A 52,483-nucleotide genomic window follows, 5' to 3' on the forward strand; every position below is an offset into this window, starting at 1 on the left:
GAACCCAGGACAAGCTGGTATTTGTGTTTTCAGAAGGAAACTGTAAGAGATTAAATGTGGGTACTTGCATATATACCAGATGATGAGTATGAATTGAATAATGAGTGACCAAATCCGATTTTTAGCCAAGCTTGCCTGTTGTACTGCAGTAACTGCCAGTTATCTTGGGCCTTAAAGCCACGTAGATCTTTCCCCACCTTCCAACCTGTTTGATTTTAGAAGTGAGCTCTGTATAAGAAGGAAGTAATGCTTAGGTGACATACTGATCTTAACTCAGTCTAGTAACCAGAAACACTTCCTCAGTGCAGGCACTGCCATGGTCCACAAGATGTCTCTTAAAAATACCTTAAAGTGGTAACAGCGTTAGCTTGAGTCAACAGCAGTTTGTCCCAGTCTTGGAGATTACTGGCAATGTCAGTGGTCACAGGCTTCCCTTGGAGGCAACTATAGCCCTGTTCATAAGCACAAACCAAAATTATCTTCAGGCATATTTCATAGGTGCTGCTAGAGGAGGAAGAGTATGTAGTTACTTAAAATCCCTTCTTGTGTGTGAAAATTTTATTTGTTTATAGAGAGGACAAGAACACGGTGTCATTCCAGATCTGAAAGTTGGTTACTAGGTACAGAATGCTATCTCCAGATCTGAAAGTTGGTTACTAGGTACAGAATGCTATCTCCAGATCTGAAAGTTGGTTACTAGGTACAGAATGCTATCTCCAGACCAATAGACTACTTCCATGCCTTACAAACTCAACTATTTTGTGATTCTCTGAAGGATAAACTCTCTGTTCTGTAAAAGGTTGATCAAAGAGCAGTTACCTTGTGCTGAGTTTTGAATGTGTTGTACTTAGCCACATGCACCTCTAAGCTGTATCCATTGATCAGTAGTTGGTATGTCTATTATGGTTGTGCTGTGACATTCCATTTGCTCAAAGGTGTTCCAGCTTCGATGTTTTGACTGAGAAGTGCAGAATTCTACCTATGGCAGAAGTAGTGTTAGAAACCATGTCTAGCAGAAGTGGACAAAATATGACTTCAAAGTGTTTTTTAGTATGAAGTGGTTTTTAGTATAATGTGGCTCTGCTCACCCTTGCAAGGAAACCATGTTAAAAGGTTTGCATACTAATTACTGTGCACTTATCTGGTCCCTTGGAGTGTCCCTTTGACACACTTTGCCTGCAATAACAGTCCTGATAAGACAGCACAAGTGCAAACCTGATGCCATGTCCCTAGGCACAGGACCAAGATTGAAGTTATGGTTATGTGCAATCCCAATGGCTGCTTCAGGACTCACTGGTGGCAGAAGGAAAATGCACCTTTATCTCCTGCAGGAGGGTAGGGAGAGAGGTTGCAGGGGGATGAAATTAAGGGGAAGGCTACCAGTTCTGGGGAGTAATGGAGAAGGAACGAATCAAACATTTCCTTTTCCCACGTTATCACTGTGGTCTTCAAGGCAGTAGGGGATAAAAGCAGAGAAGAGTGTGTTAGAGGTGATGGAACTGACACAGAAGATGTGCACAGACTGGGGAGTGAATGTCTGATGGGGAAATTGTGATTGTGCTCTATTTGCAGTGGCATTTAAATTCCTGCAAAGTTAATAGTAATGTAACAAATGTTGCTTTAACAGCTTCGTTCTGTCACTCGTGTCACCTTTTTTGCGAACATGCTCAAACACAACCAGAATACATTTTCTTTTGTCCCTGCCTGTCTCTTATTGCTCTCTGGTATTCGATAACTTCAATTTATCTGGTGTTGATGTAATTCCAAAGCAATTTGGAATCTTATTCTTCTGAAAGAAGCTAAATCAAAATGGGCCTCTTCACTGCAGCCTTTTGTGCACATAATTAAAATAATTCAAACAGTTAAGTGTTCTTAGAATTGGGCTCTGGATTTGTACTTTATTGGTAATCTCCTGTTGAAAACCAAGGTTAATTCGTATCTGTAGTTATAGTTTGAAAGCATTAAATGCTTACTTAACAGATTAAAACTGTTGACATTGGAAGATTTAAGTGTCTGGATATAAAGTTTTTTGTGCTGTATGGCCTGGAAAAAATTTTTGGTTTAGAAAGTGTAATGATTTGTGTTCATGTTACCCACAAAAACATTTCAAGTTTGTGTAATAAGCTTCTTTTTAAAAAGTCTTCATTTTGGTTTCTGTTTTGTTTTTTTTTCTTTTTGAAACTTCAGAGGCTTACGTACAAAAAGTGAAATAGCTCTTCTGTATTCATCACTTGAGAGGGGGTGATTGAGTTTGATTTCAGTTATGTATGGGCTAGCTTGCCACCTACATAATGCAGGCTTATAAAATATTTTTTTACTTTCTGATCAGGCAATTCTCTTGAATAAACCCCAGATATTCTTACATATTAAGAAATATTCCTCTCATGTAAAGAAAAGTCCAATGTTTTATTTTTAATGAAAATCCTAATTTCCATGCTGAGACCAAGTTGTAAGAGGGTGTACGTTTCGGCTGGCCAGGAATCCAGGAAGAGCATCTACTACTCTGACTTTCATTGAAAAGGTATCCTGAGCCTTTAGAAAGCCAAAAGATTGGCACAATTCTATTGGTGCTACAGGCAGCCTTGCGTGAAAACTTGGCTAATTTATGGGCAGCGCAGAGACTTGCAGATAAGGAGTTGCAGAAAATCCTATGTGACTGTCGGAGTCTGAGATAGGGGGGTATGCTGTGGATGAGCTTCCTTGTTAGGTACTTGCACAGTTAGGCAGTTTGGTTGTGGTCAGGGAGTTTGGGTGGATAAGACCTGGGAGGTGGTCAGCTCAGTTTCTGCAGGCTTCTTAATTCAGACACAGAACAGAACAAAACCTTGGGGGATTGCAGAGAGAAAGTTCACTGGTCTCTCTGCAGAGGAGCATTTTTGGACTTCTCAATTACACTCTACCAGATGTAAGCTAACTTGTATAAGGCTGTCTCTGCATTTTTAACTGTTTTACCTAGAAACAGCAGCATGATGCTTGGGGAACTGAACTGTTTCTCATAGGGTTTTGACAGTTTATGAGCCTAGAAAGAGATTTTATGGATAGCAGAGTGTTAGCTGTATGCATTACATCATAACTTATTGTGATCAGATACACAGCTTCTGTAATGGGTCACACATGCACCCTTGGTCTGACTCCAACTTCTTCATTAACTCTATTTTTGCATTACCTGGGGCTTGTGGAACCTGAGGCAGTCTGGTTATCTTTCCATGCCTTTGGATGTTGGAGTGCTGAGTAACTAAGCCCTATGGCCTTTCGTTGGTGTCAGGGGTGCACAAATGGTGATCAACACTGGAAAAACAGCTGGTAAGAGGGGCAGCTACCTGTAAGGAAGCTATGTCTCCGCAAAATTTGTATCTTCCCCCCCCCCCCCCCAGTTGTTTTTGTTTTGCTTTCCTGGGTAATCTTTTTATCAAACAAAGCTTGTATTACCTAAGCAGTTTGAATGCTAAAGGTATCCAGACTGTGAAGTCAGAATTGCATTGCTGGTGGCAGCACCTTTCAACTTCCTTGAGATGTGCTGTGGCTTTGGACAGAGCAGTGCTAACCCATCTTAAAAAGAAGGTGAAACACAATGTCGAAGTGCACCAGTTCTAGTGGTGCTGACTAGACTTTGTTATTCCTTGAAATCACAGGCAGCTGGGTAAATATTCATGGGGCTTTTTTCTGGTTTAATTTTTAAGTCCAAGCACGACAGTGAGAGCATACCAAACAAGACTGCAAGAGCACCTGCATTGGTCTCCTGTGTGCTTGAGGTAATGGAATTTGTCCTAGCTGTTCTACCACAAGAGGAAATATGTTGTGGTATTCTGTCAGTAACTGTAGAGCCCTAATTGACAAGGTTGTTTTCAAAAAAGCAAGGCTGCACTACATATGACATTTCACCAATAGTCACCAGTGGATGTTGTCTCCTAAATACAGGAAGACAACAGCAGGTAAAGCCTGTAATGACATCCAAAGCAGCAGTAAAAAAGTCCACTTCTAACAACTATTGGGAAACTCCTTGCACAGAGACAAGAGGAGCTTGCAGCCTGTGGGAGAAGGGAAAGTGAGTAAAATATGCCAAAACCTGTGAACCTTTGCTTCCATCTGTCTGTGTGTCTTCTGTGACATTTGGATCTTCAGGGTGCGATTGCTACTGTCAGGAGCATGTTGAGCAGCACTGTTTGACTCAGTACTTTTTTTTTAGGTGCTGTTTACCAGGCTGTTACAAGGAATGGCCAGATCTGCAATGAGGCAAGGGAAAGCAGGGCAGGGTGAAGTTCAGGTACACTTGCCTGCTTTATGAATGATACGTTAAAGCTTAGCCACCAAAAATAGTAGCTTCACTGTGCCTCTGTGTAAATACCTGTGGGACTGAAGAAACTATTCTGGACTAAAATGCACTCTCCTCGAGGGACTTTTTTCAGCACTGAACCCAATTATTTTTTAAATATGGGGTTAGCCCCCAGGAAGCCATAAATACGTCCATAGCTAAATGTAGTGGGTTAGGTATTCCCAATTGTCCTATTACAGGATTTCAGTAAAGAAAACAAGAGATTGTTTTCCCTAGCAGAAGTACAAATAGATGTTTTCTTGCAATTTAAGTAATACTGTACATTTTATTCTTGAATATCCAAGTAGTGTTTGGCCGCATCTAAGTTCATGAAAATTTAATGTCTCAATGGTTGAAACTGGCCACTTTTGTTTTTTGGACCCTGGCTGCTGCAGACATTGTAAGTGTCTCTTGATAACTGGTTCTAAATCTTTATCTTCAGGGGTGGGGGTAGGGAGCAGACACAGAATAATTTATGTTGGAAAAGATCTCAAGAAGTCATCTGGTCAATCCCCTGCTCAAAGCAGAGCTAACTCCAAGTTAAATATGGGAGATGAGGATCAGGGGTACAGAGTCCAGTCCTGCTGCACTCCCACTCCAGGCTTAACTGGTCTTGGGGAAAATTATTTTTTACTTATGTCCAAGTGAAAAAAATTCTTTTCTGGAGAGCTGCTGTCTAGCCAGATAATCCCCAGCTAGAGACCCTGCTCTCCCAGGGACACTGTACCTTCTGTTCATTGCTTTTTCAGTTCAAGGTCACTTGGAAGTTATCCATACAGGTAAACTTGCCTCCTGCCTTACCTCTTTGTTTTCTTGCACACTGTCCATATGCTTTAGAGACATTGCCTTTCAAGTTCAGTCACTTCTCCTGAGCCACTTGGCATTTAAAGTAATTCAACTGCGGCTTACTAGTTTCCTTACCACATACCAGTTTCCTGAGCAAGCAAAGATGGCTGCTCTGAAATCCAGGATCTTCAATCTGCTATTTGTCTTCCTCACTTTCCTCAGTATTATAAATTCTTGTATCACTTCATATCCTTCATGTCCATTCTTCCATTTCTTCAAGCCATTTCTTCCTTAGTTTGCAACATGTCCAGCAGCATGCTTGTCTGCTTGAAGGAGTACCTGCAGAAACAACAACCTTGTTGCTAAAAAACAACAAGGTGGTTGGTGACAGCCAGCATGGCTTCACTAAGGGGAAATCCTGCCTGACCAATTTGGTGGCCTTCTATGATGGGGCTACAGAACTGATGGACAGGGGTAGAACAGTTGATGTCATCTACCTGGGCTTCTGCAAAGCATTTGGCACTTGTCCCACAAGACATCATTGTCTGTAAATTGGAGAGAGATCAATTCGATAGGGGGACTAGTCTGTGGATAAAGACCTGGTTGGATGGCTGCATGCAAAGAGTTGTAGTCAATGGCTCAATGTCCAGCTGGAGACCAGTAATGAGTGGTGTCCCTCAGGGATCAGTGTTGGGACCGGTCTTGTTTAACATCTTTGTTGCTGACATGGACAGTGGGATTGAGTGCGCCCTCAGCAAGTTTGCCGATGACACCAAGCTGTGTGGTTCGGTTGATACACTGGAGGGAAGGAATGCCATCCAGAGGGACCTTGACATGCTTGTGAGGTGGGCTCATGCCAACCTCATGAAGTTTAACCATGATGAGTGGAAGGTCCTACACCTGGGTCGCAGCAATCCCAGGCACAGCTACAAGTTGGGCAGAGAAGAGATTGAGAACAGCCCTGCGGAAAAGGATTTGGGGGTGTTGGTCGATGAGAACATGAACATGAGCTGGCAGTGTGTGCTCACAGCCCAGAAAGCCAACCGTATCCTGGGCTGCATCAAAAGGAGCGTGACCAGCAGGTTGAAGGAGGTGATCCTGCTCCTCTACTCTGCTCTTGTGAGACCTCACTTGGAGTATTGTGTGCAGTTCTGGTGTCCTCAACATAAAACTGACATGGAACTGTTGGAACAAGTCCAGAGAAGGGCCCCGAGGATGATCAGGGGACTGGAGCACCTCTCGTATGAAGATAGGCTGAGAATGTTGAGGCTGTTCAGCCTGAAGAAGAGAAGGCTGCATGGAGACCTCATAGCAGCCTTCCAGTATCTGAAGGGGGCCTATAGGGATGCTGGGGAGGGACTCTTCATTAGGGACTGTAGTGACAGGACAAGGGGTAATGGGTTAAAACTTACACAGGGGAAGTTTAGATTGGATATAAGGAGGAAGTTCTTTACTGTAAGGGTGGTGTGGCACTGGAATAGGCTGCCCAGGGAAGTTGTTAATGCTCCATCCCTGGTGGTGTTCAAGGCCAGGTTGAACAGAGCCTTGGGTGAGATGGTTTACTGTGAGGTGTCCCTTCCCATGGCAGGGGGATTGGAACTAGATGATCTTAAGGTCCTTTCCAAACCTAACATTTCCATGATTCTATGATTCTAAACAAAGTCATTGCTTTCCAGATTGCCAGCAAATTTCTCTCTTCCCCACGAAAACAAGCCCTGTAATTATAAGTCTTCTTCCAGTTGTTAAAGAAGGTTTTGCCTCCTTTGTCTCTTCTTGACTGGACAGTCTGTACTATATGCACACCTCGTTTACCTTTGTTTGCCACCCTCATGATCTTGATCCACAAGCATTCCTGTTTGACTCTTTGGATCAACAGCATGTTGTGTTGCTGAAATAGTGGGAAAACTATGCCGTATTTCCAGAAAGTGCAGGACACCTAATGCACTGGTGAGAAAATATGTTTGCTCGTAAGAGGAATATCAGCTTACTCCTCCTCCTCCATCCTGGCAAAGGATGAGTAAGTTCCCCTCCCTCTACTTCTCCATGTCTTGGTCTGTGAAGTCTCTCTGGTAGATTGTCATATATATCAGGTCAGCATGTCATACTGCAATAGATAGTCAGTGTGTAAGCTCTGTTACTTTCTAAAGATTGCAGGAGTCACTGCATTAGTATTTCTAGAATCATAAGATGGTTTAGTTTGGAAAGGACCTTAAACATCATCTAGTTCCAAGCATCCTGCCATGAGTACCTTCCAGTAGACCAGGGTGCTCAAAGCCCTACCCAGCCTGGCCTTGGGCACTGCTGGGGATAGAACAGCCACAGATTCTCTGGGCAACCTGTGCCAGTGCCTCACCACCCTCACAGTAAAATTCTCCTCCTAATATCTAATCTAAATTTACCTTCTTCCAGTTTAAAGTCATTCTTCTTTGCCCTATCGCCACATGCCCTTGTAAGAAGTCCCTCTCCAGATTTATTGTAGGCCCCTGGAAGGTACCAGAAGGCTTCTATAACGTCTCCCCAGTGCCTTCTCCAGGCTGAACAACATGACTGTATCCTGCATCTTGTCTTCATGATTGCTGAGATTTTGTGATATACAGAATCTGTAAGTCCACTTCCCAGAGGCAATATAGAATGTGAATATCCCCATGCACCAGAAGGTTAGAAGGAAACCTGTTTGCTAAAACAAGCGTATGTTTGTACAGAATTCTGTCATTACCAGGAACATAGTGATTTTGAGCATGTTAGTGGAAAATATCATACTCTAATTTGCTCTGCCAAAGGTACAGATTTTGAATGTTCCCAAGTAACATGTGTAAGCTGGTTAGGACAACAGGGCAGGATGAAAACAAATGGAAACATAGATGAGAGCATGCTGGAAATAAATATTGAGGCAACTATACAGATTATTTGTACATGTGGCAAGATAAAACATTTTCTGTATTTTTCATTCTCTTGAAAGCTGACTCCTGCTTCATTCAATGACAACTGAGTTAAGTCTTATTTTATTTTTGTAGTATTTAACAGGATTCTTTGTTTGGATTACAATACATGGTGATACTCAGAGCACTGTGTGCTTTTCTCTGTACCTTCTATGAAAGGATCACCATTTTTTGGCTCGAATATGTGCATGAAGACCTTAATTAAAAGAAAGATGTTTTTCTAAACTATCCTGCTTGTAATGTTCAGTGTCTGACTGTGGTGTTTCTCACTTCTCTACCCTCTCTTCTGTTTTGCATTGCCAGTACCTAAAGCTACCTGCTGACAACTTGTTCCCCTTAGATTTCTGCTTTGAGAACTGTGCTGCCTCTCTTAAGTAATTTTAAGCAGTGTTTGACACTGTTGTATTTTGGCCATGGTGGTCAACATTAGCTGCTTCTGCAACTTCAGGTTGTCAGTGGCTGTAGATCAGGCAATAAAGGGTAAATGGCTTAATTAATCAACACCATTTTGAACCTGCCTTGCATCAGTTGATCATGGTTATACCTGTACTTTTTCTGACCTGAAATCCTACTGAAATAAAGGGGGCTTCAATGGACAAAGTGAGGGTTTGCAAGATCCATCCTTAGCTAATGTCAGTAGCTATGCATTGGTTTAAACAAGACTCGGTTTACTTTGATTTCTAGATTAGTGAAGGTAACATTGAACAGAACATTTAATTTATCTCATTGATTTTCCCTGTAATACTGTTGAAACACAAGTCATTGCTCTAATCATTTGTTTTACCATTAAAATTCTCTATGCAGATCTGGTCCCTTGAGATATCAATGTGTAACCAGATACTCCATGATCTAATCAGCTTCTGCAAGAAATATGCTATCTCTGCAACACTTAGCAGCAGAAAGCTTAATCAAAATGGAACATTTATCTAATGTTTAAAGCAAAAGCCAGTTCAAAGCGACAACCATGAAAAGCAGGGCTGTACAAAATCTTAAGACAGTTCTCAGATTAAACAAAGCCAAATCCAAGCCAGAGTCTAACATGATTTTTTGTGACTCCATTTATTGTTAAGGAAGAAAATGTTACAGCTGTGACTTCAGTTTCTAGGGTTCCAGTTCAGTTAAAATAGCATTGAAACAAGAATGACTGACTAGCAGGATTTCATTAATGTGGTACTTGCCACAGCATGCATGCTTTGGAAAGTAGTTTTTAAAGGCACCTACAAAACTGTCAGTAGCAGGCAAGACCTGTGCTCTGAACTCATTTTGGTGCTAGGATTTGTGTCTCTGAGGCCCTAATGGTACAGTTCATTTCTGAAATAGAGTTCTACTGACACTGAAGAAGTTTTACAAGCAGTGCTACATAGGCTGTGGAGCAGACCTGCTTGCTATGGTGAATCTGACCAGAAACATCTCTTCTAGCTGGAACAGTGGGACTGTGGCTCTGCCTGCAGCCAAACAGTATTTCCATATAAACTGCCAGATTTCACCATCAGTGTTCAGAAGGGTAGTGGTGTTCAAGGGTGATAAGCATCTTCTAGTGCCAGCTCACCTCTCCATAAAGACAATGTCCCTTATGGGGGGGAATGATCATGTGTTTGGTGGTGTCTTTAGCTTTATCAGCTGCTTTCATGTAAATGTCTGAATGCTGAGCAAGATAAGTTATTTTGTGGTTGAGGGTTTTCTTAATGGATGTACCTCAGAAACAGTATTTTTCATAGCAAGGTATCTCATACCTTTTATTCATCTTTGTTAAGTTGTGGAAGGAGGTAACTTCTGTACATAGGCATGTTAAGTACTGCATCTTGTTCAAGACCATGCACTGGAGTTTCTGTATTGTATCAGTGACAGGCAGTGCTACTCTTGGCTCTATCTGTTGTACTTTTGTAGCAAAGGAAAACAGAATTTGAGGTAAATTTGAGAAGGAAAACAGCATTCAGTAACCTTGTTGATGAGACCTGAAATAAAGAAAAGATTGGAAAGTTTAAGTGTCCTGTACATTTTCAACTCATATTTTAGCTGCAATATAAAGCCAGCTGTGATATTGCTGGTTTGTTTTGTGGGGTATTTTTAGTTATTTTAATTTTTTTTCTTTGTTTCTTTAATCTACACAATGCATGATTCGGTGTATAGGGCCAGACTCTCCTCTTTTCATTGTCCCTAGGGATTTATTATGGGACTATCTTTGCTGGGCTTACACCAGGATTATTGCTTTGATGTTCAAAGCCCAATGACTTCAGTGACCTTAAAGGCATAAGAATGAGAAGAAAGTGAGGAAGTGCCCATACAAGCAATTAAAGCAGTGCCTGTTTATTTCAAGTTCATACAAGCTGCTGTTGTGGTAAATGCTGAGAGACAAATGTAGTATATTAAGATAAAGGGCAGGGGAGGAGTCTACTGGTGAATGCTGGTACAGGTCAGAAAATTATCAAGAATCACTAATAACAGATTAATACATATTGATTGTTTTCTTCTATTGTGTTTTTAGGTTCTCATGACTCATTTAGCTTTTACATCGATGAAGCTTCTCCAGTTGGTCCTGAACAGCCAGAGACGGTCCAGAATTTTGTATCTGTTTTTGGGACTGTTGCTAAAAAGCTGATGAGAAAGTGGCTGGCTACACAGACCATGAACTTCACCAGCCAGCTGGGGGCAGGTATACGGTATTTTGATCTTAGAATTTCCACCAAGCCCAGAGATCCAGACAATGAGCTCTACTTTGCTCATGGTTTATTCAGTGCCAAAGTCAAGGAGGGTCTGGAAGAGATCAATGCGTTTCTTGCTGACCACCCAAAAGAAGTGGTCTTTCTGGATTTCAATCACTTCTACGGGATGCAGAAATACCATCATGAAAAGCTTGTCCAAATGCTCAAAGACACATATGGAAACAAAATGTGTCCTGCTATATTTGCCCATGAAGTAAGTCTCCAGTACCTGTGGGAAAAGGAACACCAAGTCCTGGTGTTCTACCACAGTCCAGTGGCTCTTGAGGTAGCATTTCTTTGGCCAGGCCAGATGATGCCAGCTCCCTGGGCAAACACAACAGATCCTGAAAAGCTGATTCAATTCCTCCAGGCATCAGTCACTGAAAGAAGAAAGAAAGGTTCCTTCTTTATATCTCAAGTAGTGTTGACACCAAAGGCTAGTACAGTGGTGAAAGGGGTTACTAGTGGTCTCAGAGAAACGATCACAGAAAGGTAAGTTTCTGGCAGGTAACGTGTTGCTGTGCTGAATGTGTGTGTTTGGTAATGCTGCTTTTCTAATGCTTTTTAAAGAAACTCCATCCTACTTTAGGTTAGTCAGAACTTGTGCATAATCTTAAAATATTTAAGGGGACATACATTGAAAGACAAGTTTTTGTATTTTGAAATAAAAATTTGCGCTAAAGCCTAATGCAATTATGGGATTGGGATTGTTTTGGCCTTATTTCTTTTTTTGGGGGGTTGGGTTTTTTGTTTGGGTTTTTTTGTTTGTTTGTTTTTGTTTTCAAATGTGGTTTCTTACCATGAGCACTGAACACCTTGTCTTGGATTTCCTTACTGATGTGGACAAATCTGTGTGAATTATCTAGATCATGTACGTTTCTATTTATGCATCAGGCTTCAGGTATTGGGTAGATATTTTTTTTTTGTTCATGAGCAAAGCCTGAAACTGAAGAATTTGCATCCTTAACTATCTTTATGTACCTTAAAGATGTACAGATTTTCTTTCTGCATAACATCACACATTATATCAAAGATATCAGGACACTGTTAGAGTGAGTTTGCCTCCAAAGAAGCCTTCATTTGTCATGCAGGAATGAGACTGCAGACCACTGTACAGGTTCTGTATATGGAATACTGTGTTGACAGGCCATTAGTTGTTAGATTACAAAAAAAGCAGTCTGTGCAAGATGTGAGTTATTATGCCATTCTGACTTGAATAAATCACAGCAAGCTTTCAGTTTAAAGGCGTATATGTATGACTGTTCTTGCCAACTTTGTAGGAAATGTGAAATTTAATGCCAAGGCAAAAGAGCTATTTTTTCCCCTTTAAAAAAAAAAAAAAAGAAGAAGGGTTGCAGAGTGTAAAAAAAATTTATAATGGGAGTCAATGACCTTCTGATGTTCTGCTGTCTGCATTCATGTGCCTGTGTCAGGAAGGTCTATTTGGAACACTGTCTCCTTCTGTATGAGATGAATGACACAGTGCCTGTGACACTACAACCTGCAAAAGAAAACATGCCTCATTTTTGAGAAAGATTGAGCCATTTTTATGGCAGCTTTCCCAAGTGACTGTTAACTTGAAAAAACAAGGAAAATCTTTAGCTGAAATGGTAGAACACTGACACAAGGTTTTGTAAACGCTGGGATATGATTCAGAAATGCTTGTATGACTGCACTTGCAGCTGTTTACATCCTTCACATGTTTTTATAAGTCCATTGGACTAGGGATCTCCCTTTCTGCATAATCTGAAGAGCACTTCTCTCTATTGAAATGCTACTTTCTTGATGGATTTCATGGTTAAATATTCACTTTGTTGTTCAGGGATTTGTTTTCTCTGGTAAACATCTTTCTGAGTGTTCTTCAGACCATGAAGTAGCAAGATCAAGAAACTACCAGATTCTTTTTAAAATCTGCTGCATCAGTAAAATATCCATTAAAAAACTTTTTTTCTTCTCTGACTCACATTGTGGTTCCTCAAAGCTGTTCGGAAAACTAAAAAAAAGTGGATTGTGAATAAGTTTGTCTGAGTTCTGAATGACTTGAGCCTTTGAACTCTTAGTAAGCCTTTATCTACAGCAAACTTTGAGATTATAACTTGAAATTTTGGTAAATAATGGGGCTGGAATACCTGGAAATGTTGTTTCCAAATTGCAGTTGAGGTTTTTCATATGAGCTCCAAGTGTGTAATCAGAGGCTGCTGCATGAATGCGCTTTTTTTTCCTTCTTTGCCTAACTTTTAACCATCACAAAAGAAAGGGATCTTTAAAATTATCTCCAAAGCTAGTATTCAATCTTCCAAGTGTGGCATCTCATTTTAAATTTTTATTTGTATTTTTGTTACTAAAAGACACTGCAGAAAAACACAGGCTTTGAATGTTGTTAATCAATGTAGGAACTGAGCTTCTATATTGTTAACTGCTCTGGAAGTAGACTCAGAACTGATCCTCATTTGACAATGATCCTGTTAAAAAATACATAGACAAGCAATTAAAGGATGTGCACAGTTAATAGAATTTACAGAATTCACTTCAATCTCGCTGCATTAATGTTGCAGTAACTTAGGAGCCAGGGCGTAACTTCCAGCTGCACTGTTTGTTACTTTCATCTGTCTCGCAATTATTTATATAAAGATTATTCTGTCCTTTTCAGAATAAATACACAGACCACATACATTATTGTGTTCAGGTAGATAACATCTGTGCTTTTGTTGCCAGTTGCTGCATAGTTTTATATATTTTATACTATTTTCTGCTTATCAATTAATGCTGGGAAGAGCTTTTCATTAAGAATGCAGTATCTTGCTTTTAGCAGCAGTTTTGTAGTCATTTGGGTTGGGTTTTTCTCTCACACTAAATTTTGACAGATCTGAATGCAAATGTGGAATAAGATTGAATTTTTCAAGTAATTCTGGTGTGTTCCCCCCCCCCCAATATTACATTGCAGAAATGTTTCCTTTGGCATTTGCAGACATATCCTGTAGTCTCTATTTCTGTCATCTGTAGAGTAGCCATTTTCATTTACATATTGACTTATTTCTGAAAATAAAACAAAGCTTAGGTCCTTTTGGATCAGAACAACCATATTAGGTTTTGGTCTTTGAAGCTGTTTGTTAGTCATGAGATTATGTACAATTTGAAAAGCAGTGGCCACCTTAGAGGAGGAACCTGGTTTCTCAGTTGCAACAGACTGCAAAAACTGCAAGCAGACACTGAGCAGCAATCCATGCCCCTTTCTATTGTTTTGTATCTCATGTTGTGAAAGAAATATTCCTCCATAGCCAAGCTGATTGGTTTAATAGCTTTTCACTGCTGCATGTGGTGGTGGAGGTCCACATGTTCAAACTGCAGTCGAAAATTCTCCTAAGGCGATACATTTCAGGAGACGTGACGTTTTTTCTCAGCCTTTTCCCCATAGCACAGATATGCAAGAGGGAAGGCCCATGGCAACTTCGATTAAAAAAAAGCTTTCGAGTTCAGTAGATGATATACCAGGACTGGGTTTTACTGAGAATGCTTGCCCACAGGCTTTGCTGTCATCACAGGTAATGTGCTGTAGGACAATAATTTGAAAGAAGGAGAAATGATAAAATAGTCAAGATTTCTATTCCTGCACAAATACAAGAGGCAAAAGCCATTTGTTGTGTGCTCTTCTTAGGACCACAGCTCATCATTGCAAAACTATGTAACACAGCTTTCATCTTCATTATTTGAATGAGGAAGATGGCTCGCCTGAGTGCATGTTACGTTTCTTGGATTTGATGAAAAACTTTGAGGACTAACAATATGTTTTCAGGCTTAACATTCTGTCAGACACAGCTTAGATGCCAAGGCATACTCTTTGATTAGCAAATAGTATGTACCAAATGAATTGCATTCCCACTGCTTATTGAATTAACTTCACAGTGAGGCAGCTGCCTTTAGTACATTTCAAAGGTGGCTGTGAAACAACCTTTTCATGAGTGTAGGGTTGTTCTTCATAATGATCTACTTTGTTTTCCGATTTGCAGTGAAATTGCTAATTTTATCTCTGACACTGGAGACAAGTATGATACTCTCTTTTTTGTCTCTGAGGTTGAGTAATACAGAACAGGAAAAAATAGAACTCCTTCAGAGGACGCAAAAGTCCTGTGGTACTTTTAAAGCTTTCAAGAAATAGACATAAAGACACACCCTGTCAATTGTCACTTGATTTCCAAAATAATCTCTAGGGATAATGTTCCCTGTATTGCACATGTGACTAAATCCTTGCCTACCATGCTAAAGCTTCCCCCTTAGCAACCAAAGCAAATTTAAAAAAAAAAAACAAACAACCCAAAAACCAAACCTAAAACCAGGAAAAAACCCCACCTGCACATGAGAATGAATCTTTGGAGAAGAAGAAAAGCAGGCAAACTGTTAACAAAAAGGGTGGTAAACAGGCCACAGAAGCTGTCTGCAAAAAAGCCATTTCTGGGTGCACTCATAAACCTAAGCAGAGTCAGATTTAGCGAGCACATAGATGGATATTAAATGAAAAATAATCAAATAATCCTTGAAGTTTCAGGAAGTTTTTTTTTTTTTTTTTAAACAGTTGCTGAGGGTGTACTCATCCAAGCCATATCTCAGCCAGATGAATTTGTGAGAGTTTCTGTGTTGCTGGAAGAGAGGGATTTGATCATATTTTGATCCACACTTGATATTGACTGATATTGACTTGTTATTCCCTATTTTTTAAAAAAGAAAACAGAAATGTCACCTGTGGCAGTTGTATTTTCCTGATTGTCTAGGCATCCTTCCTGCTTGTAACCTTGATATCTGTCTTCATTATGGGCTGCAGGAGAGCATCAGGCCCCAGTGAGCTGATCTGTGTTTAGGACTTAGTGACCCCATAGCAACATAGGTGGTATGTGAGCTCTTTAACTGTCAACAGACAAGTGCAGACTCCATCTCTCACTAATATATGTGGTACAAACTGTCATTCTGGTATATTACTAGGGAATTCAAAAGTACTCTGGTCACTCTAGCCTAATCCTTAGTATTTCTGCTCGTCCTCAGACTACTCTTAATTACATTTCTAGTCTTTCCACACAAGAGGCAATCTCTGTTTGCATACAGAGCAGTACAGGGAGACCTTACTTTCATTTAAGTATCTATCTGCCATGTCAATAGGCCTGCAGAATAAAATTCCTAATAGGCTGTGTATGCTCAGCCTAATTTTGCTGGCAGGCATTTTAGTGGCATTTCACCAGAGGAGAATCTGTCTGCACAAGGATTTTAATATAGTGTTCCATTGGGAAGTGCTGAGTGGTTGTGTCTGGTGGCTTTGATCATGAAACTGGAATAGTATTAAAATGTCATAAAATACGTGAGCACTGGAGTTTTAATAACTTTATTAGGGAAAAGTATTTACCTACATACAGATTAGTATCCTGTGGGATTTAGTTCAGAAAGGAAGTTGGCATGGTGATCACCAGCTCTGTGACCATTAGAACTATCAGTGGCTTAGCTTTAGGATGTGTGTTTAGGGTAGTTGGTGTGGTCTTCTCTTCTGGTAGTTTGGGGTGTCATAGAATCAACTAGGTTGGAAAAGACCTTTAAGATCATCAAGTCCAACCATTACCCCAGGTATGCCAAGACCAACATTGAACAGTATCACTGAGGGCCACATTTACACAGTTTTTGAACACAGTCTTTTCTTCTATTTGGCCTGCTCATAACTTTTATCACATTATGCACCAAAAGACCTGCTTGCAGTTCTGCTATATGCTGTGTGACTACTTGTAAAGATATTTTATGTGATCCATCATCACATTCTGAGCACCATCAGACCCTGCATGTACAGAAGGCAGCAAGTGTTTTTCATCATGAAAGGAAATGTTCATTCCTCCAACTCTGCTGCTGTAACCTGTCACTAATGTCTATTTGTCTCAAAGATTTCATGCTTTAGTCTGTGTGGCTGCTCTAGTGAAATTGCAAATGGATCATTAAATCAGTTGGGTTTTCTTTGATCTTTCTGACATTACTTAGATCACTAAGGAAACTACAGCTAATAGACACTAACAAGTGCTTACCCAGGGAGAAATGCATTAGTCACGCTAACTGCTTTTACCTCATTCTGAAGAGAATGGTTTCTTGGTGGGTTGGTCATTCTCCCCTTCGTTTATAAGTTACAAAATGAGTACTGAGGTTTACGCAAACAAGACTTTCCACATTTATTCTCAAGGTGGCTTTCAAGCTGGTAATGAGTTTCTGTAATACAAAAACATATATGTTAGCAAATATACCTGCTTAGTCTGTAACATTTTTGAATCTATGTTGTATTCACACTTGCATGCTGCAAACAGTCGACTTCAGATCTATTCTGGTAAGTAGATGAGTAGGTGCACCCTCGTCAATTTTTAAGCAGAGAACTGGGCAGTTCTAAGAAGCAGTCACTGTGTGTTTGGAAGTTTGAATTTTTAATCTCCTCTAGCTTCTCTGTGGTCCTGGAGCGATAGGACGTGGATAGAATTTCTCAGAAAAATCTTTTCACCTCTTAAAACCCTGCTGCATATGCTGTATCATTCCTCATGTATTTGGGCAATTCTCGGTATTCTCCAAAACCTTAGAGGGCTTTCTAGACAGAACACATCCATGGTCTCCCTAGAGAAGTCACCTGCATATTCCCAATTTCTCCAGTGGCTATGTCTGCTTTGATGGTAGGCTTAAGGAAGTCTTAGCTACAGAAAGTCTCTGGGATCCACTGATGCCAGAGAAAGTGATCAGAAAGTCTACAGGCAGTCTCTGGGATCAGAGAGTATACCAAGCTCCAATTATTTTATTAGATGATTCCCATGCTTATAAACAAATAGCGTTTGTGGAGTGAATGAGCAGGTGGGGCATGCAGGCTACAGTCAGAGTTCTGTTGGGGCAAAGCCTGCAGAGGATGCAGTAAGGCATCCTGGCACCCTGGTGCCACATTTGTACAAGTGGCTGCAACAGAGTGAGTAGGACAGGACTTGTATATAGGAAAGGCAGCCAGGCCAAAGGTCTTGATGATGTATCAGCTTCTGTATGATGCAGAATGTGCACAGGGCTATAAAAATGCCCGTATTTTTCCTCTGTTGAAATAGGGATGATAAAGCTTGTTCCCTAGGAATTCAGTAATGTCTGCGTGATGCAATGCAATTCTTTCTTAGGGAGAAAGCTTATTTTCATTTCTTTTGTTCTTAAAGCCTGGAAATGTTAAACTTCATTTTATTGATCTTTTCTCTACAACTTTACTTTTGGACAACGGTTTCATGATTTCATTTTCTTCCAAGATTTATTTCTCTCAGGGTGAGGGGTGTGAGCTAAGATATAAACTTCATGTATTCAGATATTATAATAAAAGATAAATAATTATAATGCTAGCATTGCATGTATTGTCCCAGGCTGTACAATTGCTTCACCAGAGCACAGCCTATTATATAAAAAGTCTTTCAGTATTTATCTCAGACACAAAGAAAAATAATAAACCCCATGTCTTTAAGACACTGAATGATCATAGAGTGGGATTTGACCTTTGACAATATTTTAATGTTGTAGCTGTTGTTCTGAGAGTTTTTGTAACTAAGCAACTGTTATCCAGAATGTATTATATCATAAAATAGTATTAAGGTATAAAAGAGAATGAGTGGTTAGAGTTGAGTAGGAGCCATGGTGAGCTGCAGGCACTTTCCCACTGAAAATTTTTGAGCTATAGCACAAAGGAGGAATCCTATCGTCATTTGTTTCATGGTGGGATATTGAAACCTACTTATCTTTCAAGTGCTGCCATGGCACTCTCAACATGACAGTTGTGCCAGCAAGCACTTTAAATCGAGACTGAAACTAGATCTTTGATGGTAGCCTCCTTAATTTTGCTGCTGGACAATGAAGTGGGAGAGCCATGGATCTTTACTCCCTTTCTGCTTGGACTTATATACTCTGAAGTCTGAAACTAGCTTCTCTTTTTTTCCAATGAGACCTATTCAAATTACAGCTGCAAGGCAATGTCATAATCCAAATAATTATTACTGGCGCAGGGCTTGTGATCACTGTCCCTGTGTCAGGAGGAGGATCTGCCTTTTCTCATGACCACTGTTGTTGCATCTGTTCCTTAGCCACCTTTCACCATCTCTATTTTCCCCTCACACACTCTTTTAACTTGGTTTTTATTTCTTGCTCTGGGCTGTTTCAAGCAATCAGCCCAGCAAGGTTCACTTCTACTTCAGCTGCATGCATAGTGATGGTTAGGATTTGGACAATTAAGACAAAACAATTAAATCTGAAACTAGAGTGTAACCATCCGTCTTTAAATTTGCCACTGGGAGGAATTAGGAAAAGCCATTTCATACCCAAAAATGCTGTTTCAAGCTGTCATCGAATGCTGGTGGGTGGTCCTAAAACTCATTGCTGGAAGATCATCAAGGTACTTGTGTATTGTCTGAGACCAGTGCTGTTTCTATGAAGAGTATGAGTGTGTGGCATGGTGAGTGTCTGCTCCTACTCTGGTCCATCTGTTAAGCATCCTTTGGCAGAAAGCAAAGGATAGGGATGAGCTAAGAGAGGTAAATTCAGCACTGCAGTGCTCAAAATGAGAGACATGCTCTTGCCCTGTTCTCACACCCTCACACTATGCATTGTAGGTTCCTCTGAGTCTGTTACTAACCTCAGCTCAGAGTATGTGGCTGACAACGATCTGTCTCACCTCTGCTGCTGGCTCCTTCTCTCCATCAGACAGCATTTCAGTGCTATTACTGCCTGGCTGCACTAGTACAGAAGGAGACATAAATCCAGCTGAACAGTTTTCTCATGGGAGCAAGCTCCGCCCTCTGACCTCTGCAGTCTGAAGAACATTTGTGGAAATAGTAATCCATGTGATGAACTTCTGCTTTTTTTTTCTCCTAAGCTATTTCTCATAAGAGTTATAAGTAGGCTGTTGCTTGAAAAATATTTTCCAGCTCAGCCAGGACTTCTTTTTGCTCTCTAGTAACTGGAAATAATGCACTGGATGAATTGACCACAAAGCTCAGTTACTGTAATTCCCTGTCACCAACCTTCTGGGCTTCTCTCCTGCTACAGACATCATCAACCGTACTGGCTGTGCTGCTGTTCTCAGGGTACATCTCTTCTGAGATGCAGACTCACATCTGCTTTGTTTCCAAAGTGCTGTATACTTTTCCCTAGGCCCAAGCTTATGAACTCTTGTCGTCTCTTAAATAACATGTCCGTTGATGCATAATATGCCAGCATGTTCTGTCACACTGACCAAGGCTGTGCTAACAGGTCTTACCCTGAATCACTGCTGGGTCAGGGGTGCAGGATCTCTCTGGCTGGACTTTGATGCATGATGCGAGGCAAATGCTCAGCTGTCACATCAGCATCTGGTGTGAGAGGTTTGTAGGAAGAAGGGTACCAAAGCAGCTCTATGGTGAATGTGCCAGCCTGGTTTGTATCCTTCAAGAGGAGTGTGAGCCGCTACAGTGACTCTTATGGTTAGTGCATGACTGACGTAACAAGTCTCTGTTTCCTTGTGGCTATGGAGCTGAGTGGTCCAGAGTGACTCCATGAAGGAGGGAATGACCTCCCTTGGCAACCTGTCCTTGAACACCTCTTGAGTGAATGGACCTCAAGGTGGGGGCAGGTGGAGCAAAGTCCCTCCCAGTGTAAGAGAACATCAGGTCTGAGAAACCCTGAGGCACATGAACATCCATAGGACTATGGGACCTGATAAGATGCTTCACAGCCCCGAGGGAACTGTCTGCTGCAGTTGTCAAACCACTCTCCGTCATATTTGGAAAGCCATGGTAGTCAGGTGCAGTCCCTGAGATTGGGAAAATGGAAGCATTGTACCCATTTTTACAAAGGGTATAGAGAAGGCCAATGGGAGCTACCAACCTGTCAGTCTCCCGTTTGTGCCTGGGAAGATCATGGAACAGATTCTCATAGAAGCTATGGTGCATGGAGGACAGGGAGGTGATTTGAGACAGCCAGCATGGTTTCACCAAGGGCAAGTTTTACCTCACCAACGCAGTGACCTTCTCTGATGCAGTGACTACATCAGTGGACAGGGGAAGAGCTACAGATGTCATCTATCTCGACTTCTGTAAGTCCAGATAGACACAGTCCCCCAAATATCCTTCTCCTAAATTGGAGAGATATAGAGTTGATGGGTGGACTCTTCAGTGGGTGAGGAATTGGTTAGATGGTTTGCATTCAGAAAGTGGTCAATGGCTCGATGGCTAAGTGGAGATCAGTGGTGAGTGGTGTCTCTCAGGGGTCTCGACTGAGATCAGTACTATTTAATGCCTTCATCAATGACACAGACAGTGGGATTGAGAGCTCCCTTTGCAAATTTGCAGGTGATACTAAGCTGAGTGGTGCAGTAGATGCCTGAGGGATAAGATTCAAAGGGAGGTATTCAAGCTGGAAAAGTGGGTGCACGTGAACCTCAACAATGTCAAGTGCAAGGTTCTGCATAGGGGTTGGGGCAACCCCTGGTATCAAAATATCTCAAGGGATGACGAGATTGAGAATACCCTTGAGGAGGAGGAGGACTTGGAGGTACTGGTGGATGACAAGCTGGACATTACCTAGCAGTGTGCACTCACAGCCCAGAAAGTCAACCGTATCCTGGGCTGCATCAAAAGCGGTATGGCCAGTAAGTTGAAGGAGGTGATTCTGCCCCTCTGTTCTGCTCTGGTAAGACTCCACCTGCAGTACAGTACTGCATTCAGGTCTGGAGTCCTCAATACAAGAATGACATGGACCTTTGGAGAGGATCCAGAGGAGGACCACAAAAACCCTCAGGGCACAGGAGCATGTCTCCTCTGAGGACAAGATGAGTTAACTGGGCTTGTTCAGCATGGAAAAGAGAAGGCTCTGGGGAGACCTTGTTGCAGCCTTTCAATACTGGAAGGGGGCTTTTAAGAAACATGAGGACAAACTTTTATAGGGCCTGCTGTGATAGGACAAGGGGGAATGGTTTTAAGCTAGAGGAGGGTGGATTAAGACTAGATATAATGAAGAAATTTATTATGATGAGGGTGATGAGACACTGGAACAAGCTGCCCAGGGAAGCTGTGGCTGCCCCATCCCTGAAGTGTTCAAGGTCAGGTTGGATGGGGCTTTGAGAAACCTGGTCTGGTTGAAAATGTCCCTGTTGATAACAGGGTTGGTTGGACTATATGACCTTTAAAGTTCTCTTCCAATCCAAACTATTCTGTTATTCTATGACCTCTTTGTTACGGCATGTCTCAACCAAATATCTCTCCTGGCTGCACTCCAGGAGGATTTTAGTCTGTGGCTGATATATCTTCTGGAATCCCTTGCTATATTTTTACAAGCTATATAATGTATTTTTAGTCTACATTTTCTCTGATGGACTGTCATGTGGTTATTTCATTTGTGGTATAGCAACCTTAGTTCATCAATGTGGAGTTCTCATTAAGTAAAATACCAGATCAATTCAGTAATGCCAGTATTACTGGAAATATGAGACTTCTCACAATGTCTGCTTATTTTTAGTGCTGATCAGAACCAGTAAGAGCTCTCTGAATCATCAAAACATTTTTGTTTTTAAAGCTAATTTAAGATCACATCTCTGATATATTGGTCAATATTTTATTTATCTTTCTAAGAGTTTGGTCTGCAGTTGTTAGTTTTGTCAGATGGGGCAGCAAGTGCATGTTTGTGTAAATTGTTTCCACCCAGTGATTACAAAACTATTTTTTTCTTTTTCCCATTGGTGTAGCTTTTTATTGAAAACTGCAGGTATCTTTTTTTTTTTTCCTCTTTCTCCAGGAGAAGTCTACTTTAACAAAACGTGAAAACATTTCAACTTTTGTATTTCTATTAGTTTTTTTTATGTCTTCAGGTTTGTGTTGCAGTGTTAATTGTATATATAATATTTAACGCTGTTTCTATATTCACAACTTTCCATTATTGTATTCAGAAACAGGTCTTAAATTTTATTTGGTGGGGCAGGCCAACATTTTGTATTTGCTTTCAAATTCAAAACAAAATCACACTTTGAAAAGCTGGAGTTTCTCACAGAACAGCAGTTCTTGATTTCAGGGCAGATCTATTTAATACCACAATGGATGTCTAACACTAAAGTACACAGCTTTTACTTGCCCCCCTATCATTGTTGATCAAGCAACAGTCTGCAGAAAATTTAATATTTTTTTTTTTCCTCATTCCTGATGTCCATTTTAGTTTTGCTTATGACTGTTGAAAATTACAGTTTTATCCATTAAAGATAGTGTATACCACTGGGAAAGCAAAGTAACAGTATTAGTAACAGTAATTATTCACTACTGCATGGTGACAAACCCGATAAAAGGACAGAGTTTTTCAAGGATACGCTGTCTTCTAGGTAATACTGTGTCATAACTCTGGGACTTTTACGGTTTTGCAGGAAAAATAAGTCAGAACTTGTTTTAATTTCTCTCTAAGAAAGTTTAACCTCATTATTCTGGCCAAAAGTGAAGTGGCCCAAATGCTCCCTTTAAAAATTTAAAAACATTTGAAGTCAAGGCAAACAGCATGATGGTAGAGATAATCCAGAGTTAGTGATTTGGGGCTATGCAGTGTGGAAGAGTCTGACACAACTTTATGATTGATATGAATTTTGCTGCCAGTTGTGTTTTATTGCCATAAGCATCATCCTCTAGACATTCCAAGACTGTTGATATAACTTGATTTAAAAGAAAAGATGACTATTAGCATTTGATTACAAAATCTGCCAGTAATGAATGTTAAAAAGGATGGCCCAAAGGTAAACATAAATATCTACCAGGGTGAAACAAGCAGATTTAATTCTTTCAGTGAATTCCTTTCCACATGGCAGTAAGTAAATTGTGCCATGGTTGCCTTGTGAGCTTGTTAAATAACTGCATTAATTCTGTTTATCCTCTTACTAAGTTCTGCTATATTCAGCATGGATCTTGGATATTAGTTTTTCATCCAGTGTTTGAATTATAAAGATTCCCCTTGAAGCCTTTGTGACTCCTGGTAACACTGGGGAAGATGTTTTATAAAAGCCGTCAGAAGGGAATACATTTAAGAAAGGAATACATTTAAGCAGAGAGGAGAGTGATCTGCTAATTTTCACAGCAGAATTGCTGAAGGACTAGCATGAGCATTGCCCACAGTGAAGGAGACCTATAAAAAACTGTGGTTTAGAGTGGAGAACAGCAAACATAACACCTATGTCTAAAAATGGTAGAGGAGTGGTCTAAGTCCCTACAAGCTTTCAGGAGAAGGCAAGGAGACCGAAGAATTTAACTGGAAAGAAATGGTAATTAAAGATACAGAGGTTAATGGAAAGTAGGATGAATATTGATGAGGTTTTGCCAAAGGTGGACAACGTCAAACAGACTTCATTTGTTTTTGTAACTAATTCTATGGACATTTTACAGGAAAATTTTGCAATTTCAGTAATGCAGCTGGTGAAGTGTTAAGTAGGATATTATCAATCAAAATGGAATTTGGGAATTGGAAATGGAGTTAGGACTGGTTTGAAGAACCAGACTGAAAAGAAGGTAATAGTAGCATTCTTCAAAAAACAGCCTCTTCATCTTTAATATTTCTGTGAAGGACCTTGGATTCAGCTGTAGGTGTCTGCTAATGGTATTTGCTGATAACACAAAGTAAGGGGATATCTTAATAACAGAAGAAAGCTGAGGAGTAACATAAGGGAGGAACTGGATGCCTGCAATATTTAGGAATGAGCTGGAATTCAGTAATATAAAATGCAAGGTTGTAACAATGGGAGCAAGCTCTGGTAAGATGGGATCTCATCAGCTGGGATAGCCAGGCAAGACAGAAGCTGGTTAAAACTGAGCCCTCAGTGGAAAGCATCTGGGAAAAAGAAGAGTATCCTCTTCATACGCACTGAGGCATCTCCAGCATGTGCATAAAGGTAGTGATATTTCTGCCCAAGGTGTGGGTAGGATATATTTTTGGATATCATATGCAATTCATGTTCAGTGAAGTAGAATAAAACCAGCACAAATACAGAGGGGGACTAGGATAATCAGGGAGTGAATTGCTGAAGACATTGAGAGATCTTGTCTTGTTTATCCTAGCACAATGAAGCCGAGCAACGCTTCTACACTGACTAAATAATTTCAGGCTGGAAGTGATAGAAGGGCTATATCCCATCACAGCAGTGGTTTGCCATCAGTCTTACAGCTGGAAAAGTGGCAGTGAGAAAGGTGATGTCTTTTATGAGCTCTATCTGCTTTTGAAAGAGGACAGAGATCATTAGCAGATTCCTGCCAGGCCCCCTTATATGGGAGAATGTTGCAGCTGCTAACCCACTTTTTCAAAGGCAGCTGTGCATGGTCTTGTCCATATCACTGGCTTTGTCCCTGGAAGTGGAAAGAGAGGACCGCAGGGTGCAATGTTTCTCTCCCTGCAAAATTGCCTGAGGGAGTCCCAGGAGGATTCATGTCTTGAGGAATGTTAGAATTTACAGCCTGGTGATGGGGAAGCAGGTGCTGTTGCAGTATTTGTTCATGGCCCTACAGGCTACCAAAGAAGTCGGAGAAATCTGTGTTAGATGGACAAATCCTCCTGGTATGGTACCAACATGACAGAAAAATAGTCCAAATTTGGCATAACTACAATTGGTATAATTCAGGGTTTCTCATATAAATGCTTTGGGTTTGTTAAAGCTGGTTTGTGAGGAAAGCAATAAGAATGAACAAGGAATAGCTCAGGGAAGTCTGCTCCTGGTAAATGATTCACAGTAATGCCTAGGGTGCCTTTTATGAGGATATTGCCTCTGGGATCCAGTTGATTAACAAAGCTGGTTTAGTTGTGTTAGGCCAAAGTTAGAAGCCAGAAAATGTATAAAAAATCGTAAGCAGCCTAGTCTCCCTCTCTGGTGAGATGAAGCAGTTGTAGAGGAGCTACAGTCTGTGCAATGACTCCAGACCTGCACCAGACTGCAGTGCTGGGTGGCACTGGCAGTGTAATAAGTATTCTTGGTGCTGTGTATCTATTTGATACACACCTTGGAAGGGAAATAAGAAAAGTAGTTTTGCACGTGAAGGCTTGGTGGAGAAAGAGGTGCAGGAAGTTCAGTCCATGCAAAAAGGCTGAACAATCAAATAAATACAATCAAAGGAAACAGGAGAGGTGGTGCTGAGATGGAGAGAGGTACAGCAGGGAGGAATTTTGATACTAAACAGAAATCTGCTGGGAAAAAACAGATTTGTGAGCACCACTGATATTTTTTGAAAATTGTATCAAACTTGATGACTAATTGAGGAGAATATGTAGGAAAACATCTTATCTTGATATTTTCTAACTTCGTATTTCAGAAGCATGGAAGCTTTGGAAGTTTCAAAATAACTTTTATTTTTAAATGACACCTAATTTAAAAGACCAAAAAGTAAGAAAAGAATGTTTAATTTGCTATGTTGAATATTAACTAGATGTTCAGGTTTTTTAAATAACTGAAAAACTGTATGTTGCTATTTAATTTTGTGCCCCACTATCTCATTTCCTGACTTGTTTTAATCACAACATCATTCAAGTCAGAGCTGTAATTATGCCAAATTTCTATTACTTGAATCACAGTATGTTCTGTGTTTCTTCATGCTGTCCAGATAGCAGCAGTGATGAGAAACTACTATTTCCTCATACCTTTTTTCAAAGGCAATTATTTTTGACATAATTTTCTATTTAAACTTTGTTGGGTGGATTGTGTCATTGTAATCTGATGATATTCCACAAATGAAGCAGATTCCCACCTTTGAAGAATCAGAAAGTGTTAAATTTCTGGGAACGCTGCAAAACTCATTCTTCAATGCAGCGTTCTTTGAGTACGGTTATTTTGCTTGCATTTTTCAACAATATATGAATTATTCTACACTGTATCTGAATAATGTATTGTTGAATATACTGAGCAAGGCACTACAGCAAACTGTTGTGTGCAGTATTTTATACTCTGGTTGTCTTTTCTGCTACTGCAGACTGACTTTATGTCTCCATTTCATGAAACAAAAATATCAGAACCACTTAGAGTTGTTTACTGGAAAGAAAACGGAAATTGCTTTTTTTCTGAACTCAGTAGCAAATGATTCAAAAGTAAGTGAGATTTAGTCAAATTTTGAAGCATCAGCAATAAGAAAACAATTTTGCAGGCTACACCATTAGACTAAAAAAAAACTCCTTATTTTATCTATCTAATTAAGTAATTTGGATTTAATTTTGTGTCTATTTCAGTGGAAACTGTGCAATGATGTGTAAAATTCTGTTACAGGCCTTACAGTGGAGTGATAGAGCTGGCAGCTAGAAGTTTCTTAAATAAACTCTGTCTCCCACCTACCTGCTCTGCTTTCCCTGATAGCAATATGTATCTTCTTACTAAATTTGCCTTTTACTAGAAGTGGGATTTTCAGAATTGCTTTGCTAATTCATCAGTAATTCCAAGGTTCTAGGCAGGGCTAGACACCAGACTGGTAGAAATCACTGCTTGTTCATTCTGGTAGACACTATTTCCTTGTTCTCCACATTAAATTTTAGAGTATCTCCTCATGCACAATCTTTTTTTTTGTCTTTTTCCTTTTTAAAAAAAATTCCTCCTAGTCATGCCTTTTAATCTCTCTTTTCTTTCTTGCATCATTCAAGTTTTATATGTGCAAAAAGGTGAGTTTTGTAAAAAGGGGCTGAGGCATCAGCAGGAAGTGAAACTGAACTGGGGAGTAGCTGGGCAGCTGGAGTCCCATACCAAGTTGTTCAGCAGGGGACTTGAATGGTTTACTACAGTGATTCAAGTGTAATGAATGTATGAACAAAAAGTAACTCTTTTGTAACTCTTTTTTAAAGAATTAAAAGATGGGGGGGGGGGGGGGGGGGTGAGAAGGGAAAGTCACAAACCTGTAGCTATTCCCCTGATTACTCATAGATGTTTTCTTACATGAAGCAGAGATTTTTTCTGTTTCAGGTCCCGTTTCCATGCTTCCTTATCCACTGAGTGGTCCTGTCAAACTTACATCTCTGAATTTTTAGAGACAAGGACATCATGTGGGACAGTGTCAAATGCTTTGCACAAGTGCAGGTTAGAGGAGCAGTTGATGGGTTTGTCTAACTTAATCTGCTGCATCTCTGAGAAAAGCTAGCCTTTAAACACAGGCAGTAGTTTTCCTGTTAATTTGTGTACTATCATATATTTATCCATACTAGCATAATTATATGTGTTACAAGGCCTTCAGTCATGATGTGAAAGCTAAATGCTTCACTTTGTGTGGCAGCAGTTCAAGCTTTTAGCTCTGGTGATGCCCACTTCAGTTACATGCTACATTGACTGAGAGAGTTGCTTCATTAATGACCTCTTTTATACTACTGAGTTCCTTTCCCAGCTGTCTGCATTCCTTATGTGATTGATTAATGCCAGAGGTGCAATAGCTAAAAGCACAGAACTGGGGAAAAATGCTGAAGGATGTTGAACATTACTAACCTCCAGAACCACCTTTCACTCCTATTAAATATCCTCTGTCATTTTTGTGCAAGAATAGAGGTGCAGGTTCAATAAATTTGGCTGAAATGTTCTCTGATGGGAAGGCAGGAAAGACTTTTTTGAGCCTGTTTCAGCTTCCCCCTAAAATGAGACCTAGAAAGCCAACAACAGCTCAATAGGAAAGCAGAGACATCTGGTCCCTGGTGACTCTGCAGAGTACAGTACTACAATCAATTATGTTAAAATATTAATCGGACCCCAGCATGGTAGCCTGTCATCTGATTTCCAAACTGTATAAAGCAATTGGAGATGACTGAATTACAGATAAGCATTTCAGAAGAATAAATTCAGGACTTTTGGGCACCTTTGTAGGTAGGTCTTGCAACATGACAGGAAAGGAATACCACCTGTCTGTCTTCAAGACTATTAATAATAAAACTTCACCCAGTATTGTCCAATTTTTCTGTTTCTAGTCAGGCTGGTCTTTGTAGTGCCAATTCTATGGCCATACTACTGCTGCCTACAGAGAATCTGAGGAGTAAGGAAGTGAATCTAAGGAGTTCCTTCCCAGCCCATTCATGCTGAACTCATGTAAATCTCTGTGCTTCAGTTCATTTGTTCTTTGTTTGTGCCAATGCGTTAGTTTGGGAGATCCTGTTATAAATCAAATCTTATCAATAATGTGGGCCATTTGAGAAAGAGAGATGGCAAAAAATTTGAATTTGTTTCTATTAATCCAGACAATTTCCATGTTTTGGTTTTTATTTTGTTCCTGCAGGTCTATTAGCACAACTGAGAGAATTGTAGATTTTGATCAGGGAGCAGAAACAAACAGCTGGCATGTAAAAGAGGACTTTAAACTAGTTTTGCAACAGAGAAAATTATGATAGAATGAGGTACTGTGAAATGGTACTTAAGGTCCACGTTCTACCAGGAAGCTTATTTACTAATGAACACTAAGTTTGAAGCAGGAGTAAAGTCACAGTGAACACTCTTGAGCAGCACACCTTAATGCCATTACTTTTAGTGACATCTATTTGTGGGTACTCCAGTTGAAGGCAATGAAGATGTATAAGAATGTTTATGTAGGGATGCTCTAAATATGAAAGAGGGAGGTTGTGCCTTCTCCATGACTGAGGGCATGTAAGTACTGATTAAATTGAACATTTGCTAGGTGTGATTTGTATTGTTGAACTTTGTGTAGCTGATCATGCCCAGGGTGGGCTGGAGGAACTTGAATGACTTTTCAAGGTTCTTTCCAATTGTGATTTTTATGATTCAGCGACACGCAAAATCTCTATTGCTTCCACTGGAGCAGTGAATTCTCAGCGTCATTGAAAAGCCAAAGTCAGCGTGTGCTGAATTACAGCTGCAGAATTAATCAGTGTTCTTGCAAACCTGCGTAAAACTGGATAGAAGGGAGAAAAGTTAAAGGGATTCAGATTCAGGCTCGTGTGTGTACATTCTCCCGCAGAGGAGTGCTGTTTTTCCTATTTGCAAAGGCTGCAGGGAGATGGGGTGTGTGCTTCGCTGGAGAGAGAAGAAATGCCACATGTCACTTCTGCCCTAAGCAAGTGGACATGCTTCATTTCTCACTGGTGTTACTGGTAATGGGCACTTAATGCTAGGCACCATTGTAAATGAGACCTGTTTCTTATTCTGGATGACATTGAATTGGCTCCTTGTACTCCAGAAGAAAATCTGCTCTCTGCCTTTAGTAATCAAACTCATTAAAGAGTGAACAGCCCTTTCATGTTTACGAAGTTCCTTTTCCTTCTCCTTTCCCTTGAAGGCTGTGCAGAGAGGAGCGGCTGTTTCGCCACAGGAGGTCCTGCCTCAGAGCTCTGCTGTTGCAAGTCTTCTGTCATGTTGTCAGGCTTTGATGACTCAGGCATTGCAAAAAACATAAAAACCAACCACCCCTCTTTCTGAACTAAAATAGCTGAAGAGCAGATATTTTTAAAGCAAATTTTAATACAATTTATTAAGTTGTATTTTATTTCTGAAAGGTGTTAATGGGACTCACGGCTTTGCTGCTTGAACTGGAGCTATTTGGATGTTTAATTATTTTTTAAACAAAAATCGATGCTGTTGGAGTCTAGATCTTGACTAGACTTGACTATCTTGAGATCTTTGATAGATTAAAAAGAAAAAAGTCTTGATATTCAATAGATCTGAAATGAGCTTTACATCTTTTGTATTTTAGGGTTGTATAGGGCAGTGTTTCTCAGCTGAGTTCTTTAATGCATCAGAAAACGGTTCCTGAAAGAAGTGAAAAACCTAAACAGAAATCTGCACACTTTTCTGTTTTATAAGAGGAAGCAAAAAGAACAGAGAAAATAGAGGCAATAAAATACTTGTTAAAGCTGAGCCTAGGTTTTACTGGGTTGTAAATGAAAATCACTGGGCAGTGCTATGTGAGAAAGTACATGGCTCCTCAACAACAAAAAAAAAAAGCTGGAAACAGTTAAGTATGGCAAGTTTGCGTGTGTGATGCAAGTCATCCTGATACCTAAAGCATGCCCAAATCATTAGGACCTCTGTCTGACCTAGTAAAGAACCACCTAGAGTTAAAAGCTTTGGTCTGAAAAGAAATATGGTCACATGAAATATCTTCGCATGACACTGCATTGCCGTGCATATGTAGGTGCCTACTGCCCAGATCTCCTCCACTCTCCTCCAGCTTCTCATGCTGACTTTTTGATAGGTTGGAAAGCTAGGCAGCCTGGGTGGTGGGGTGGATCGGCCCACTGGGACTGAGGTGCACCAGTGGTGGGCTGGGACTGGAATACAGCCCTTTGCACAAAGTTCTTTCACATCGCATCCTGTCACATCACTTCATCCCCACACTCTCTTGCTCTCCTGGGAAGGAGGAGCAGCAGTTTGGTACTTCCTAGCTCCCAGTCAGTGCAAATAAATAATACCTTTTACGTATTCCTTCAAAAGAGAAAATTTTTCACCAAGGTTACTGATCTCAGTACATAATCAAACCCAGGTAACATGCTGTTCCGCTACTTCCCCACCACTATTCAAGCCCCCAGTCCTGTGGCTTTCCCTTCCCTGCTCGATCCTGCATCTAGCCAGCCCCTCCTGCTGGGGACGTGAAAGCAGGAATTGACTTCAGACGCAGGTCTGTGGAGCAGTTCTGCACTGTTCTGGCAGGGTTGGATCTGGCCAGACCTGACCCAGGTCAGTGGAGTTGCAGCAGGATGCAAACCATACCCCAGATCTTGGGACAAGAGAAGGAGACTTTCTTCTTGCACAGGTTTTGCTGACAAGCACACCTTGGCTCTAGGCTAAGGCAAGCAGCACCTTTATGTGTGTATGACTCAGTGTTATACAGTGTCTTTTGAAGCCCTTAGGAGTTAGAAGTGACTCCTTTAAAGACTGTGACTGCAGCAGCTGGGCTGCACAGCTGGGGGATGCAGCTGACTCAGTAAGCTGAAGGACTGCAATTCAGCATCTGTCAGCTTTTCCAGCTGCCTGGCCCTGAGTTTGTAGCATATTAACATAGGAGTTTTCATCCTGTATGCCCTACCATTTAGTCATGGTGCTGAAACCTCACAACACATACCTGAGGCCAGTAGGACTGGTGATGAACATATCCAGCTTTCACTGCATCATTTACAGCAGGGACAGCTGAGGCACAGGAAAGCTGGAAAGCTTGATGTTACCCTCAGGAGAGCTAGAGCCATTCCTACATGCAGATTCAATAGTGGCATTTCTGTCATTGTTGCCATCATGACACTGTTTTATTAGGAAGAATCATTACACTAGCACAATGAGAGCTGAGAATGTAGTTACTGTATGACTCTGTAATTAGTGGGATAACAGCAGAAATACTAACCTTGAGAATCTCCAAGTGTGGTCTGTACTGACATGGCTGGACTGTCCTCAGCCCTTGGGATCTGAACCATTGGTGTCAGGTCTCCAATGAGACCCTTAAACACAATCAACATCCTCCCTAGCAGAGTCAGGACTTGCCTAACACAAAGGCAGTGATGCTCTCAGGATGTGCAGGCTGAGAGGCTTTCATATGCTCATACAACAAATCATTCCTTATCAACATTATAAGAACATCTATGAGGACCATCACAACAACTGGGTTTCTGTGAGCACAGTCATGTAGGTAGCTGCCACACAACGTGGTTCGTTCCTCAGACTAAAACCCTTAATGGGAACAATTACTAGTTTAAGGCATGCAGAGATTGGAAATTATAAGGAAGACTGAGCCAGGTTTGTGATGCTATCACAAAAGCACCCTGAGGAATGTTAAAGCAGGCTTATTCTAATAATTCTTATGAACATGTGAGGTATTTTCACTGAAACTGAGTAACGTGGATTCTTACAGTCATTGATGTAATCTACTTTCAAGATAGCACTATAGGAGGAGGACAATCTGTATGAGGTTTTTTTTCTATGTATTTCTATCACAAGCATAGCCTAGATAAAATCTTTAAGGTCAGTGGAATCTTCTGTTCAGGTATTTTTTTTTTTTCCTCACAGGATTATTTTATTTGGTATTGCTACACAAATAATCTTTTTGTTGGATAATGTAATTCACTTTTTGACTTATCTTTAAATGCTCTATAGTCTCATGAACAAAGATTTCTGTGACTTTATATAACAATTTCTGTATAAGCAAAGGGTTGTGCAGCTGTGTCCTGTGTGAAACATCAGTAGAATGTAAATTACCCATTTAACTACCAAGCCTAACTGGAGATGAAGTGGCAGGGCAAACTGAGTTAAAGATAACCAAAAGAAGGCATGATTATCTGTTGAAGGCTGACTTAATAAGAACACTGTAGGAAAAAGAAAACAGGATTTCAGTCTATATGGCTAGATGCATAGAAAGCAAGTTCTATGGTCTGAAGACAGAATTACATCAGAACCAGCTTCCAAACAAATAAAGGACACCAAAAGAAAGTAATTATGCCTCAAGGGGGAGTAAAATATCAAGGGTATCAACTTAAGCAGAAGGAAGGAAGGAAAAAGCTGTGCCTGCCTGCAATCAATCAGTTCACCTTTAAAACTTAAATTCTTCGCGTTTAAACAGGATTATATTAAAGACAAAGGCAACATACAGTCATTTTAGAGGTTCAGCCTTATGTCTTTGTCTGTTGTTCAGCAGTATCTCTTGCATGTGAAGATGCAGTGGAGTTTCCAGCTGCTCTGATGTGCCTTTTATCACCTTGGTGATCCATGCTGTTTTGCTGAGATCTGTCCTGGTTCTTGTGCTCACAGATCCTTTTAAACAGTCCAGGCATCGCTGGGTATTTAACACCTGCCCTATGCCTGTTATGGTTCCATGGAGTGCAGCTTTTTAGGATAACATAAACTTAAATCTGAAGGTGTTCTTATATAGCAGAGTGCTTAAGCTCAGTTTTATGAGCAGGTGTGCATACATACATGTGCTCTGGTCACTGAATCAATGAGCGAAATAAAATGTGTTGCATGGATCTTGTGGATTTAAGCACATTTTGCTGAAGTGAAGGCTCAGGCTTGTGCATCTCCTGTAAAAAAAAATAGAGGGGCTAATTATAACTGGTTGGTATTTTTTTCTGTACTAATTTGCTTAAAAAAAATGTCTGATTCAGGTGGCCAGTAGCAATTACGATCTGGTTCTGCTAATAGCTGTTTTCTTTAGATCTGTTTTTTCTAAAGCTTGGGATCTGGTTCAGTATGTTCAGCTTCATTTAAACTGCTGTCACACCAACATTTCACATGTACCTTGCCTCTGTGAAAAAGGCTGTACAAAAAGCTGGCTGTGGGAGAATCACAAATTTATGGATTTTAGAGCAAAGGGAGAACATGATGTTCAGCTAAACTGACTGTGGCCTTGCCCAGTCCGTAGGTTCTTTTATTTAACCTAGCAGCTTAAGAGTGCATATTTGGAACAAAATATGGACTTGATTAGAATCATAGAATAATTAGGGTTGGAAAGGACCTTAAGATCATCTAGTTCCAATCCCCTTGCCATGAGCAGGGACACCTCACACTAAACCATGCCACCCAAGGTTCTGCCCAAACTGTCCTTGAACACCGCCAGGGATGGAGCATTCACAGCCTCCCTGGGCAAGCCATTCCAGTGCCTCATCACCCTCATAGTAAAGAACTTCCTCTTTATATCTAATTTAAACTTCCCCTGTTTTAAGTTCTAACCATTTACCCCTTGTCCTGTCACTACAGTACCTAATGAAGAGTCCCTCCCCAGCATCCCTATAGGCCCCCTTCAGATACTGGAAGGCTGCTATGAGGTCTCCACGCAGCCTTCTCTTCTCCAGGCTGAACAGCCCCAACTTTCTCAGCCTGTCTTCATACGGGAGGTGCTTCAGTCCCCTGCTCATCCTTGTGGCCCTCCTTTGGACTTGTTTCAACAATTCCATGTTGGTTTTATGTTGAGGACACCAGAACTGCACACAATACTCAAATTGAGGTGTCATGAGAGCAGAGTATCACCTCCTTTGACCTGCTGGTCATGCTCATTTTGGTGCAGCCCAGGATGTATGACCACCACTTGACTTTCACCCCCAAGTCCTTCTCTGCAGGGCTGCTCTGAATCTCTTCTCTGCCCAACCTGTAGCTGTGCCTGGGATTGCTCCAACCCAGGTGTAGGACTTGGCACTTGACAAGGTTAACCTTCATGAGGTTAGCACCAGCCCACCTCACAAGCATGTCAAGATCCCTCTGGTGTATCCATCCAGTGTATAAACTGAACCACACAGCTTGGTGTCATCGGCAGACTTGCTGAGGGCGCACTCAATTCCACTGTCCCTGTCACTGACAAAGGTGCTGAACAAGACCGGTCCCAACACTGATCCCTGAGGGACACCACTCGTTACTGGTCTCCAGCCGGACACTGAGCCATTGACCACAACTCTTTGCATCTGGCCATCCAGACAGTTCTTTATCTACTGAGGGGTCCATCTATCAAATTGATGTCTCTCCAATTTAGAGACAAGGATGTCTTGTGGGACAGTTTTGAATGCAAGTCCAGGTAGATGACATCAACTGCTCCACCCCGTCCATCAGTTCTGTAGCCCCATCATAGAAGGCCATCAAATTGGTGAGGCAGGATTTCCGCTTAGTGAAGCCATGCTGGCTGTCACCAACCACTTTGTTGTTTTCATGTGCCTTAGCATGCCTTCCAGGAGAATCTGCTCCAAGGTTTTGCCAGGCACAGAGGTGAAACTGACTGGTCTGTAGTTCCCTGGGTCATCCATTTTCCCCTTCTTGAAAACTGGGGTTATATTTCCTTCTTCCAGTTGTCGGGAGCTTCACCTGGCTGCCATGATTTTTCAAATATGACGGGCAGTGGCTTAGCAACTGCTCCTTCAGGACCTGCGGATGGATTTCATCAGGACCCATAAACTTGTGCACGTTCAGGTTCTTAAGATGGTCTTGAACCAGATTCTCTCCTACATTGGGCCTAAGGTCTTCATTCTCACAGTCCCTGTGTCTGCCTCTCACAGTCCCTGTGTCTGCCAACACAACAGGGTGTTGTGCTCAGAGCATTTGCTGGTGAAGACTGAGGCAAAGAAGTCATTAAGATCCTCAGCCTTCTCCAAATCCAGGGTAGCCAGTTCTCCTGATAGCTTCCGGAGAAGGCCCATGTGGTCCCTACTCTGTCTTTTATTTGCAATGTAACTATAGAATCCCTACCTTTTTTCTTTCACATCCCTAGCCAAGGTTAATTCTAACTGGGCCTTAGCTTTCCTAACCTGATCCTTAGTTTCCCAGACAACATCCCTGTATTCTTCCCAGGCCACCTGTCCTTGCTTTCACCTTTTATAAGCCTCTCTTTTCCCTCAAAGTTTCCTCAGCAGCTTCTTATCCATCCAAGGAGGTCTCCTGGCCCTCCTGCTGCACTTCCTTCCAGTTGGGATGCAACACTCCTGAGCTTTTAGCAGGTGATCCTTGAATATCAACCAAGAGTCTTGGGCCCCCCTGCCCTCTAGGGCTGTATCCCATGGAAACTTACTATGGAGGCTCCTGAAGATGCCAAAGTCTGCTCTCCTGAAGTCCAGGGCAATGATCTTGCTGTATGCTCCTCTCACAGTCCTGAGGATCTCGAACTCGACCATCTCATGATCGCTACAACCAAGGCTGCCCTGGAGTGTCACATTTTCAACCAGCCCTTCCCTGTTGGTGAGCACGAGGTCATGAGGATTTAAAGGCTAAGTGCTACAGAGTTTGTCACAGTCATTAAGAGTTTGTTTCAGTGGTCAGTTGGCCTTTCTCTGAAAAATACTCTTTCTCCGAAAAATCTGTACTTTATTTTTTGGAACTCCGTTAACATCAAACTTCTGGAAATGGAGTCTTGCTGCTTGACTTTCTCAGAAGGACTGGGGACCACTTTGTTTTCCCATAGATATTTCTTGTGATCATTAATTTATAATTTCATGTTGTCAGAAAACTTCTTTATACTCACAAACCCAGTTAAGCAGACATGCTTACCCAAGTATTCCCACACTAAAGGTCTGACAGAATAAAAATATACCATCTTAGAAAAGAGTCAATATGGCTGTGGTGCCTTTTATTTCTGTTACTAACCACTGGTTTATGATTTTATAATGTTCATGGTTAAGATATTAATACTAGGAAAGAAGGTATACAGTATATATTGTAGTTATATGGTTGCTCCAGTGTCCTGCAAAATATTGTTTTCAGCATTTATTTGTACGTGTCAAATATGCTTTGCAAATGTCTTGAATGCTATTTCTTTTTCCTTAAACAATTTCTATGGTTTGATGACACTGAAAAGGTATTGATCCATGCCCTTTCCCTTAGACAAGATCAATAATTACTGTGAGCCTGCCTCCCAGTGTTTTCCTCTGAGAAGTTGAATGCAATCAACGTGTTACTTCCACACAGAATGAAAATTATAAGAAGAAGGGTTTTTAAATAACCCAAGCAGTATAGAATCATAGAATCACAGAATGGTTTGGGTTGGAAAGGACCTTCAGTTCATCTAGTTCAAACCCCCCTGCCATGGCAGGGACACCACACACTAAACCATGTCACCCAAGGCTCTGTCTAACCTGGCCTGAACACTGTCAGGGATGGAGCATTTACCACTTCTTTGAGCAACCTGTTCCAGCGCCTCACCACCCTCACAGTAAAGAACTTCCTTATATCTAACCTGAACTTCCCCTGTTGAAGTTTAAGTATCGTGTGTCCTTTTCCACATGATTCCTTTAGAAACCGAGTAAATCCTGCCTCAACGCATGTGTCTCACTGCTTTATGAATAATAATTGTTTCTGCTTTCTCCTTAGGGCTCTTCCTGCAATGATGCACTGGGTCAGAACTCAGAGACCAGGAGAAAGTGGTGTGAATATTATCACTGCAGATTTTGTAGAACTCGGCGACTTTATCAGCACAGTCATAAAACTCAACTATGTTTTGGATGGAGGTGAAGATGACACTACCTGATAGTCCTATAATATGTGTCTTGTTGCATCATTTAGAGTAAAAACAAAATAAAAATAAAAGATTGCATTTTAAAAGAATTGTCTTGTAAAACACTAATCTTCCTATGACACACTGAGGTGTTTAGGGCTTTAGTGGGTGGGCTTAGGGAAAATGTTTTAACCAGTTGTGATCATTTTTTACATTTGTTTCATGTGAAGAGCAAAACTAAACACATTTACAGTGTTTGATAAAAGAAGGCCATTTACATGTTCTCCATGAGGTACCAAATGCGATTTATGTGTCTTCTATGGTTACAAATAGTGCCAAGAAATTTGCTGCTTTTGGAGCAGTGGGATGTATATTGCCCTCTGCCTGCTTACAGCAGGATTCCCGACGGTATGAGCATTGCACCGGGAGTTTGAGGGCAGTATATCTGGCCCACAAATTTTAAGCCGCTACACTTCATCTGTTATGTTGGTTTAACTGGTTGTATATATCGGTGAGTTACAGTAAATGCCTTTGTGAAGTAAATCCAAAGTCATGCCTCATGCACAATCAATGGACAGTTAACATGATATATTATGTAGCTTGCATAGGGCACAGACTAAATCCTGCTTGCTTCTCATTCTCAAAATGGGATTTTCCACTGTCTGCCCCAGCTCAAGTGGGTAGATATGTGGTGCTGGTCTAAATCTGTATAGGAGCTGCCAGTGCATATTTTCCCTTGTTCTAGCAGGAGCAAAGTTAGGCCAGCTTGGAGCACCATTTCCTCCCAGAATTAATCTTCTGTAAAAGCTTGATCCAATGTCCACTGAATTTAATAGGAAAATTTCCTGTATTTAGCATGGACTGGGGATAGGATCAGCAAATTGTGTGTACTGTAAGGTGGGCAGGATTTTGTCCCATAGTAGAAACCTGCTTTCTGCAGGACTAAAACTGCACTTAAATAATAAGTGCAGTCTAAGCTTTTCCTTGAGGCAGCTGCGAACAAAACTCTTCTCTGCTGATTGCAAAAAAGATCAGTGCCAGTTTCATCAATGAAAAATTGCTGTACTAAAAAGTGTAGTAGTTCAGTTTCTAGCTAATAATAATACTCTGTAGTCCTTATATTGTTCTGGGGATATAATACTGCATAACACAAGGTTGGAAGTCTACTGAATGGCACTGTTCTGGCAGCAAAATCACCGGTCATGCAACTTTTAATGAAACTTATATAAAACTCAAATACATGAAAAACTTAGTGATGAATAAAATGAAAGAACTGCCACTGTATTACACCTAACTGGATACAGTGCAATCAGTCATATCTCCTGAACATATCAATGCCCAGGCACATAACTTTGGAAAGCAAAACATTTCATTTGTGCAAAACAATAGATGCTTGATATCTTACAAGGAAAATGTTCTTTGAAATATTGTAGGGCTTTCTGGGTTCCCATTAAGGTCAAGTTTCTGTTGATATTACTCGAACTTTTGATTGAGAGAGAAGAAAGAATGGCATCATATGGTCCTTTGCTACTTTCTGTCAGATGACAAGGAATACCACCTACCATCACAGTTTAGAAAATTAAAAGTGGTCTTATTGAGCAGGTGGGTTACAGACAGATTGCAGGGGTTCTCTTGGTTTTAGTTTGGGAAGCAGAAGAAATGAACAGTTGCTGCTATTTTGTATTGAGAGTGTGCCTTGGAAAAAGTATGCGTGTGTGTGTACTATAAAGAAACATTGAAGTGTATGTATAGTATAATGACACAATAATTAAATGTATGTATATGATACAAAGACATCTGTGCATACATTCATAATAATATTTTGGTTTCTGTACAGGGATAATATAAATTTGGTTGAAATAAAACCTGTACAGCTGTTATGAAGTTATGCCATCTCCTTCAGCAGCAGCTTTTTTTTCCTATATAGGTTAGGACTGTATGAGGTGAATCTTTTATCCTAAATTGAATGACTCTTACATCCAATGTAGTGATATAAGACAGTGAAATCTGTGATCTAAACCAATTGAGTGTTTTACAGCATTAAAACTTTACCCAAACTGCCTCAAAAATTTACCAAGAATCACTGTCCATCTTTGTATTAAAAGAGGGGTAGGACTCTAGTGCTTTCACCCACAACTAAGCAAGATACTAGGTGGGTTGATGCACATTGTATCAGTCACCTTAGGCTGTTCAAGCAAAATTTATGGAACAGACACAAAAAATGAAACATGAGCATATGTTTTTTTTAACCCACCCTATGTGGGCATCCCACATAGAAACATAGAAGTATTTGCTTATTTATTAGCTATGTGGTGTGAAAGGCTCTCTTCATTTTTCTGTTTGGCTGGATTTGTTTGCTTCCAGACTCTTCCTGTCATCCTTCAGCTGCTTAAGTATAGTCAAAAGAGTTAATATCTTAACATCCTTTTAATATAGTGAAGTAATCTGGATCTTTGGGTAGAGTGAAATCTAGGCTTCTTTCTTTGGATTCTGATTGAAATTCTCTTGCACCTGAGAGCATCAATAACAGCGAGTTCCTGCTGGGAACCCCAGCTCAAACTCACATCAGACACGCTGAGCTTTATGCTTACACAGAGGTGTGCTCGAAGCAAATGTTCTGCTGTATTTAAGAAAAGCGTGTGTGTGTGTGCCTGTATATATGAATAATTATAGAGATATCCTGAGCTTGTTAGCATTGTTATTAAATGTTCGCTTAGCGTAAGTCTTATTCTAATTGTCATATGGGTGCTGGAAATAAAAGCATGGCAAAACATTGTAAAAAAGGATCCTCTGCCAAGAAGGGTAATAAACAAATCATAATGGTTTCTCCATTAATGGAAAAAAAAAAAAAAAGAAAAGAGAAAATGTTAACTTTTGGTCAGAAAAAATATGTTTTCATTTAGCTGTCAGTCTCTTTTCTGTTGGAGAAGCACAGCACTTTATGTTACAGACAGGTAAACAAACTTGCCTTAATTGCTAAAACAAGGGTGGGGAGGGGCATACTATCAATGCTTTTCTGGGGATTCCATCTACGAGGCCACAAAACTGTAAGTCCTGATGGGGATGCACTCCCTGATTGTATTGTCTGGGAGATCTAAGTGGAAAAGAACAAGCCAGAAAGGACTATGCAGCACAACTCGACCATTCAGGAACCCAGTTTTGGCACCCTATAAAGCTAAAACTCTCAGAAATGAGCCTGCAAGGTTAGGTCAGATACATTGTTCTGAACTGATTTGTTTGGGAGTTTTCGACACATGTATTATGAGGAATCCTTCATGGGAAATTAGGTGACTAATCAGCCCATCAGAGGAAAAAATACCTGTCTACAATACCGATCTTCATAAGCATATATTTACTCAAACTGTCATGTCATTCTCCTCCAAAACACCTTTTTCTTTCTCCACTCATTTTTCTCCTCACTATGTTCGTTGTGTACGCATCAACTAGTGCTGTTTTCTGACATTTTCGCATCTTACTTGATCGTTTCTTTTCAGTCATACTTGAAAAATTGAGACTGTGCTGCGCAACACGTGCAGTGTCTCAGCTGGTGTAAGCCTACCCGGCTCCATTTTTCAGTTTACACAGGTTGAGATGACTTTATTTGGTACTGATCCTACCTGCAGCAATTTGGACCAAACAGTATGTGGTCCTGGGGTCTGATTTCTGCCTTGTGTGGGGAGGGATAAGATCATAATCAGACCACAGGAGCCTAGTTTTAAAATATATATAACAGTGGGTTATTTGTATTCCTTTGCTGTTGGTTACATAATTGGTTCTGTTGGTCTTGCCACTTCAAGCCATTCTTTTAAACATACATATATGCGTGTATATATATGTGCATACATGAGTGAGATGGAATGTATGATCCTATATGCTGGGCTAAGTCTTTCTGCCATACTGATACAAATCTAGACCATTTCTACTAACCTAAAAGTAGTTACTTTTACCCCGGGATGAGAGAAGAGCAGCTAATCAGTGTGTGGTAGCTATATGCTGTGCTGCAATGTAAAACAGTGGAGCTTAACTATACAATATCAAAGTGAAGAGCCCTGAAATCACTGCTGCAGTGCTGTTTATCTTGAATATCTTGTATATGGATCACTAGGTATTATCAGCTGAGTATACTGTTTGGTGATTTTAAGAGTTCAGGTAACACCACTCTAAACATCTGAAATTCTTTTCAGTGAAGTTAAAGCTAACAGTGTGTATGATGTATTTGCCATATGTCAGTGGTAGCTTCTGTGTTACATGCAGTCACTGTTGCTCTGAATTGTATATGTTTAACCAATGATGTGGTTAAAATGCTCTATAGTATGTGAAATGTATTGATTACAAGTATGTAGGAGTTCAGTGATCTATTTAGTTTTTACTGTGCTGCTGTTTTGTAGGTATGTGTGTGTATGGGAGTATGGTTGTCTACAATGTACAGTGAAACAATAATTAATCCTAAAGGAAATGGGCAGTTATGTAACCTGCCTTAATGCATTGGCATAATATTGTTTAAATCCAATAATTATCATGCCTGATCACAAGCGTTACCAAGGATTGTCCATAGGTCTGACTTTCTCACTTTTTGGCACTAAGGAGTTAAACTTGAAGTTACTTGGAGCTCACATCTTGATAAATAAAGAATAGAATGTTTGCCTGATCAACTGTCTTGAACATACAAGTTGGCAAAGACATGGTTTCCAGAGTGATACATATCAAATCACTTCTGTGCACACACAGTTCCAGCTGATGCCTGCGGCAGTTGTGATCATGCAGGCAAATGTGCTAAGCTTCATATTCTGTGATACAATCATGATAGGAGAGTGCTGGTACCCTGGCTTTGGGGACGTACCTGGATGCTATGCAACACTTCTTTTGTCCTGTGCTGGAACATAGCTGTAAATTCACAGGAAGAGTTTTGATCTCTGTTAGTGTCTACATTGGACTGTAAAAATCCTTAATTATAAATTTCAGAGGCTAATCAGCCTAGGCTGGCTTGCACACATACAGCATTCTGCTTTCAGGAACCATGGCAGCTTTGATTAATAAAAAAGATATCATAATTTCCCAGTGGCTGGCAAGACCTAGTGCTCTGCTTAGGAAACTCTACATTCCCCACATGTAAGACCCCTCCACAATTTCCACAGCCGGGTCTAGATCTCCCTTCATGGTTTCTGTCTGAGATTATTTCAGATAATTTCTTTCAGATATGTCTTTCAGATAACACAGATGATTAAAAGGGTCTATCTTGTGTCTGGCTGTTTGGACAGAGTAGGCAGAGCATGCCTAGCCTACCTGGCTTCACACCCTCTTCTATTATCTTTGTGTAGTTAAAATACAACACCTTCCCACTCTTCTCCTTTGCCTCCAGTCAGTGCTCCTTATCTCAACAACTGTGTACACATTCCTTTAACTGCCAGCTGTGAGCAACACTGCTCAAAGTATTATAGGTTTGCTGTCCTCAGTAAAGTAGGTCCTTAAACCACAGGTCCTTAAAAGGTGTTAAGTACAGGGCTAAAAGATGGAGTGTCCCATACCTGGTGTCCCAGGATGGTTTATACCCACAATCTCAAGTTATGTACCCATTGTCCTCTTAGACAGGCTATGAGAATTCAGTTATAAACTTTCTCCCTCCAAATTAAAAACAGGTTTGATGATATGCCAGTGAGTATGTCCTAAAATGGAGATACATTTAAGCTTTTTTTCTGCAGTGAGATGACACGTACTAGTCTCTCCTTTCAGCGCTGGGTCCTTACAAAGCCAATTTGATCAGGAGAGACTCCTTGGGTAGCTGAAGTCAGTTTTGTTTTGAAGCTGGGATCTTTAAAGCAGAATCTTGGCTTATTAAATATATGTTAAATCTAAAAATACATGATTAAAAATATAATTCAAAAAAGAAAATGAAGAAATCCCCGGGGCTTGTCAGGACAGTTGTTAAGTTTTTGAGTGCCTCAGTCATGAGTAGCTTCAGGGTCATGTAGGTGATTAGGTGATTAGGTGATGTAGGTGATGTAGATGATTAAGATGTTATTGCCACACTGCCTCCTGACACAATTCAGTGTCTATGTACAGAAGTCTTCTTATTTCCTGTGAGCATTAATGCATTTGAATGACTTTTCTCTGTTGTGGTGGGAAGAACGATTATATAACACTGATTACGGAGCTCCTTGTGTGTTGTGCCCACAAAGGTTCACAGAGCTGCACCTTCTCTTTTTTAGGATTCAGTGGTACTTTAATAAATGTTGTGTAAAAAATGGCTACAGTTCTGTATAGCAAATGTGAATTTTTATGGCAAGAATGTGTATTTGGTGTAGAAAAAGAGTAATATAAAATCCAGTTTCTTTGTGAAGTTTCTCCAGTGAAATATCTAATAAAGGTCTGGTATCTGTGTTTTTGGTTTATGGTTTCATTGCTACATTCAAGACTTCACATGTAGAAGGGCTCTTAAACACAGTTGTGCAATATGGGATGGAGTTGGATGTTAGACCCAGGCTGTGCTATTGTGTTAGGAGTGTGCGTGTACTGCCCTGTGAGGTCATTGAAGTGAGGGTACTGTTTCCACCTCTTTACTGGGGTCCCCTTGAATGCCACAGGACATTGTGATATGTTTGTGCTGCCAGGGACACCACAGGTCTTGGCTGCCTGTTTTCCCACCCGGGCTTTCCAGCCCCGATTTTCCTCAAACACCAAAGTGTATGACTCAACCCGACAGCCTGGGTGCGACTGTGCTGCTCACAGTTGCCATTAGTGGTGTCTTGTAAGAAGGAGTCAGGGGCTATACCTCTGAAATGTTAGTCTGCTCCATTGCTCCCCTGGGTGTTCTCAGCATTACTGCCTGTAGCTCACATCAGCATGATGAGGAGTGCCCACTGCTGCCAGTACTGCTGGAGTGGAAGAGCTGCTGCACCAAGCTTGGACCCAGGACATGCCATCTAGCAGGTGAGTTCCCTCCATTGTCTCCTGGTGCATCATGGGGTGTCTGGGGACCTGTTCCTCAGAGGCAAACCTCCCCCAAGAGCTTTGCACCCAGGAGCACAGCCAGCAGGGCTGGGCTTCGCAGCATGCTGCAAAGGTGAAGTGTGGCACAGAATCATAGAATAACAAAATCACCTAGGTTGGAAAAAACCTTTAAGATCACCAAGTCCAACTGTTACCTGGGACTGCCAAGACCACCACTAAACCATGTCACTAAAGACCTCATCTGTGTGGATTTTGAACACTTCCAGGGATGGTGACTCCACCGCTTCCCTGGGCAGCCTGTTCCAATGCCTGAGCACAGTTTTGATAAAGGAACTTTTCCTAATATCCAATCAGTCAGACACTAAAGCCTTTCAGGATGTTAACAGCTTGGCATTTAAAGTTTGTGTTACTTTTTCTTCCTAGCAATACCAGTGGTGGGGTGTTCCAGGACAGACCTCATTTGCTCACCTCTCCTGTCAAGTGACAGGCAAACCCAGCCCAAGTGCTCTGCTCCTATGCTTTTCATGCTCTCTTGCTTGGCCCAGTTTGAAACCAAGTAGCCAGGCACAGGCTGACAGGGTTTGCAGAAGATGCCATGAAAGACGGGCAATTCCAAGGGGGCCTCTCTGTCAGTGACTCCCTGTGGAAATCCATGAAGTACACTTGTCTGCTCTTTAAAATGTCTCTCCTCTTTTTCCTACGCCACATGGATAGGGTTGCTCAGCACACAGAATGAATTTTCCTCATTGCAAAAGGGGCTCTCTTCTTTCTCCACTTTTTAAGTATTTTTTTTTTCTAAACTACTCCAATAAAAGGATAAGCAGACCAATTTATCCTGCTGTTGCAATAGTATTATATTCCAAATACTGCCTCTGTCCTAACTGTTAAAATAGTGGTCTGATGTTAACATGAGAACGCAGCCAGCTGAGGTGTGGATGGCTCTAGGAAAGCATGTGTAACACTAGATGAGAGAGGTATTTAATAAATGGTTCTGGTCCCAGTAAGTAATTATATATTAAACTAATGGATTTAAGAGGAGAAGATAAAAAAAAAAATGTTTTAAATATTTTCAGTTTGGTAAGATAGTTCAATTCAAACACAACTATTCTCTCAGAAGGTCCATTTTAAACAGATTTTAAGGCAAATCAGCGGTTTATGGGCATAGGCACAGTGTAAGTGACAAATGGAACTTTCATATTTTTGGCCTAGTCTCTTTCTCCTTAGTGTCCTAGCTACAGTTTCTGTTATTATTAACTTATTTTTGTTTTTTTTTCACTCAGCAATTGTGGAATTTCTGAGAAAAAAATAATTTCATTGTAAGTGTCTTGACTGAAATCAAGTAACTTAGATAACTAGTCTTAATCAGGTTTATATCTTCACGCACAAAATGGTGATTTACATAATGAATTTTAATTTTACTTTCTTTTTTTTTCACTGTAACATTTTTGCTGTGTAAAGATGGGTTAATCCTTACAGTTAACCATTAAGACCTGATTTAGCAGCTAAGTGGAATATCACCTTAGACTTGGTATGTCTTTGCTGAACAGGAGGGTAAGCTATACGCATGGGTCAACAAATATCTATATTAACACATTCATGTAGATTGTTATTGAATCTTTTATTTTGTGAGGAAACATCAAAAGCCATTTCTTACATATATATATTTTCTTTAATTAGTTTTTTTTATGTTGTCTCCTGAAGATGATTAGAGTGAATTAACACATAGAAAACCAGCACTATAGCTAATAAAAAAAGTGGAGCTAAAAATGTCGGATCCCAAAGAAAATCTGTATCAACACCTTTGTTAAAATCTTTGGAAAGTCCTTTACTAAATGAAAAACATTTTGATCTACAATTAAGGATTTCAGTAGGTTTTTTTTTTTCTTTTATTTTCAATTTCTCTTACATGTTTAGGACCAAAAAGGACCCAAACCATTTATATGTTTTTGCTCATAGATAGAATCATAGAATAGTTAGAGTTGGAAAGGACTTTAAGATCATCTAGTTCCAACCCCCCTGCCATGGGCAGGGACACCTCACACTAAACCACGTCACCCGAGGCTCTGTCAAACCTGACCTTGAACACTGCCAGGGATGGAGCATTAGCAACTTCCTTGGGCAACCCATTCCAGTGCTTCACCACCCTCACAGTAAAGAACTTCTTCCTTATATCCAATCTAAACTTCCCCTGTTTATGTTTTAACCCATTACCCCTTGTCCTATCACTACAGTCCCTAAAGAAGAGTCTCTCCCCAGCATCATTATAGGCCCCCTTCAGACACTGGAAGGCTGCTATGAGGTCTCCACGCAGCCTTCTCTTCTCCAGGCTGAACAGCCTCAACTTTCTCAGCCTATCTTCATACAGGAGGCGCTCCAGTCCCCTGATCATCCTCGTGGCCCTTCTCTGGACTTGTTCCAACAGTTCCGTGTCAGTTTTATGTTAAGGAAACCAGAACTGTACACAATACTCTAAGTGAGGTCTCACAAGAGCGGAGGGGGAGGATCACCTCCTTTGACCTGCTGATCATGTTCCTTTTGATGCAGCCCAGGATGTATGACCACCACTTGGCTTTCTGGGCTGTGAGCTCCCGCTGAAGCTGGCTCATGTTAAGTTTCTCATCTACCAACACCCCCAACTCCTTCTCTCCAGGCTGCTCTGAAGCTCTTCTCTGCCCAACCTGTAGCTGTGCCTGGGATTGTTCCAACCCAGGTGTAGGACTTTGCACTTGACATGGTTAAACTTCATAAGGTTGGCACCAGCCCACCTCACAAGCGTGTCGAAATCCCTCTGGATGGCATTCCTTCCCTCCAGCGTATCAACCGAACCACACAGCTTGGTGTCGTCAGCAAACTTGCTGAGGGCGCACTCAATCCCACTGTCCATGTCAGCAACAAAGATGTTGAACAAGATCCGTCCCAACACCGACCCTGAGGGACACCACTCGTTACTGGTCTCCAGCTGGACACTGAGCCATTGACCACAACTCTTTGCATCTGGCCATCCAGACAGTTCTTTATCTACTGAGTGGTCCATCCATCAAATTGATGTCTTTCCGATTTAGAGACAAGGATTTCTTGTGGGACAGTGTCGAACACTTTGCAGAAGTCCAGATAGATGACATTAACTGCTCTACCCCTGTCCATCAGTTCTGTAGCCCCACCATAGAAGGCCACCAAATTGGTCAGGCAGGATTTCCGCTTAGTGAAGCCATGCTGGCTGTCACCAAGCACCTTGTTGTTTTTCATGTGCCTTAGCATGCCTTCCAGGAGAATCTGCTCCAAGATTTTGCCAGACACAGAGGTGAAACTGACTGGTCTGTAATTCCCTGGGTCATCCATTTTCCCCTTCTTGAAAACTGGGGTTATATTTCCCTTCTTCCAGTTGTCGGGAGCTTCACCTGGCTGCCATGATTTTTCAAATATGATGGCCAGTGGCTTAGCAACTTCATTTGCCAGCTCCTTCAGGATCTGCGGATGGATTTCATCAGGACCCATAAACTTGTGCACGTTCAGGTTCTTAAGATGGTCTTGAACCAGATCCTCTCTTACACTGGGCCTAAGGTCTTCATTCTCACAGTCCCTGTGTCTGCCTCTCACAGTCCCTGTGTCTGCCAACACAACAGGGTGTTGTGCTCAGAGCATTTGCCGGTGAAGACTGAGGCAAAGAAGTCATTAAGATCCTCAGCCTTCTCCAAATCCAGGGTAGCCAGTTCTCCTGATAGCTTCCAGAAAGGGCCCATGTTGTCCCTACTCTGATGAGTAGAAAAGGGAAGTCTTACTGTTTTATATGTTTGGGGTTTTTTCAGTTTTGAAAAAGCTAATCATTGAACTAAAGTAAATAAAAGAAAGATTATTGATTTCTGCCAAGGAGATCCCACATATGAAAAAGTGAGTCACTTCAGTGTTTATTTACTCTACTCTTACAGCTGGGAGCCTCACCCATTTCAGCTTTTTATATTGTGTTTCAGTATGAAAGTGGAAATTGTTTTACAGTACTAAATAGTAAACGCTTTTATTTGAATCAGTATCAGCCAACAATGCCTCCATCTCTAAAATTGTGGAAGTGATACTCATTTTTCATATAGTCATTAATAGCTAGCAGACCTGGAAATGGGGACAGCTGAAATAAAATCTCTTGTGAGAGAGGGAGAATTTGGCTCTTGTGCTGGTGGAGAGGAGTGCAGCTGGGGAAGCACAAACTGCAGGTGCTGATCAGCTGGAAAAGACCCAAACTTGGGGTTGAATTTCACAGATCAGCTCTGAACAGAATGTCCTGGGTGGCTGTGCTGTGGGAAAAGACTTGTATTCTGGGGGAAAGTCAAAGGGAAAATGCAAATATCTAAGAACAGGACAGCTTTATTTACCTGAGAGGGGAGCTTTGGCCTTAGGAGGCATCACATGAGAGGGACTGGGTTTGCTGCTTTGTAAAATGTACCAGTAAATGTTCCAGGTGTTTTGTTTCTCTGGGAAACACTGATGTAAACAGCCTGCCTGCTTGATCTTACAAGTTCATCCCTGCCAATATGGCCTGAAGGACATACCTAAGCACCTTCACCTTCAAATAAGCATATTTGAGTGAGACCAAGACGTGGAAATAAAAAAATTTCTATTGAATTAGACTGATAGGAGCTCCTGGGGCTTTGAGAGAGCTACAGCTCCATAACAGCATTTAGACTAAAAGGAAAAGAACTTTAAAAATCTCTTGTGCTAGACTTAAGTAGTGCATGTGGTCCTTGCTCATGACCACCATGCAATGTATGCAGGCATATTCCATTTCCTTCTTGTGCTGTTTGCACATGAAGCATCATCCATTAGCAAAACTATTGTTTGACCAAATGGTTTCCATTCCCTAAGTAGCCATCACATTCTGAAACTCATAAACATCTTAAAAGAAAGCTTGTACAACTAGTAAAAGGAAGAATTGGAGAGTATGAGTTGGTATGTGTTTTAGATAGGTCAGGTACTACATAGCCAGAATATATCCTACTTTGAAGTCTAAAAGCCTGCTATTAGCCTGTTGTCTACATCATCTGGCTTTGCTTTTCTATTAACAAAAGAAACCCTGAAGACCATCTCTCAGCTTGCAATCAGATCCAGGAGGAGGGTGCATTTTGCTACTGTGTGATACCTGAAACGATTGCTTATCCCTGAGTTTCCAAGCCCTTCATGTACTGGTGCAGATCTAGCCTGCAGACAAGGCACTGGCTGCTGCTGAGAGCTCTGGCACCAGCCAGGGTTTAGCACTTTTTCTAGTGCTGTATTCATCAACCTGGCAGTCATCTGACCAGAGTGATCAAAGACCTTGCAAAAGGTTTTTGAGGGTTGGTTTCTTGATAGCAAATCACCATTTATTTCCCTGCAGTAATGGGAAGATTTGCCCACATTCATTAAAACACTTCACACAAAATATGAGCAAACACTTTTTCTACTGTCTCTTGTATCTGCTATAAAATTCACTTCTGCTCTTCCTCTACTTACAACATTAAAAAATGGAAGGCATGGGAAGCTGTCAGAAACAAAGCATACTGGATGTACATTTATATGTCTTATAGGTCATACAGAGTCATTGCAAGCTCACAGAGTGGCCAGTATATTTTAATAATTCAATTGGCATTGGATTTCTTCAAGAATAAGTGTCTGGGTTTATTTTTAATGGAAATTAATATGCTATTAACAGTGAATACAGCTAGTGAAAGGTTGTAACCTATTCTCTGGGCTATTGAGAAATGTATATTTGTCATCTGCCTACTTTTATCCTCTAATGACTGGTAACACCAGCACTGAAACAAAGTGTAAATAGTGAAGCAATAAAATTAATTTGCTTTGGTGGTCAAAAAAGCAAATCACAGTAGGGATCATGAAGAAGGGAATAATAACAATTATGTGTTCATGTAAGCAGCATCCGCATCCCAAGTACTGTGTGCGTTTTGGTTAGCCAGACTGTGACAGATATAAAAAACACTCAGAGAAGCGCAACAAGGGTGAGGAAAGTTGTGGCTAACTTCCACCTCAGGAAAGACTAGGTCAGGACTCTTCAGTCTGGAGAAGAGGCTGATTGGAAGAGGTAGACAGAAAGCTATGAGACCATGGGTGGCATGGAAAAGGTGGACTGCAACTGGTGTCCCACAAGCAGAATGAGGCATCGGTTGAATCTTGCCGGAGGCATGTTCAGAGCAAACAAAAGGAGGGGTTCCACCTGCTGTGTACTTATATTGGGCAAGTTCTTGCTGCAAGATGCTGGTGCAAGTTGCTGTTGAGTACTTTCATCAGCCCAAAGAGAGACTAGGCAAGTCCATAAAAATTTGTTAAAGGTTACTAAATGCGTAGACAGTGGATTCATCTCAAGAAGTTTCTAAGTTTCGAATAGTTGGAGGCTCGAGAGAGCTTAAGAGCTGTTGTTTCATAACAGACAGGAAAACTTCTGAAGGTAAATAAAGCATAACCTTTCACACAAATCAAAATTGGATGGCACCTGACTAGTGATGAATAGGAAAAAAGTCAATTTATATTACACAGATGTGAAGGTAAACTCTGTTTGCATAGCTCACTGTTTAGCACCCCACTAATTTGTTATCAGTCACAGAATAATTCAAGTTAATCTATTTCCATGTTTAATCCTTCCTAATACCCTTTGTTAGACAGGAATATCAGATGCTGAAAACATTATCTTGAAGGAAAAGATCCTGCTATGCCTTCATTCATCTATTTATCAAATAGATGAATTTATCTGTTTATCAAATAGATTAATCTATTTATCAAATAGATGAATGAAGGCATAGCAGGATAGTACTGATTTTCAAGAGGCTGTCTGGTTATTCACCCAACCCACGTTTGTGTAGCAGGATTTTTGTGGACCAAAGATTTGTGCATTTAATTTACAGCAGAGTGGAGAACCATGACTACTTTATTAGCTGAAGTCTCAGCTTGTCACACTGCCTACTATCAAGCCAATTTGCATGCCTTGTCTCCATAGTCTAATCTCAAGGTGTCGTGTCTTCATGCTCTGTGTTCAGTGAAATAAGGACCTCAATAGCCTTTTCCAGACAAACCCCAATCTTTCATATTGAATGCTTTGGGATGATAAACTATATAGGTACACAAAAAGATAATTGCACCCATGACTCATGGACTTGCACGAAATAGCAGTGCTCCAATTGATCAAACTTTCGAGAGATGAGTTTGTTGTCTGCTTGAATTACTGTATTACTAAAGCTTTAATATGATCAGATCAGGTGTTTTTTTTCTTTAAAATATGAGGATTATTACGTCTGTTTGTGCAGACAACGTGCCTGCAAGAAAATCAGGTAACCTGTACTCTCCTTACTGGAACAGTTAAATGTGCAAGCTAAACTTTGCTGAACCTTTTTGTACATGTGCATAATTGGTTTGCATGTAACCATAAGCATAGGCTGCATAGTCTGAACAGTGGGATTTTAGTATGTAACAAAATCAAATCTGAAACTGGGGGAATGGTATGGACAATTAACTGCCCCCTTTTTGAAATGCAGTGAGGAAAACCTCGTGTATCTCATGGCTAGTGAAAATTGATGGGATCTGTCACATCATTCATTGCCAGCTAGTGCAGTAAGTAGGCTTGTTTGTTTTAGTGGGGATGGAGGTTCACAGTATCACACAGTATCACAGTATGCTAGAGATTGGAAGGGACCTCAAAAGATCATCTAGTCCAATCCCCCTGCCGGAGCAGGAACACCTAGATAAGGTTACACAGGAATGTGTCCAGGCGGGTTTTGAATGTCTCCAGGGAAGGAGACTCCACAACCTCCCTGGGCAGCTTGTTCCAGTGTTCTGTCACCCTCACTGAGAAGAAGTTTCTTCTCAAGTTTAAGTGGAACCTCTTGTGTTCCAGTTTGTACCCATTACCCCTTGTCCTATCATTGTTTGCCACTGAGTAGAGCCTGGCTCCATCCTCGTGACACTCCC

The 52,483-nt window shown here is 40.9% G+C and overlaps 1 protein-coding gene across 1 annotated transcript; it reads left to right on the forward strand.

Moving 5' to 3' along the window:
* Positions 1-10,509: 10,509 nt before the first annotated feature.
* PLCXD3 (phosphatidylinositol specific phospholipase C X domain containing 3) lies at positions 10,510-40,365 on the forward strand (the record flags this gene model as incomplete). Its single annotated transcript, XM_057432466.1, has 2 exons — positions 10,510-11,231; positions 37,471-40,365. Coding segments are annotated over 2 exons (879 nt in total), but the record flags the coding sequence as incomplete, so codon positions are not given.
* Positions 40,366-52,483: the final 12,118 nt, after the last annotated feature.

This window comes from Pezoporus wallicus, unplaced genomic scaffold (assembly GCF_028554395.1).
Source record: "Pezoporus wallicus isolate ANWC-B61680 ecotype Strahan unplaced genomic scaffold, APGP_CSIRO_Pwel_v1 contig_7640, whole genome shotgun sequence".
Taxonomy (NCBI): domain Eukaryota; kingdom Metazoa; phylum Chordata; class Aves; order Psittaciformes; family Psittacidae; genus Pezoporus; species Pezoporus wallicus.